Source organism: Desmodus rotundus, chromosome 5, assembly GCF_022682495.2.
Source record: "Desmodus rotundus isolate HL8 chromosome 5, HLdesRot8A.1, whole genome shotgun sequence".
Classification (NCBI taxonomy): Eukaryota; Metazoa; Chordata; class Mammalia; order Chiroptera; family Phyllostomidae; genus Desmodus; species Desmodus rotundus.
The window spans coordinates 80,843,790-80,915,878 of NC_071391.1; the positions used below are offsets into that span (position 1 = coordinate 80,843,790).

General features: G+C 39.0%; 1 protein-coding gene and 1 pseudogene across 1 annotated transcript; both read left to right on the forward strand.

Annotated features, from left to right (window-relative positions):
• Window positions 1-22,500: 22,500 nt before the first annotated feature.
• On the forward strand, window positions 22,501-47,728 carry FDX1 (ferredoxin 1). The gene is made up of 4 exons (XM_053924280.1): window positions 22,501-22,952; window positions 27,521-27,645; window positions 37,639-37,768; window positions 41,973-47,728. Exons 1-4 carry the CDS (start codon window positions 22,744-22,746, stop codon window positions 42,085-42,087), a joined length of 579 nt encoding a protein of 192 aa, XP_053780255.1. The 5' UTR covers window positions 22,501-22,743; the 3' UTR covers window positions 42,088-47,728.
• On the forward strand, window positions 27,660-37,630 carry LOC112314293 (myosin regulatory light polypeptide 9 pseudogene; annotated as a pseudogene).
• Window positions 47,729-72,089: the final 24,361 nt, after the last annotated feature.

Consider the following 72,089-nt stretch of genomic DNA (forward strand, 5'->3'; position numbering starts at 1 on the left):
TTATGCCTCAGCAGCATCCAGTTACATAGATATTTTCAAGTCAGGAGTCTGTGTCAGATCCTGGAGCAGAAAGAGGGAAAATCGGTTTAAGGACTGATCCCTGGAAATTCCAACATTTAGAGGTGGGGAAACCAGGACAAACCAGCAAAGGAGTCTGAGAAAAAGCAGAACCAAGAAATGTGTCTTCAAAGGCAATGGAAAGAAGCATTTGTAGAAGGGAAGAGTAATATTGACAAGAAAATGCTGCTGATGGATCAAGTAAGAAGAGGACTGAAAATCGACCAGAACATTTAGCCACGGAATTTATGGATGATCCTGAATCAGGGATTTTCAGTGAAGTAATGAAGTGAAAGTCTGACGGTAATGGTTTATAGAGGGATTGGGATGAGAGAAATGGGAGACAGCGTATGCATAACTCTTTCAGATCTTTTTCTGCAAATGAGAACAGAGAAGTAGAATAGTAGCTGGGGGAGGAGGGATGTGTTTTTTTTTCTTTCCAGGAATGCTAGAATAGTTTAATATTTGTAAATTGATAAATATTATTTATTATTTCAATACTTCACAAAAGCTACATAATACTATTAATTAATATAAAAAGGTACATGATAGAATTCAGTAACCATTATATTAATAATAAAAACTGAAAATAGCAATGGAAGTAAACATAAGAAAGTCCAAATCTCTATAAAAATTTATTTCAGCCAAACAGAGGATATACCTGGAAGCAAGATCTCAACAGACTGAGATAAAAGCTTCTAAAAATAAGTTTGCAGTTTCTTGTATGCATTTGAGATTTAGGAGGCAGTGTAAGGAAGATTACCAGAAGGTAGGAGAAAACAAGATAGGTACTGGATCACAAGACAGTTACTCCTGAGGGCAGTCACTTGAAGATCAGCTTACACGTGCTGTCTTGAGGATGCTATTAGAAGGAGAGGTTTCAAAGGGGGCATTTCAAAGGTTTGTTAACCTTGATGCATAAAACCAATGAACAGGGCTTGCTTAAGGCAAGATAAACTATTTAGTGAAGAAGTTAGAGGCCTGGTTGTGACAACCCACGATGACCTGCCTAGTTAGGAATTTATGATTAGATCACCCTGTGAGGTAACTTTCCTGAGTGACACACTACTCAAAATTGACAAAACCATTTTCTAAAAATTTCCAGAATTCTTTATGGTAAATGGTAAAATGTTTAAATGATTTCCACTAAAATTGGCAACAAAGTAGTGATGCTCTCTATCACATATATCTTATTTTTTTGAATAAATTACTTTATTGTTGTTCAATCACAGTTGTCTGCATTTTCTCCCCACCACTCCCACCCACCCCAGCCAAACCCACCTCCCTCCCTTGCTTCCACCCTCCTCCTTGGTTTTGTCCATGTGTCCTTTATAGTAGTTCCCGAAAACCCTTCTCCCCACTGTCCCCTTCCCACTCCCCTCTGGCTATTGTTAGATTGTTCTTAACTTCAATGTCTCTGGTTATATTTTGTTTGCTTTTTTCTTTGGTTGATTATGTTCCAGTGAAAGGTGAGATCATATGGTATTTGTCCCTCACTGTCTGGCTTATTTCACTTAGCATAATGCTCTCCAGTTCCATCCATGCTGTCCTGAAGGTAGGAGCTCCTTCTTTCTCTCGGCTGCGTAGAATTCCATTGTGCCATAGTTTTCCAAATGTACCATAGTTTTCATAGAATTACATATGTACCATAGTTTTCATAGAATTACATATGTAACATAGTTTTTTGATCTACTCATTTACTGATCGGCACTTAGGTTGCTTCCAGCACTTGGCTATTGTAAATTGTGCTGCGATGAACATTGGGGTGCATAGATTCTTTTGGATTGGTGTTTCAGGGTTCTTAGGGTATAATCACAACAGTGGAATTCCTGGGTCAAAAAGCAGTTCCATTTTTAGTTTTGTGAGGAAATTCCATACTGTTTTCCATTGTGGCTGCATCAGTCTGCAATCCCACCAACAATGTACTAGGATTCCCTTTTCTGCCCATCTTTTCCAACACTTGTTTGTTGATTTGTTTATGATGGCCATACTCACTGGTGTGAGATGGTACCTCATTGTGGTTTTAATTTGCATCTCTCTGATGGCTAGTGATGCTGAGCATCTTTTCATAATTCTCCGGGCCCTCTGTATGTCCTCCTTGGAGAAGTGTCTCTTCAAGTCTTTTGCCCATTTTTTAATTGGGTTTTTTGTCTTCCTGGAGTGGAGTCCTGTGAATTCTTTATATATGTTGGAAATCAAACCCTTGTCTGAGGTATCATTGGCAAATATGCTTTCCCATATAGTTGGTTCTCTTTTCATTTAATGCTGTTTTCTTTAGCCATGCAGAAGCTTTTTAATTTGATGATGTCCCATTTGTTTATTCTTTACTTTATGTCCCTTGCTTTACAGCACATATCAATGAAGATGTTGCTGCATGGAATATCTGACATTTTCTTGCTGATGTTTTCCTCTAGGACTTTTATGGTGTCACAACTTATATTTAAGTCTTTTATCCACCTTGAATTTATTTTTGCGTATTGTGTAAGTTGGTGCTCAAGTTTCATTTTTTTTTGCATGTAGCTCTGCTGCTCTCCCAACACCATTTGTTGGAGAGGTTACTTTTACTCCATTTTATGCTTCTTCCCCCTTTGTCAAATATTAATTGGCCATAGAGACTTGAATTTATTTCTGCGCTCTCTGTTCTGTTCCATTGGTCTATGTGCCTGTTTTTATGCCAGTACCAGGCTAGTTTGGTTACAGTGGCCTGGTAATACAGTTTGATATCAGGTATTGTGATCCCTCCTGCTTTGTTCTTCCTTCTCAAAATAGCTGCAGCTATTCGGGGTTGTTTATCATTCCATATAAATTTTTGAAGTGTTTGTTCTATATCTGTGAAATATGTCATTGGTATTTTAATAGGTATTCCATTGCATCTGTAAATCGTTTTGGATAGTATGGCCATTTTGATGATGTTAATGCTTCCAATCCATGAGCATGGTACATGCTTCCATTTGTTTGTGTCTTCCTTAATTTCTTTCTTCAGTGTTGTGTAGTTTTCTGAGTACAGGTCTTTTACCTCCTTGGTTAGGTTGATTCCTAGGTACTTTATTTTTCTTGTTGCTATATCAAATGGGATTTTTTCCCCCTGATTTCTGTTTCTGGTATTTCATTGTTGGTTTACAAGAATGCCTTTGATTTCTGGTATTGACTTTGTATCCTGCTGTTTTGCCAAATTCATTTATTAGGTCAAGTAGTGTTTTGGTGGAGTCTATAGGATTTTCCATGTATACTGTCATGTCATCTGCAAATAATGACAGTTTTACTTCTTCCTTTATAATTTGGATGTCTTTTATTTCTTTTTTCTTGTCTGATTGCTGTGACTAGGAGTTCCAGTACTATGTTGAATAAGTGTGGTGAAATCGGGCATCCTTGTCTTGTTCCTGATCTTAGTGGGAAAGCTCTAAGCTTTTGCTCATTGAGTATGATGTTGGCTGTAGGTCTCTCATTTATGGCTTTTATTATCTTGAGGAATGCTCCTTCTATTCCCATTTTGCTGAGTGTTTTTATCAGAAATGGGTGCTGTACTTTATCAAATGCTTTTTCTGCATCTATTGATATGATCATGTGATTTTTGTCTTTGCTGTTGTTGATGTGATGTATTATGTTTATTGATTTGCAAATGTTGTACCATCCTTGCATCCCTGGGATGAATCCCAATTGGTCATGGTGTATGATCTTTTTAATGTATTGCTGGATGTGGTTTGCTAATATTTTGTTGAGGGTTTTAGAATCTATGTTCATCAGCGATATTGGACTGAAGTTTTCTTTCTTCGTTGTGTCTTTATCTGGTTTTGGGATTAGGATGATGCTGGCTTCATAAAAAGAGTTTGGGAGTCTTCTATCAGTTTGGATTTTTTCGAATAGTCTGTGAAGGATAGGTGTTAGCTCTACCTTAATTGCTTTGTAGAATTCTGTGAAACTATCTGGTCCAGGGCTTTTGTTTTTGGTAGTTTTGAGATTACGGCTTCAATTTCGTCTGATGTTACTGGTCTGTTCAGGCTTTCTGCTTTTTCTTCATTGAGTTTTGGAAGATTATATTTTTCTAGAAATCTGTCCATTTCACCTAGGTTTTCAAATTTCTTGGCATATAATTCTTACAATCCTTTGTATTTCTGTGGTATCAGTTGTAGTCTCTCCTCTTTCATTTCTGATTGTGTTTATTTGGGTCTGCTCTGTTTTTTTCTTGATGAGCCTGCTGAAGGGCTTGTCGATTTTGTTTATCTTTTCAAAGAACCAGCTCCTGCATTCATTGATCTAGAATTGTGCTTTTAGTCTCTATGTCATTTAGTTCTGCTCTGATCTTGGTTATTTCCTTCCTTGTACTTGTCTTTGTTGTTGTTCCTTGAGTTCTTGTAGGCATAGGGTTAGATTGTTTATTTGAAATGTTTCTATCTTCTTTAGGTAGCCCTGTATTGCTATGAACTTGCCTCTCAAAACTGCCTTCACTGTATCTCATAGGTTTTGGATTGTTATGAGTTCATTTTTCTTTGTTTCCAGAAACTTTTTGATTTCTTCCCTAATCTCATCCTTCACCCATTCATTGTTTAATAGCATGCTATTCCATCTCCATGATTTTGAATGTTTTGGGTTTTTTCCTTTGGGGTTGGTTTCTAGTCCCTTGTGGTCAGAGAAAATGCTTGATATGATTTCAATTTTCTTGAATTTGTTGAGGCTTGTTTTGTGTCTTATCATGAGGTCTATCTTTGAAAATATTGCATGTGCATTTGAAAAGAATGTATTTTGATTCTTTTGGATGAAAGCTTCTATAAATATCAGTTAAGTCCATTTCATCTAGGGCATTGTTCAATGCCACAATATCTTTGTTGATATTTTGTTTGGAAGATCTGCCCATCTTTGACAGTGGGGTGTTAAAATCCCCTACTATAATTGTGTTGCTGTCAATATCTTTCTTGAAGTCCTCCAAGATTTTCTTTATGTATTTGAGTACTCCTATGTTGGGTGCATGTATATTTATTATGTTTATGTCTTCTGGATGGATTCTTCCCTTCAGAATTATGAAGTAACCTTCTGGGTCTATTGTTATGGATCTTTTTTGAAGTCTATTTTGTCTCATATAAATATTGCTACCCAGCTCTTTTCCCCTATCTGTTTGCTTGGAATATTTTTGTCTAGCTCTTCACTTTCAGTCTGTGTAGGTCTTTTGTTCTGAGGTGGGTCTCTTGTAGGCAGCATATGTGTGGGTCATATTTTCTTATCCATTCTGCTCTTCTGTGTCTTTTGATTTGGGCATTTAATTAAGGTTATTATTGATAAGTACTTATTCATTGCCATTTTTTTTGTACCTGTGCTCCTCTCTCTTTCACTGTTATTCTTCCTGTTCTTAAAGCAAAACCTTTAGCATGTGTTGCAGAGGTGGTTTGGAGGAGGTATATTCTTTGAGGCTTCTTTACTCCAGGAAGCTCCTTATTTTGCCTTCCATTTTAATTGAGAGCCTTGCTGGATAAAGTAGTCTTGGTTGCAGGCCTCTGGTTCTCATTACTTGGAATATTTCGTGCCATTCTCTTCTGGCTTCGAGTGTTTCCATTGAGAAGTCAGCTGCTAACCTTATCGGGGCTCCCTTGGATGTTACTTCCTGTTTTTCCTTTGCTGCCTTTAAGATTTTTCTCTTTATCTTGGAATTTTGCCATTTTAATTATGATGTGTCTTGCAGTGGGCCTCTTTGGTTTCCTCTTGATTGGGACTCTCTGTGTTTCCTGGATTTGTGTGACTTTTTCTCTCATCAAATTGATGAAGTTTTCCATAATTACTTTTTCAAAGAAGTTTTGTAACCCTTACCCTTCTTCTTCTCCTTCTGGTATCCCTATTATACAGATATTGTTATGTTTCATGTTGTCCTGCATTTCCCTTAACCCCTCTTCATTTTTTCTGAGCATCTTTTCCTTTTCTTGCTCTTTCTGGTTTTTTTTTTCTACCTTGTCCTCCAGGTCACTGATCTGATCCTTTGCTTCATCGAGCCTGCTTTTGATTCCTTCTAGTGTGTTCTTCAGTTCAGAAATTGTATTCTTCATTTCCTCTTGGCCCTTGTTGATTGTTTCTATTTCCTTTTTCATGTTGATATAGTTTGCAGTGAGTTCATTGTAGTTTCCCTGTAGTTTTTGGTAATTCTTTGTGAGCTCATTAAGCTTCCTGATAACCATTGCTTTGAACTCAATATCTGATAGGTGATTTGCCTCCATTTCATTTAGCATTTTTTATGAAGCTTCCTCCTCTCCTTTCATTTGGGGATTGTTTCTTTGTCTTCCCATTGTTTGTGAGACTCTTCTTGTTAGCCTCTGCTTCTTAAATTGATCTATTCTGACTCCCTGGGTTTATGGTGTGAACCTCTATGGTAGGAGACCTGTGAGATCCAGTGATGTCATCTACTTGATCTCCCGAGCTTGCTGGTCTTGAGCTGTCCTTTATGTTGGCTGTCTGTATGTCTTTGGGTTTTTATTGTTGTTGGGTCTTTCTTTGGTGGGTCTTTCCCTCCAGCTGGTTAACTGAGGGTCACTCCATCCATCTTGTCTTGTATTCTGTTGTGCAGGTGTGGACAGGTTGTGGTGAAGCTGGTTCTTCCATAAGGTTTTGAAGATTCTCTCTTGCTCTTGTTCAGTTGTTTGTTCTGAGTAATTTCTCCACCATTTAGTTGTATTTCCAGATAGGGCCTGGGTTGAGTTAGTTTGGCTTCCACTCCTTCCTTCACCTTCTTCTGTTGTTATCTGTTGGTGGTTCCTTTGTTGATGGGTTTCCTCTTCCAGCATGTATCCTGGTGTTCACAGCTTCCACCTACTCTTTTTTGAGATCAGTTGGAGGGGGAACCCCAAATGATTTAAGATAGCAGTGTGGGGAACTGTTTCACATGTGGGAAATGTGGCTCATCCCCCACTCAGAAAAGCCAGTGGGGAGCAAGTTTGGCAGGCAGGACCCATGTCCATGGATAGGTTCTCCTGTGGGAAATCAAGCCTGCATTATACCTAGACTGCTATGAGACTTGCTCTTGCTAAAGCTCCCTCACCCTGAGGCAGCAAATGTTTACTGAGTATCTTTATCTTCCTAAAATCTGAACTAGACCTTCCAGGTATTGAGCGTAACCGGTTTCGACCATTTCTCCCTTTACATTGCAAATACCCTTCTTTGATGTATTTAGCGACATCCTCTCCTTTGTTGTCTGTAAAAGATCACCACCCAAAACAAACCTATGCATAGTAAATGAGGACCATCTTTGATGTAAGGGGCCTAGAAAAACAATAAAAGCCTGTCAAAGCAAGGGTCGGGGCACTCTCCTCTTGAGAGAGTGGCTGCACCATCCTTTTCCTCCACAGGATTTTTGTAGTCTGTGTGTATTTGTATATTGCCGCCACAACACAGAGTCCCGCAGGCCGGGATCCGCGTCATAGCAGGAGTGTATTCTATGATATTTAAAGTACCAACCCATAGAGAAGAGATAGGAGATCCTTTGGATATATACAGTATCAACCATGATATTTCACCCAACTAGCCACTTTTTAGAAAGGGTGGAAAGAAGATAATACTCTTGTTGGGAGAGGGGAAGGATTTTGAGTAGGATCTAGAAAGCAGTAAGCTGTGGGAGGTCAGATTATGAGATAAAGTGAGAGTAAAGGATAGAAAATATGTGTTTTGTATGAGAGAATAGAGATAACCACAACAATAATAAAGTTCAGGAAACAGTGAAGTGGGCTAAGATCTTAGAGGGGTGCTTTGTGGTATTTACAATTATATGGAACAGCAATTATTTACAATAATAATGGAGCAACAATCATATAACAGAATCTATGTGATCTGGATAACAATAATAGGAAGTATAGGACCTAGAATAGTGTGCTAATGGAACACAAGTGAAGTGAAAGACAGTAAATTAAAAATACACTGTGAAAGAGAGAACAAGGGAAACCAGTCAAACAATGCAATTTAACGAGCCAAGCGAAGAAGACTAAACAGAAAGATGAAAACTGCAAAAATACAAATAAATGAAAGATGTAAGAATAATGAAAAAAATAATTATACAAATATACAATAACTTGCAAGTTCTCTGGAGTAGCAAAGTGAAATTTGTGTCACTGTCTCAGCTGTTGGGATGATCCGTCTTTGGGTCCAGCTCCAGTCTTTTCAAAGTTCTGGGTTTTATTGCCTCACTTGTGGGAATTTAAAAAAGAAGAAGAAGAAGGAAGGGAGAAGAGATAAAAAAGGGAAAGAATGGAAGAAGGAATAAAAAAGAAACAAGGAAAGAAAGGAAGAAGGAATTAAAAGAAAAAAATTAGAAAAAAAAAAAAAGCCTCCTGCTGGCTTCAAACTGGCCAAGACAGTTCTGCTGGTATTCCTGGTGGCAGCAGGCTGAGGGGGAATTGGTTTTGCTTTTCTCCCTTCCTGAGTGGCACTTGTCCAGCCTCCCGCCCAGTTACTTAGTTTACTGGCAGGCCCCTAGTGCCCTTCTGAGCCCAGCCCAGTCCACCAGTTGCACTGTCCTTGAGGTGCACCAATTAGGGGAAATTCACCACTGCCCCCCGCCTTCTCACTCTTTGCTGTACTAGGTGCTGGGAACTCTCAGTGCCCCTTCAGGCTAGCTCAGCCTCCCCACTGTCTTTCTGGGGATTGCTGACTTTCTGAGCCCTGCAGTTCTCCTCTGTGGGAGCGTCTCCACCTTCCTCTTAGAGAGCCAGTTGGCCCTGCAGGGCAGGGGTGCCCCTGTGGCTGCCACTGAGAATGCAGGTGCGTCCCTCCTCTGCTGCTTCCCAATGGGGTGCAGGGGTTGGGTGCACGGTGCCTCTGAGCAGCAGGGTCAGGCATGCTCTGTCCTGGGCCTGCGGGTGTGGCGGGATGAGCAGCCTGGGTCCTGCAGGTTCGGATGAGCACTCTCCCCCAAGCTTCAGGCGTGCTCACTTGGCTGGGCAGCTGCCAGGTCCCGCCGGGTCCCACAGGTACTATCACATCTATTAATTTCAACATTATTTATTTTTGAAAGGAGTGTTAAATACAAATGTAAGTTTATTTAGAAAGTCACAGAGGTAGAAAAAGTGAGCCAGCTGGGCTGCATGGGCTCAGGAAACAAGTTACAAAAGCAAAAGGAGGGCCCTTGGAGTTTAGGGGGGCGGAGAAAGAACAAAAGTATGCTCTGTAGGAAGTTACCAAGTTCAGGGAGCAGAACTGTGCCCTGTAAGGAGCCTCAGAGTTCAACTGCAAAAATCCAAATGCTAGGAGACAAATTATGATATTAAAGCTCTGGTAAGTCCTCATAACCTAGAAATCACCACTATAATCAATATATAGAATATTTTCATTACCCAAGAAAGTTCCCTCACACTTCTTACTGCCATGTTCCCTCATCTCCAACCCCAGGCAACCACTGATCAGATTTCTATCTAAAGAAAAGCCTTTTTTTGAGACTTCTGATGAAGATGGCAGGGTAGACAGACATGGCTTACTTCTTCACACAACCACAACAAAACTACAACTAAAATATGAAACGACCATCAGTCAGAACCAACAGAAATCAAGTTGAATGGAAGTCAGACAACTACGGTATTAAAGAAACCATCAGACTGGTAGGAGTGGCATAACTATGGAAGAGGCAGTCCCCATATCCACGTGTGGTGGATAAAAATTTGGGAGGGATATCTTGGGAGCAAGGAGCCACAGGCCCACAGCAGGACCCTCAGCCCAGAGTTCCAGTGCAAAGAAGATGATTTCCCACAACTTCTGACAGCAAAAACCAGTGGGAATTGAGTCAGTGGAAGAAACCTCTAGAGTCCCAAGCAGTTCCTCTTAAAGAACCCACACATGGACTCACCTACTCAGACTCACTCTCTCTGGGCTCTGGTGCCAGAGTGAAGGTTTGAGGGGCACCAGGGGCATGCAGGGGAAGGCTGAGGTGTCTGGCATCAAGGCGAGCAGAGGCTATTGTCCCTCTTCTGAGCCCTTCCCCCATAGATCCGGCAGACTGGTGCCAAATCTAAGATTCCATCAACCTGGCTAACACTTTTTGACCTTAATGACCCCCAGAGACTCCACCCCACCCAATTTATGGGCCCATCCTACCTGCTTTCCATATGAATTGTCTTGGTTCATGTTGAACAACTTCCTAAATCCTCATAAACAAGCAGCCTCAGTGAGCCTAGATTCACAGTTTGGCTTCACCTGGAAAACTCCAAGCCCAGCACAAGCAGCAGCCATCTCAGATTGCTTTATAACTCAGGTAATGTGGCCCTAGGCAAAATACAGGTAAGGGCTGATCTTAGCCTGCACTACCTGGGAAACCCCAGGGTCTGCACACTCAGTGGACAGCTACAGACCACTTTGGAGCACCACCACCCTGACTCTGCTCAGCTGATCCTCCACAGAGGGCAGAGGCTGGTGGTAAGTGGTTATAGCCAATCCTTGCAGCTGACTGGCCTGAGTAAAACACTCCCATTGATCTGCCAACAGCAACCAAGACTCAACTACAAGAGGAGGGTGTATTCAGTCCACATGAAGTATGCACCTTGAGTACCCAGCCTGAGTGATAGGGAAGGCTGTGCTATTGGACCCTACAGGACACATACTACACTAGGCCATACTAATGTGTCTTGGTAGACACAGAGTCAAAGCAGCTCTAGCTAATAGAAAGAAACAAACACAGGGAGGCTGCCAAAATGAGGAGACAAAAAAACATGGCCCAAATGAAAGAACAGATCAAAACTCCAGAAAAAGAACTACACAAAATGGAGATAAGCAATCTCTCAGATGCAGAGTTCAAAACACTGTTAATAAGGATGCTCAAGGAACTTAGTGAGGATCTCAAAAGCATAAAAAAAGACCCACTCAGAAAAGAAGGATACATTAATTGAAATAAAGAACAATTTACAGGAAAACAACATTAGAGTGGATGAAGCCAAGAATCAAATTAATGATTTGGAACACAAGGAAGAAAAAAAACAACTAATCAGAACAAGAAGAAGAAAAGAGAATCCAAAAAAAATTAGGATAGTGTAAGTAGCCTGTGGGACAACGTAAAGCTATCCAACATTTGCTTCTTAGGAGTGTGAGAAGGAGAAGAGAAAGAGAAAGAAATCAGAAATCTATTTGAAAAAATAATGAAAGAAAACTTCCCTAATTTGGTGAAGGAAATAGACATGCAAATTCAGGAAGCACAGAGAGTTCCAAACAAGATGAATGCAAAGAGGCCCACTCCAAGACATATCATAATTAAAATGCCAAAGATTAAAGATAAAGAGATGGCACAAATTGTGTGGGAGAATGGGTGAGAGGTGAGGGGATTAAGAAACACCAATACGTAGTCACATAAGAGCCATGGGGATATAAAGTACAGTAGCCAAAGAACATAAATGAATGACACTTGAGTATGAATAAGGGTGGGGGGACTGCCTGAGGGAGTGAGGGTTGTGGTGTGAAAGGGACAAAGGGGGAACATCAGGACAACTTTAATAGTATAATCAATAAAATATAATTTAAAAAAATAAAGAAAAGACTTTTTTTGAAGAAAATATATTGACTTTAGAGAGAGAAAAGGAGAGAGAGAGAAACAATTTGTTGTTCCACTTATGTATGCACTCATTGGTTAATTCTTGTTATGTGTCTTGACCAGCGATGGAACCTGGAATGATGCTGTAACCAATGGAGCTACCTGCCCAGGGCTGATTTTGCCAATTTTAAACTTAACATCATGGAATCACACAATAAGGAATCTTTTGTGTCTACCATCTTTCTCTTGAGACTCATCCTTGTTGTGTATATCAGCAGATCATTCCCTTTTTAAACTGCTGACTTGTATTCTATTTTATGGGCATACGTAATTTTGTTATCTATTTACCTGTTGATGGGATATTGGAGTTGTTTATCATTTTATAAGATATATATATTGGGTTGGCCAAAAAGTTCATTTAGTTTTTTCTGTAAGATGGCTCTAGTAGCACTTAAGTTGTCTTTAACTTCATTCAAAACAATTTTATTAGATTGTATTCTGATAGCTCTCATATCAGTGTGCATTAACAAAATTGGTGAATTTTTGTGTAGCCATGTTAATATTGAAGATGAAAGAAAATATGCAACATTTTTGGTATATTATGCTTTATTATTTTAAAAGAGGTAAAAATGCAACTGAAATGCACAAAAAAGATTTGTGCAGTGTATAGAGAAGGTGCTGTGACTGATCAAGGTGTCAAAAATGGTTTGTGAGGTTTTGTGCTACAAATTTCTGACTGGATGATGCTCCATGGTTGAGTAGACCAATTGAAGTTAATAGAGATGAAATTGAAACATTAATTGAGAACAATAAATGTTATTCCATGTGGGAGATTGCTGATATACTCAAAATATCCAAATCAATAAAGTTATTGATGAAAATGAAAAATTTGTCTTTTATTTTATGGAAAAACTATATGGACTTTTTGGCAAACCCAATGTATGTGGGTATATGACTATAGTATATACATAAGCATTTCAAAAATTTGTACCTATGTGCAGTGATGGCTGTTAACTAGAGTTATTGTAGTGATCATTTCACAATGTATACAAATGTAGAATCATTGTGTTATACACCTGAAATTCATATAATGTCAATTATATCTCAAAAAAATTTTTAAAAATTGAATTTACAAATCAGTTTATTTGTATTCTTATCTTTTCTTAAAGTACATTTCAGTTAACATATCTACTTACCCAGATATGTATTGCAATTCATCCCAGTTATTTTATAGATCATACATACAAACCACATACATCCTAAGTTGTCTATGCAAAGTTGCAGTGGATGTGACTCTTGGCTGAATATGGCCTGATGACCAGACTATTTACACATACACAGGGAACTAGTTGACTTTTCATGTCTGCACAATACAATACACACTCAGAGGCTAAGCCAGATAATGCTGTGCTGTGGGTTTACCAAGAAGGCTTTGCAAAGTCCAGAAAGAAAAGCTATTAAACATAGGTAATTAAAATGATAGCACATTCATTACATCAGTTTACATTTTTCTTTATAGTTTTATAATTCAAAGACATTTTATTGAATTGCTGCACAACCATGTTATGAAGAATTGTAAACATATGGACACATACATAAAAAATACAGTGTATATTATAATTATACAAAAAATATAATTATGGTATGCTATTTATGTGTATAATTTATATAATTATTATATACACAGGTATAATATATAAATTATACATTATGTAATTACATATATAAGTGATATATGATAAAATATAACATAATATTAAATATATAATTAGTATATTATTTATGAATAATTTCACAAAATTATAATATATATTTAACCTTATCTGGATGAAATTGGTTTCTTTATGTAAGGAAACCTTTCTAACCACCAATTAGATTTAAAAAAATATTATGTTAGCACACAAAATAAAATTTATTTATAATCTGTTAGATCCTTTAATGACAGCAAAATAAAATTTGATTGAATACAAGAAATTTTTTTCTTTTCTCTCATCCAAAATATATCAGGCTGTTTTCTTTTTTGTAAAAGGATTCATATTGACTGATTGCAAGAAAAAGTAGAAAAACTACTATAATGAGTTAGAGGAAAACAAAGAGCATCGAATCTGTGAGTTATATAGGGATGGAGAGAGTATAAAATTTTAAACTGAGAAAACCTTGATATATCACCTACTTGTAAGTATGTGCCCTTGGGAAAGATACTCAAACATTCCCCTGAACCTTAGTTTTTTATCGGTAAAATGAAAGCAGTAACAATATAACATTCAGGGAGCATATATTAGGTGCCGGGCTAAGTCCTTAATGTGCATTATCTCATTTACTCTTCACATCAACCCTTTGAGGTGGGGACTGTTATATTCCCAACTTACAGATAAGGAAAATGAGGCTTGAGAAGTTAAATAATTTGTTCAAGATCACACAGCAAGTGATGAGGCAGGGATTCAAAATCTAACTCTGGAGCCTATAACCTTAACTATTATAATATACTACCTTACCTTGATAATATAATTATAATACCTTGATATAGGTAATCAAAGTATGTAATGTATGTAAAAGTGCTTAAAGCCTTTTATGCATGTTATTTTTACCTCATTACAGGAGTACCATTAATCAATAGAGGGCATCAAGATGTAAAGAAAAGAGTACTAAGTGGGTTATCAGGACTCCTGTAATTCCAGTCCTGAGTTCTGTGTGTCTTAGTGGCTGTGGTAAGTCACTTAATATTTTGAGCTTCGATTTTCTTAATTTATAAAAATGATTGTCATTTAGATCCTTCTAGCTAGAAAATTTTACCATTTTCTCATTTTATGATCTTTTGGATCTTGCTTTCTCTCGCATGCTGGCTCTAAGCATTCTCCTATAGGAGACTTGCATTTTCTACCCTTGCTCCCCCTTGCTGAGTGCCTTGAGTTCATATACAAGATTATTAAAAAGTATAACATGCCTAGAAAAATCTGTGAACAATAGAAAGAGGAATCTTTTTTCTTTTGAAAGTTATGCTTATTTTGTTTTCTTTTGTTTTGAGTAGGTAGTACATTTACATTGTCCAAAAGTCAAAATACTGCCACAAGTCATACACTGAGTTTTGCTGCCTTGTCTGCTCCTGTCTACCCTATTCCCCATTCCCCTGTTTTTTCTTTATTATTTGTATTTCCAGTGCTTATCTATGCAAGTTCAAGCAAAATGAATATAAATATTCTTATTTTGTCCCCCATTCTTACACAAAAGATGATACATTATTTTCTTCGTTATATACTTTGCCTTTTTCACTTGTGTATCTTGGAAATAACCCTGCATTAGTACACAAGAGCTTCCATTCTTTTATTCATTTTTCAGCTGTGTATTATTCAATTGTGGGGTAGTACAGTAATCCCCCTTATCCATGGAGGATATATTCCAAGACCTCTGGAGGATGCTTGAAACCATGGATAGTACCAACCCCTATATATACTATGTTTTTTCATATATACTTTGTCACTTATGGCTTCTCTTTGTTACCGGACAGGGGCCTGGCCCTGAGTGGGTCTGCCTAGGGCCAGTTGTAGCGTGTGGCTTCTTGATTTTGTGTAAGAAAGATTTCACAACATGAGTCCAGGTGACTGTGAGGATCCATTTATTAAAGCTGGAAACAGTGAAACAGGGAAATGCTTAGCATAGAAGAACCAACAGGAAACCCTAGGCTGGGCTGCCTTAGTTCATTGGGAAGTCAGAGCAAAGGGGGTCTTTGGGGACAGGTTCAGGGGATTAGCCTGGGATGAGCTGTGAGCTGCCCATTGCCTTAGAGTTTGAGAAATGTGTGCCTGGTGGAGAAGAAGTAGGGGAAGAAAAGGGGAAAGAAAATAGTGCTGGCTGCTCCCAGAGGGAGACCACTCACCCTGAGTCATTTGTCTTACGGCTTTTATCTCTCTCTTGCAGGCAGGAATCTTAGGCAAGGTCTTAGGGGAGTATTTCAGCAGAATAGTCATCAGTTCTCCAGGCGTGCCCTTTCAGGGTCATGGTCACCACTGATTGGTCAGTGACAGGGCAGGGGTCATTAGTCATTGCGGTTGCTCCTGGCATCACCCAACTGGTTTTGCTTCTTTTCTGGGCCTGGAGCTGAAACTCAACTGAGGCCTAGATATTATCTCTAGGGAAGTGAACTTTTGTGTCTGCATGTAAAATGCCAAGCCATTGTGTTCAGCTGTCTGTCTCAGTTTCCCTATTCCGCTTGCCAAGGAATTTTCCTAGCTTCTCACTATCCTGCCTCATCTTTGCCACATCTGAATTACCAGCATCACTACTCTTGCAATTTGGGGCCATTAAGTAAAATATATAAGGGTTACTTGGACACAAGCATTGCAATGCTAAGACAGTCGCTCTGAGAAATGAGATGGTTACTGGCTACTGACTGGCGGGGACCTGGCAGGGACTGTGTGTAGCGTGGATATGCTGGACAAGGAGACCATTTTTGTCCCAAGCAGGATGGAGCGGAAAAGAGTGAGATTTCATTATGCTACACAGACAGCACCATTTAAAACTTATGAATTGTTTATTTTTGGAATTTTCCATTTAATGTGTTTGGACCTCAGTTGACCATGGGTAAAGTGGAACAGCAGAAAGCAAAACCCACAGATGAGGGGGAACTGCTTGCTGTACCATATCTTATTTAATCTCCTAATGAAGGACACTTGAAAGGCATTTCTAATAGTTTCTATTACAGACAATGCTGCAAATAACACTGTATACCCATTATTTTGTATCATAAACAGCTGTATCTATAGAACAAATTTCCAGAAGTGGCATTCCTGGATTAAACAGTAAATAAATTTGTAATTTTTATAAATATTATCATATAGTGCTCCATAGAAATAGGACCATTTTACACACCACACAGGACAGGGGTGTCAAACTCATTTTCACGAGGGGCCACATCAGCCTTGCGGTTGCTTTCAAGGGGCCAAATGTAATTTTAGGACTGTATAAATGTAACTACTCCTTAACTTTAAGGAGTTGAAATTACATTCAGCCCTTTGAAGGCAACCGGGAGGCTGATGTGGACCCTGGTGAAAATGAGTTTGACACCCCTGACCTAGGAATATTTCAGAGCACCTCTTGTACATAGCTTCACCAGATAGAGTCATTTAATATTGAATTTTTAAATATTCTAATAGGAAAATGATATGCACATGGGTTTTAATTTGCATGAAAGTGGAGCTTTTAAAAAAAGAGTTGAGAAGTTGAAATGCTGGTGAACATTTAAGGTAAGTTTTGATAGAAATGGATTTTTCAAAGCAGACCCGAAGTCTGAAGCTTTGCAGCAGACTAGTACTCAGAAACTCCTGTAAATAATAATTGACACTGAAACAAAACAGAATTTTTTTAACTCAAAGCTTTATGTCAACTAAGTTCAAGGAAATTTGGCAATTGCTCTCTAGTTACTCAATCTTAATCTAGAGATCAAATGCTGCATTCTTGGAGACTAGCCTTGAGCTGCCCACAGCACTGTTAACTAAATTTTCTTTATGGTTAAGCTCTGATCTGGCCTGCATATCAATAACTTCAAATTAATAACTGTATGATAATAAACTCCAAAGGCAAAGTAATATACAGCTAATGTCTTGAACAGAATCATAGAGTAAAAATGGTACAAACAAGATGAAAAACAAATGGAGGAAATCCATTTTGATATCGAGTCAATGAAATTCACACATACACACCAGCAACAGCACTACTTTCAGATTCAAAGAAATGGAAATGTGTATTCCATTTTATTCCATTTTATTTTTCCTCTCAAGTCTAAAGGTGAATAAATCCACTTGTTGGAAGAATGTAATACAAAATACACATTGTATCTGTTGTTTTATATGTTATAGAAGCTACTATACTGAAGGCCATTTAATATAATTTGTTTTGATAACACCCCAAACCTCATTTTATGTAAATATAAACTGAGCCCTAGTTTATTCATCAGTAAAATAACAATGATGCTGCTACCTACCTAATAGTGGTTTTGTAAAGATGAAGTAAATCAAAAAGTGTAAAGCACCTAGGAGAATTTGGCACAGAGTAAGCACTAAGTAAATATTAGCTGTTATATTTATTCTTTTGTTAGCAAGAAATTTCATGTAACTGAAGACTCATTGGATGTGGTACCCATGGTAGGCACTGTATATATTGAGGAAAGTCTTGAAACCTTAATTAAGACACACTTCCAAATGGCTCACTGTCAAAGGATAAATGGAGTGGAAGTTTGAAAATATTTAAACTGAACAATAAAGAAAATATTGTATTTCAAACTCAGGACAAACCAAACATACTACTTAGAGGGAATTTAAATACTTAGTGAAATTAAAATACTTCTTTTAAAAAACAAAACTAAAAATTAATGAGCTAAATATCTAGATCAAGAAGTTAGAACAGGTAATCTAAATTACTTAGAATTAAGAACATCATGAAGATAAGTAAATAAAGTTAGAAAGCAAAGATATAGCACAGAAGATCAATGCCTGAAGTTATTATTTGAAAAGACTAATAAAGTAAATTTTTGGCAAGATTGCTCAAAGAAAAAAAGAGAGAAAATGGAGAAAATAATACAAGAAATATAAAAAGCAATTTAGCTATAGATATATCAGAGATTTTTAAAAAACATGAATAAATACTTGGAAAAGATTATGCCAATAGATTTTGAAATGTTAGGTAAAATATACCATTTTCTAGAAAATTAAACTTTATAAACTTCCTTGTGAATAAATACAAAACATAAAAACCCCTGTAAGTATGACAGATAAACAAAGGGAAACAACCAAGCATGTATCTTGCCTTTCCTATACAGGCTCTACTTCAGGATGTTGGAAGAGAATATGAGGGTAAGCCTGTCTTTATAGAAGTAGTCTATATAATCAGCGAAGAAGGAAGGACAATTAGAACACCAGCATTTTGCACAGCCAAGTGAACTGTTCATGAGGAGTGGCTAGTATCACAAAAACAGTCAACAAACTATTAACATTTGAAGGGCATGTTAAAAAGTTAGCAAGTACCCGAGAAGTAATCCTAAATAAACGGGACCTGAAATCCAGCAAGCCTCTTGATCAAGTTCTTATCAGCACATGATATTTAATTGTAAGCTATGATAGATGAATTTATAGTATGTGATATTCATGGAAGTTGCATGTATCAAAAAATGGTTCCTTGAAAGTTCTGAACTGAGTCCTGCAGGCTGGCTATGCATTAGCCAGGTGCAGGCAGTGGAATACAAAAACTGCAGAGGAGAAAGGCATTAGGCAGGACATATGCTCAGTGGGCAGTAGAAAGAGCTGGAAGGGCGTTGTATGTCCAGCTGAGCAGTTTGTTTTGTTCTCTTAATAAATGGTGATGGAATGTCATTTAATTGTCATTTCAGTGGTATTGGAGTATCACATAAGGGTTGTGGAATGTCATTCAAGGATTTTCATCAAGAAAGTATCATGATCAAATCAGTATCTTAACTGGATCAGCCTACTGGCAGTGTGGAGGATGCCTTAGAACAAGATAGGACCGGAAAAGGGACTCATGGACATGGACAACAATGTGGTGATTGCTGGCGGGGAGGGTGGATATAAGGGGACTAAATGGTAATGGGAAAAAATACAATAAAGATTAAATTAAAAAACAAAAAAAAGAGAAAATACTTAGAGAAGCTATATTTAAAAAATAAAAATAAAAATTTCAAGAGCTAAAAATAAAGACTGAAAATAGGAAGAGCACTTAAGACAATGATAGTACTTAATGAAATATCAGTTATAGTTTTAATTTAAAGTTAGAAAACTCACCAATATTATCAGCCATGTTAACAAATAACCTGGGGGTTGAGTGAGTGATTTCTTGGGATGAAATATACCTAGGTCTAATTTCATACTCCTTTTTAAAAATTTATAAAATGATAATTTCTGACTTTATCCCTAAATTATAAGCCCACCTCATTTTATTATGCTTTACTTTTTATGCTTCACAAGTATTGTATTTCTTACAAACTGAAGGGAAGACCTTCTACCAACAAAAAGATTGACTTATTTTATTGTGATACCAGCTTTATTAAGGTGGCTTGGGACCGAATCGGAAATCTCTGAGGTATGCCTATATATGGATCATGTAGAAAGTTAAGCATTTACTATTAAATGTAGACTTGAAAAATGTATGATATATTAATAATACTTAAAATTTAATGAATAATATATGTAAATATATAATAAAATAGAGATGCTCCTCAATGTCTGATGCAGTTACATCCTGATAAACCAATTATAAATTGAAAATATTATAAACTGGAAATGCACTTAACCTACCAAATATAGCTGAGCTCATTTGGTTTCTAGCATGCATATCACTTTTCCACCATTGTAAAGGAAACATTGGAAGTCAAACCATTGTAAGTCAGGGATTGTCTGTGTAATAAAAATAATTAAAATGATCAGTTCTTGTGCTTATGCCTTGAACTTGGGACAAAGAATACCTAGATTTAAATTTTAGATTTGCAACTTACTAGCAGTATGATTCTAAGAAATTCACAACTACTGTGCACCTCAGTTTCCTCATATAAAAATAAGAGGCCAGGGATTGCTTTGTTCGCTGCTGTGTCTCTAGCATGGGCATAGTGATTTTACAGATTGCTGATATCAAATATTTATTGATTAAAGTCATTTATTACTTACAGGCAAATCTATTTTACAGAGTTGCTGTGAATAAATGAGGTAAAAATTGTGAAAGTTCCTAAGACAGTTTTTAACAAAGACATTATTAAATAGCTGCTTCATGATAGGCACTATGCCAGGAGCTAGGAATATGAAGATGAATAACATAGCATCCCTACTCTTGGGAGCTTCCGTCTAGAGCAGCTACACAAAGTATATGTGATGGACCACAGAGTAGGCGCTCCATAAACATTGTGAAGCTCAGAGTAGGTGCTCAATAAGCATTGAATCTGAATTTTATGACACTTTAAAGTTCATAAAACACTTTCATGAACATTATCCTTTTTGAAACAATAGATACTATAAGTTTTACAAGAATAAACAAAGGTCTTAGGCATTCAGCAGAGGGAGGGATGATCTGTCAGGATGCACAGGCTCGACTTCATGGGAAAAAGAATTTGAGATGAATTTCAAAATATGCATGAATTTTAACAGGAATGAAAGATGGAGAGGTAAGAGTTTTATAAAAAACGGAAATATATAAGCAAAAGCTTGTCCTCAGTAATTCCATATTGTTTTTTATCTGTGTTCATGAACCACATGTTTACAAGTCTCCTCTGGAATACTGCTTCATGAATATTGGTAACTATAATCTTTGGAATAAATCTTTATCTGCCTTTGAAAATCTGGAGAACATGTTTTCCGTCTCTTATTTTCATGCATATTTCATGAATTCCGATGATTGGTAGTGGAAGTTAAATGACATTACTTTATTCACAAGTACTTATGGACCTCTTGCCCTATGCCTGGAAGTGTGCAGGTTACCGAGATGAACTGTGTGTGCAAACAACTGTTCTACAAAGCATAAAGCTGTAAGTACCATAACCAAGTTGAAGCTAGAAAGGAGGGTGAGAGGACAGCGAACATCTGCATTTTTTTCCCCAGTATTCTTCCTACAATTAATTCATCTCACTTTGGAGACTTCATCCTATAAAAACATTAACTGTTCTTTCACAACCACTTCGTTTGTTATACTTGTCTGGGCTTGTGTCCTTTCCAACTTGAACTCTTTCTCTCTGTTATCTGCTTGAGGCAATTTAGGGGCTAAGTCACTGCCTGCTGTCACTAGATTAAATGTCAACTGTACATTGTCTGGAGATACTTTAACTTAGGTCTACACTTTCTTGTTCTAATAGTCTTTAAAATATCTGTTCTTGTGTTTAGCATATTTGCAATATCCACTTGACTTTGGCCTTTAGTACCCTCAAGACTAGCCTTAGGGGCACGGTCTAGAGTTTCCTTAGGCTTGTACTGTACTGTGCTTCTCCTATCCTAAATTCTAAGGGTCCTGAAAGACTACTAATGGAGGGAACAATGGGCAGCCGCACTTCCGGGCTTACCCCTAATCCTGTTTCTAGGGGCCCTTCCTTTGCCTCACTGGGGAAAGAAAAAAAAAAGAATAGCCTTAGGGAGAAAGGCCCAGGAAGTTATTCATCATTGTTTGTGACGCACTAGGCTGGTTGTGCATTGTGTGTATTAGTCTAACCCCCAGAATGGCCCTGAAGGATGGAACATCTTATCCATGAAAGTGTTATGGAAACTCTGATCCTCTAAGAATAATTTGTCCAAGGTCTCAGAGCTCAACGGAGCTCAAAAGTGGTAGACCTTGAATTTGAACACTGTTAATTTTTGACCTTAAAGCCCCTGCTCTTTCCACCACAACGTATTAACCATGATAAAGTATATTTTTAAGTACATCTTTCTGGTTTTTGTAAAAGTCTTTTAAAAAATCTCAGTTTATCAAAGTTTCTTTGTAAGTCTCATGAAGTTCAAGTACTCAGGAAGCATTTATTTGCCATTCAGGCCTAGAATTACTACCTGCCTCCTCCAGTATCCCCCAATTTTTCATTGTGATCATTTATAACTTTATAGTCATAATTATTCCTCTGGGTATTACACCTATTGGCGTTCTGAGATTTCTGAAGTCACCTATTGTCCTTGTTTGGCAATGCCCGGAATGAATTCCCTTTTACACTAATTTTAACTCCGAGTCACGTCTTGTTTTCTGTTAATGGTGGGCGCCGGGAGGAGGGAAGTGCGGAACTAAAGAAAGTGGGTTAGTTAACTGGGGGTTGTTTTACTGTATCTTTCCGTCAGACGTTCAGCTATCTTCTAAAATTTATTGTTTTCGCGTAGCAACTCTAAACGCTTAACAAAGCTGCAAGGTTAAACAAAACCTGGTCAGTAGGTTAAAAAAAAAACAAACCCAAAATACTAAGTGCTTAGCCCCGCCCCCTGAAACACCAGTCCGGGAGGCGTGGGACCGGGCGGGGAAGGGCTGTGCTTCGGCCGCTACAGGATTTATAGGACACCCGGAAGGTTGGCGGAGCCGTCGCCGCGCGGAACGAGAGGGACCTCTGCGGCACCCGGGCCTTCCGGGACTCTCGCCCAGGCCCTAGGGCGTCAGGCGCCGGCGCAGGTGTTCGCCAGCTCGAGGGCAGCCTCTCGCCGCCGCTGTCGTGCGGCGGGCGTGCGTCGCGTCCGGTAGTTACCCGAGCGCCGGCTATGGCCGCCGCGGGGGGCGCCCGGCTCCTGCAAGCTTCTTCTGTGGCCTTTGGCAGTGCAGTCCGTCGGTGGCGGTTCCTCGCCGGAACCCGCACGGGAGCGGGCGGCCTTCCCGGAAGCCGGGGGCCGGGAGGGAGCTCCGAGCCCAGACGGGGAGGCCGCGCGCCGGCGACTCGGCCGTTGAGCGTGTCGGCTCCGGCGCGTTGCAGGTGAGGCGCTGGCCTGCGCGGGAGTGCTTCCGAGTCCGAGTCCCTTTTCCAGGGGGCGCCCCCACTCCGCCCCGCCTCGGGGCGGCCATGATCGCCGGGCCAGATTTCTTGCCCCGCCGTATTTTCTCCGAGGCCTGCGAGTCGGGCACGCGCCCAGACCCGCCCGCCTCCTGCTCTTCCTTTTCCGCGCCGCTCCGCGCGACCCTGTTTTGTCGCTGGGCGCTGTCACTGTCTTCCTGATTTCGCGCCGCAAAGTTTCCGAGACGATGACGCCGGGCGGCCAACGGGGACCTAGGGCCTCGGATTTTCCTTTACGAGGGCCTCAGGAAAGCCGGGCGCTTTGCTGCCACTGGTTGTCCTTGTGGTTTGGCTCGAATCTAACCTTCGCTCTTCCAGGAACCTGCAGTGACCTTCGTAAGATGCAACCCATTGAGATCCCGGCCAGCAGGTTTTTTTTGTTGTTTGTTTTGTTTGTCTTTTTTACCGAGCCTTTCTCCTGCAATGTTAGGACAACCTGTCTGCAGTTCTTTGTCAGGGTTATTACGCCTGGTTAGCATACACCCACTCTTTCCTTCGTGCTTCCCTATTTGCTCTCGTCTAGTTGATTCAGCATTAAGAGCCGCTGCGTTAGAGTGGCTAGGCAGGGTTTTAAAATGGCTTTGGCACTTACTGTCTAACTTCCTCAATCTTTGTGAACCTCAGTTTTTCCACTGGTAAATGGATATAACAATGGTATAAGTCTCACAGTGTTATTTGAAGAATAAATGAGAGAATACAGGTAATGCAGGTAGTCTTGTGCCTGGCAAATAGCAGGACTCAGTAGATGTTACCTGTTAGCAGCAGCAGCTTCTTAGGCCCCCAGTGTTGTTTTGTGTTAATTGTTGAAAGAGATGTGAAAAAATTTACCCCAAATATGTTGCAGTTTTATATTATTGGACATACTTGTTTTTCAAAGACATAACCTCCTTAGATACAATAGAGATAAAATGTACTCATCATTTCAGAGTGTAGGAACATACTGCGGCCCCATATAATGCAGAACTACTCTTTGACCCCCTGCTGGCATGCATTAATAGGAAGCTAGAACTGGAGGGAAGGAGAAACTGTTGCATTTGAATTCTGCCTTTTCCAGTTTCTTCTCGATGAAGTAGCTGAGAATAGAGTGTAGGACTTATTCCTCTTTCCCCCTTAATCTTATTATATAATGGGTGCTCAATAAATTTGTCTCATTAGCTGTGAGGGGAATAATGGAGAAGGCAAGTTGGACTTACTTGTCTCTATTTTCCCTACATTTTTCTGCTTTTGAGCTCCCTCCAGGCAGGTGCCTTATTTTCTGCAATGGATACTTCCTTGAGAAATTGTTTAGAAATTGGGACATGTATTGAACATACTTGTATAACTAGTATTTAAATGAACATAAATGCTTTTGTAAATGGAAATTAAATCGCCCAAACTTATTGTTTGGATTTGGGTGTTATGAGGTTGTCTCAATGGGAGGCACATTTGTTCTGTTCCCTCATAACCCTGCTTTCCCCTTCATTGGCCCAGTTTCTGTTGATGGCCTTGTGCTTCCTATCACAGACCTTGTGCTGTCCAAATATGATCACCACTAACCACATGTGGCTATTTAAAAGAATTAAAGTTAAATAAAATTAAAGAATCAGTTTCCCAGTTGAACTTTTAAGTCCTCAGTAGTTGGTAGCTGTTGTACATCAGACATCACAGATATAGAACACACAGAGGTCAACTGGACAGAGCAATCTAGAAGCTGTAGTTCTGACTTTGTAGTTTAACTCCAAAACACCATGACACAATACTTTATATATTGTAGTGATTTAAGTTGAAAAGAGCTTTCCATATATTATTTCACTTGATTCTTGAGAAAAATCCTGTGAGGTAGGTAAATGGTAGTGAAAATTCCATATTAAGTTGCTGGCAAACCTAGGACTAAAATTCATGTAGTTTTTGAGTACCATAATACTTGATAATAAATCCATGGGGTCATTTGGAAGAGTTAAGGTGGCTATGAAAGTAGGGAGCCCTAGGTGGGGGTCCCTTTTCCTGAACCAGCCCTCCCAGGCCACTCTGTGTGGTAAAAGGGTGGGCGTCAGCAGCTGCAACTCCCCTCCCTGAACTTCACCACAGCTGAAGGGTTGCCCTGACAGCTTTGTTAAAATGTTTGCTGTGGTTGAGCAGAATAAATGGCAATGAGTAAGGGGTAGCAAGTGAGAAACGTAGTTGTTTGTGGTATTAGCTGATTAATTGATGGTACATTTGGAAGTATCACAGTGGTTTCCCAATATATGAAATCCTTTCCTGGGGAACAAGTAAAAGCCTTTTGTTAGTTAGAATTGGGGGAGAAATCTACAAAACCCACCAACACCGTTTGTTAGTAGTGAATGGATAGAATTACTTGGGTAAATTACATATATAATGCTTTAAAGAAAAAAAAAAAAGTTTCCACAAATTTTTTTCTTTAATTTTCTCAGCAGCTTAGGGAAGTCACCGTTATTCCCATTTTACCCGTGAGCAAGTAAGTGGCTTCCTATGGTCATCGAATGAATGTATGTCAGAACTAGGGCTAGAATCTACATCTGATTGTTACATCCGTATTTTTCAACTACAGAAGTACCTTTCCTTTTTCATTTCTGCTTCCTCTCCTGTCCTTTGGTAAACCTATTAGTACTCTTACTTTGCAGGGTTTTTTTCTGGGTTGTACACCTCTAATACATAGCAGCAGTTCAGGCTTCTTAGCAACAAAAAGGCTGAGACTTTAAATAAAAGTTATAATCAGTATTTGTTGGGCTCTACTCTGTGTTATGTATTTCGCATACACTGTTAACCCATTTTTATAGAGGAGTCTGAGGTAAAAGAGAGTTCGAATTACCTCTCTGTACCTCAGCTCTGGAGTGCTCCGGAAGAATAGCAACCCCAAAACCTTTGGCTTTCAAAAGTGAGTACAAATGATGGAATTCTTTCTGTTGTACTTTTACCAGGTGTGTGTTGATGTCACATCTCTAGACTGCTCTGCTAGGCTCAGATCCACATTTCCATTTGGCTTGTGGACATTCTCATCTACTTTTTTCTATTATTAAATGAAACAGGTCTAAACTCAAACTCATTTCCATCTTCCCCAAAGCTCCTTCTTCTCCTCTGTTAACCCTACCTTAAACTGTACCCCCTAATTACCTGAGCTGGAGACTTCAACATTATTTCTTCCCTCTCTCTCAGTCCGTTTTATGTTGGTGGTCACCAGAAGCTTTTAATTCTACCTCCTGAATATCTCTTAAGCCAGTGTCTCCTACATCCTTGTGCTGTTTTAATAACTTACAAAGTGGTCTTCCTGCTTTCAGAGTATCTTCATTCTCAGCCATTCTACCTGGAAAATCATGAATAATCAGAATACTTATTTTTAAAGTTTTTTTTTTTTGTTATGAAAAAAAGTTGGAGCGCAAAGGCCCTTTTGAGGGACTTTCACACATAGTTTTGATGATTTTTAATTAATGGAATTTTCCTTTTTCATTGTAGGGAGGCTATTATACGATAGGGGCTTAAGTTGCCTTGTTTGTGAAATGAGCTAATTTGATAATTTGCACGATATTTATAGCTCTGGAATTATTTAATTCTAGGTTTTGCTTACATTAAAATTTTCTTTGATATGGACTATTACAATCTGCTGGCAGTTGTGAAAATTACAACTAATCATTTTAAGCTGAAGTACATATTTTCAATTGTGAGGTAAAAATTTAAATGATCAATGGTGGAGGATATCTAGTTGCTTGTAGAAGTTGTTTTCCCAGATTTTGTTGTGATGTTTGTGAGAAGGGAAAGAAATTTAAGTCAGCTAGCTGATAAATAATATACTATCCTATAATAAAACACATAAGGAGGTATTATAGTTATCCTCCCACAGATTCAAACAAACAAACAGATAATGTTCTCTGGTCTCTGATTTTTGATTACACAGTGTGGCCCAAGATAAGATGTTCACATGCTCAGAAATCTGTCAAACTGCTGCCTGTAAGCAACAGCACCATCAGACACAGGCACAGTTGTCTTATTAATGGCAGAAAGATTTGCTTTTCTAAAGCTCAGTACAGCCATGGTCTGGTCTTTCAGGGACACATCCATAAAGACATTGTTTTTCTGGTTCCTGTGTGAGAGCAAAATAGACTTTCATGAGTGATAATGATTGCTGAATATTTTCACATGACTGTGACCCATGACCATGACCATGAGGGAGACACATGATACATAGGGAGATACGTAGCCTTGGTAGTGATGTAGTTGCCATTTTCTTTAAGGTGGCAGAGCTCTCCTGGGGGTTGGGCAGATAGACATGCCTTTGATTTGTGTCTTCTTCCCAGATGAACTTTGGAAAGAAAATACTGTAAAAGAGCACATTTGCTTGCTTGCACATGCGCACACACACACACAGACCACTGTTTCTTTGACCTTATAAGTTCTCTCTTTTTTTTTTTTTGTGGCCTGACCTTATAAGTTCTTAAAACAATTTAAAGTATCTTTTGAAATTACTGAAAATAATAAAGGACTGCTTTCTTTTCCAGCTCAGAAGATAAAATAACAGTCCACTTTTTAAACCGTGATGGTGAAATATTAACAACCAAAGGAAAAGTTGGTGACTCTCTGCTAGATGTTGTGGTTGAAAATAATCTAGATATTGATGGTTTTGGTGAGTACGAAAGATCTCTTAAAATTTTTAAATGAAACTATTGAATAGGTTTCAGCTCTGTTATTTGTTGGGGGAGGGAACCAATCAGTGTTTCTCTAACATCCATGTTTCTCTCTTTGGAATGAATTTAAAACATGAATAGGTTATTTAGATAAATAACTCATTGATAATTGATATATAGGGTATGTTCTATAAAATTTATGTATAACTGGTCTTCCTTGTATGAGTTCATATGTAGCCACACTTCAAACTAACCTTAGTTTCTCTGATACTCTGACAAATGAAAAGTAGTATATAATGCTGTAATGAAAAATAGGCTAGATCAGATAGATTATGGTTCATAATCCTCAGAACCATAGTAGCTGTAAAAAGCAAGTGCTTAAGCCCTGGCTGGATGACTCAGTTGGAGCATCGTCTAGTGCACTAAAAGATTAGGGGTTTGATCCTCAGTCAGGGTACGTACCTAAGTTGCAGGGTTGCGGGTTCAATCCCCGCGTGGAGCACACGTGGGAGGCAACTGATTGATGTTTCACTCCCAGATGGATGTTTCTCTCTCTCTCTTTCTCTCTATCTCCTCTCTCCCTTCTTCTCTCTCTAAAATCCATAAACATATCCTTAAGTGAGGATTAAAAAATAAGAAGGAAGTACTTAAAGTAGAAGGTAGGTATTACTAATTGCATAGTAATTAATACAGGTACACTGTTCATTATATACTATGGTTCATAAACTAACATTGTCATTTACTAGCCATGAGACCTGGAGCAAGCCACTTTAACATCTTATGCCTCAGTTTCTTTGTTTGTAAAATTGGACTATAATATTTCTAACCTTGTGTTGGATTGTTAAAGATTAAACGGGATATTGGAAATAAAGTGCTTAGCACCGTGCCTACTGTGTAAGAACAGAATTTATGGTATTTTAACTTGACCTGCTCTCATTCTCCTCCCCCCTGCCTTAAAAAACTGGCAGAACTACAGTAGCTGTAAAAAGTAAGTGCTTTAAATATACATTAGCTATTATTATTAACATAATTAGTAATTCAGGTGCACTGTTTATTATAGCAAATTTAAAAAGTACAGTAAAAAAGACTTCTCATAATCTCATCACACAGCGATAACTATTAAAAGAATCCTTTTTTCCCTGGTACGCCAGAAATATAGAAAATTTAATGCCAACACCATCTTCAGTAGTTGGCTAAGAATTCTGCATTCCCTTATGCAGACTTAGCAGAGAGCCTTTAAAGATCAAGGATCCTAACATGTCCAGAATTTTGGCATGTAAATATAAACTTGAGATAAGCTAAACTAGGACCACAAAAAGTGAGTAAGCCTAATTCACTGTCTAGGATAAAGATAAAAAGAGATCAAGAAGTCTGAAATGTTCTCCTTATAAAGAACAGGTTATTGTGACAACATGGGGGCAACTATTTTATTAATTCCTAAAGCTGAATACAGGAGACCCAAATATTGTTTGTTGTAAGTCATGTTCACAGATGCACACCACACTGAAACAAGGCTAAGTACGGAGTCTCTTTACAGTTCCTCCCTGGGTGATCTCATCCATTCTGTGACCTCAAATCTTATCTAGATGCCCATAAACTCTTAACATTTGCATTGTTAGCTCAGACCTCTTCTCTGAGCCTTGGACTACAGACCCAACTTCCCTCCTTTACATCTCTTCTTGGGTATTGCACAGGTATTTGTTAATTCTACATACTTAAAACACCTTTTGATTTGTGCCCCCCTGAAACCTGCCCTTCCTCGAGCCTTTTGTGTCAGTTATGAGCATCACTGAGCTTTTGAAGCCTGAAACTAGAGAGCATCTTACTCTTCTTTCTCCCCCATCCCCTACCTCCGGTCCATCAGCAGCTCCTGTCGGTTGTGCCTCCAAAGTATGTCTTTCATTCAAAGTGTGTCCTGGTCTCTCTATCCCTGTAGTCACTACTTGGGGCTGGCTGGTCACTGTATACCCGGAACTATGTGGATCTGCTTTTGTTCTTGAGCCCAGCAGTTGGGGTGATTTGTCATAGTACACAGCAGACATGTCCCCTGATTAAAAACCATGAATAACTTTCCATTTTACTTAGGCTAAAATCCACATTCCTTACCCTAGCCTAAAGGGTTCTGCATTATCTGGTCCCATCTGGCTCCCCACCCCACCCCTATTTCGGTTAGTTCTTTTTCTAACTTTGGCCATGCTGGCCTTTTCTCAAGAGCTGAACTCACCCAGAATTTTTACCTTTGAGACTTTGTATACACTTTGCAATTTTTTTCTTCCTGGGATACTTCCCCTATTGCTATCTTGAAAGTCCTGTATCTGTCTAGTCTCAGTTTATGATACTTCCTTAGTGAGGCTTTGCCCAACCACCCAAACCCAAGTAGAGTTTCTTGTATTAGCCTGAACCCATTATTCTCCATTACAGCATCCTGTTCATTTCTTTCACAGCGTTTATCACAGTTTATTAATTATATTTTTTGTTTACTTGTGCATCTTCCTCCCAAGAGACTGCAGTGAAGGAAAAAATCATTCCTGTTTTGTCCCTTATTGTGTATGAAGTGAAGTAATGAATGGATAAATGACTAAAAGGGAACAATTGTAAATTTTGGAAGGAACACAAATTTTATAAGCATTCTTATTTCCAACTTTTATGTGGTTTTAGAGTATATTATAATATGTCACTAGGGGGCAGTTACACCTCTCTGATCAAATTTACCTATTTTATTATCTCAGACTTCCTTTTTTTTGTCTGCATTACCTGTATCCTTCAGATGTCTGTTTTGAGGGAAATTATTCAAATTGGGAGATCCTGATAATGTTTATATGAATCTATATTTGTTCCTATCGTGTTTATTGACTTCCTGTTTTTATAATGTATTTCTGGCTATTCTAGATCAAACTTTATTTTATAAAATTAGATTTTATATTTATATGTAGTTTCACATTTTTAATATATAATATTCCTACACAGCTATCCAATGGATTTTTTTTTGGGAAAGGGGTTAAGTGTTGGGGTGGCCCATCTGTCTTGCCAGCATCATAATAAATCTACAAAATGATCTTAACATACACACACAAAATGGTACATGTGCACACACGCTTGCGTATACACACATACAGAACAGCCTTTTCCTGTTGGCAGACACTCAAATTACATGAAGTAGTATGCAAGTATCTAACTTTCTCTGGGAATTAATGGCAAGAATTTCTGAGCATTTGTACAAAAGCTTAATTTACTAGTGTTTTTTTTTAATTCAGTCGGAAAATTTTATTAATTACCTACTTTGAAATTAGCCAGAAACCATGCCTTACTTATACTTAGTGTAATTTTTAAATTAAATTGTGCAGATTAACAATATTAAGTGCGTTACTCTAGTAAGATCGGAACTGCTGTGAAAACCCAAAACTGTTGTCAAGAATCTCCTAATGTCAAGTGGGCAGGCTGTGTGAACTGTCAATTTTACATTTGTTACTGCAGCTAAAGCGGCACCCCTTTAGTTGGTAAACAACTAAATACCTGCCATTCTTTGTTAGTGTCATAGGAACTGTGCTGTTTGCAGACATCTGAATGCCTGTGTAGTTTTGTTGACTCTCATGCTGATATTTTAAACTGTGATTTAATCATAATTTAATATTTTTAAAGCCTTTAACAGTTTCAGCCAAGCATATATGATAATGCTGAAAAATACACCTGAAAATGAGTTATTTTGGAAGTTAGATGTGATAAAATGATATAAAGAAAGCCAAAAACCTGTCATGATACATATTATTATTAATGTGGGAGAAAGAACTCTGAATTATTAGCCAAAATGCCAACAAAATAAAAGCAGCACTAAAGCATACATACCTGTAAATTCATGAAAATTGTATAAACAAGCAAGGATGATGGATAAAATGCTGTCGCTAGGGGCTGATATCAGTATGGATGTAATGTGTCCATAAGTCAGATTATTGTCTGTGCTAAGGCATGCAGTATATTTAATTACTTGAAAGGTGGATATGGTAATGTAAAAAATTTTACTTTAAATGTTTGTTCTATCCGAGTATATTTTGAAACAAAAATGGGAGGGATTTTAGCAGCTCTGGGTGTAGAGGGGTGGTGATAGTGGCATCGAGGGCAGCTAGAAGGTCCCCGAAACACTTGGATTCTCACGTCTGCGCAGGGCTCTAACCACCACCATGTGGAGAAAGAGGGCAAGGACCAAGACCACCAAGGAGTGCTGCCAATGTGCCACATCCAGTGTGCTTGCCATATTCCCGCAGTCACAGAGTCAGGTGCTTAAAGAGGCCTTCACCATGATTGATCAGAACAGTGTTGGTTTTGTTGACAGGGAAGATTTACTTGATCTGTGTGCCTCCTTGGGGAGTATTCAGCAGTTGAGTATCTAGATGCCATGAAGAATGAGGCGCCAGGTCTCATAAATTTCACCATGTTCCTCACAATGTTTGGTGAGAAGTTAAATGGAACCGATGCAGATGCCTTCAGAAATGCTTTTGCTTGCTTTGATGGAGAAGCAACTGGCAGCATGCAGGGCAATTACCTGAGAGAGCTGCCGACAACAGTGGGAGATAGGTTTACAGATGAGGAAGTGGGTGAGCTGTGCAGAGAATCACCTATGGACAAAAAAGAAATATCAACTACATTGAGTTCATGCACATCCTTAAACATGGAGCAAAAGACAAATATGACTGAAAAGAATTCCAAATTCCAGCCACATGTTGTAGCCACTTTGGGTATTTCTGAGACTTTCTCTTAGAACCTGTTGCATGCCCTAGCTTTACTTACACCTTTTATCTTTCTTGTGGCATTTATTCAGCCATTTGGGGCACATGCATCTCAATAATCAGATTGGAAATGGGACTTTTTGTCATTTTCAGAATAGAAAATAGGGTAATTTAAGTTAACAGCCCCCTGCCCCCAGTAACTGCAGTCTACACAGAGTCAGTATATTTTTTTCAGAGGAAGTTATTCACTCAATTTTTTCTGAACCATCATTAAACTTTATGATAAAAACTTTACAAAAAACAAAAAATACATGAGGATTATAGGTTTATGAACTATGAGAACCCATTTCCTTACTTTACATTTTTTTTCATTGAGAAAAATAACTCAAATTATGAAATTTAAGCAATTTTCAAAATCTTGGAGAATGCATCCCTCATAAAATGCAGTCACTTTGTGCTTACATATATATGTGTGTATCTGTATATAAAAATACATGAATATGTACATATATGCATACATACATATGTACACACGTACATATTTCCCCCATTAATTTACTCTTATAAAACCAACCACTAATAAATACGCTAAAAAGCGACAGCCACCAATATTGCTCTGGACTGTATATTAGCAATAAGCATAAGTCGCATAACCTTTGCACTTTCAGTTCCCATTTCTCCACATGTCATTTTATTGTTGTACTCACAGTCTGATCAGCTGTCAATTTTACATTGAAGGCTATGTAGTGGTAACTCTTGTACCCTTTTCCCTTTTATAGATTGCCTCCCATTGCTTGTTTGTAGAGTGTTTTCCTTTGTATGTGATAAGAATAAAAATAACAGATATTCCCAATTTTATAAATAGGTTTTATTCTCCAAGACCATTTTTAGGTCAACTACTTGGCATTTGCAAAATTTGCTTTCCCATGAAAATAATGTTATATATGGTGGCAAAATTTTCAGGCCAATCTACAGAACCTATTTATTTATAACTACTTAATCACTGCTTACAGTTTGGTTTTATGAGAAAATGCATTGCAACTTCTAATGCAAGGTCAAGGACACCTTAACTTCTTGGACGTACCTACTATACACACACACACTCACTATGTACTACACATACCCCCCACTCTATAGGGACTCCTTTTCCCACTTCACACCTTATTCTGGTAATGGGAATATATGTACCACTAGTTTTATACCATTGTTGGAAAATATAATAAATATGATTTCAATCTTAAATTTTTAAAACTTGTTTTGTGACCTAATATATACTCTCTCCTGGACAGTGTTCAGTGTGTACTTGAGAAGGAAATGTCTTGTACATCTTTGCTGCAGAGTTTTCATTTATAGTATTACTTGTATCACAATAGGACCATTATGTTTCTCTGGTTCAGTGTTAGCCATCTTATTTATCCAAGCTAAGTTGACTTCATCTTGAGTTTTGAAGGTTTTTTTATATTTGAGTTTATTTTTAGTATGAAGAATAAGAAAAACATACCTGGTCTCAACTTGTAGTGGAAAAAGTTTGAAAAGGACTATAAAATAAGGAGGGATCATGAATGTGATACATTTATTTAAAGAATAAACATGGGACTAGAACACATAATAGGAACTTAGGATGTAGGAACCAAAAGTTAATTTGTATACACTCATTTTTTGTCAAATTCTTATTAGAATACGCTCTTCAGCTCTGAGCTAGGCAACTTAAGTAAGATATGGAAACATTGGCACAGTTCATGAGAGGGCAATAAAAATTACATTAGAGAATGAAAATAAAACCTTTAGGAAGGTTAGAGTTTCCCTGGAGTTTCCTAGGGAAGAGAGAATTTAAAGTGTTTGAAGATTTGGATGGATGGTAAGTAACTCTTCACTTTGTCTGACCAGGTGGTACAAAAAGGAATGTCCTAAGCTTTTCTGTTAGGATTTATGGGCATATGGACTTTTCTCTCTGTTCGAGGATGATTGAGACCATATTGTATACAGTCGTCTTCCCCCGGCTTATCTGACATTGCACTTTTCTGTTTTTTTCTCTACTATTTGGGACATTCTTATTTTGACTTTCTAGGAGGGGTTTCACCTTGGCTCTTGCTGCCTCTGATCCTTCCTTTCCTATTTGCCCCTCTGGCTTTGTGAAATCTCTTGGCTTTTCCTTCATTTTCATTTTAATTCATCCTTTACACATAACCACCAGTGAGATCTACCCAAAATAAAGTATGCTACATCACTTCTCCGCTCGCCATAGCTTTTCAGCTCCCTGTAACCTGGGGCACAGGTTCACACCCACAGTCTCCAGGGGCTAGGTGTGGGAGAAGGGTGACAGGTGTTCATCAACCCCTGGCCAGTGTCATCTCTGTCGTAACCCACCATGAAAGATAGTTAACTGAGCCTGTGTTACCCACGCAGTGTGTTGGGAAATGAAGTGGAGAACAGTGGGCTTCTCGAACAAGTTCAAGCTCCTTAGAAAGCAAATGGTCTGCTGCCTCTGCAGCCCCCACACATCCCCTGCCCTGGACTGGGAGTTTTGTTTTCCTCACATCTTCTGTTATACTTGGCTTGCAGGTTTCAGGATTTGTTCTTTTAATAACAATTCTGAAGAAAGTTTCTGGGAGTATTTTGTAAGGATTGTTTGACTTACATTTTGAAGACAAAAGGAGGCAGGATTTCCTGATTTTTTTCCTGGAGTATTTCCAGAGGGATTTGCCATTTTAGTTTTGAGTTTGATTGCACTGGGTATTTTTTAAATTGAATCTATTGGGGTGACATTGGTTAATACAATTATATAGGTTTTGGGTGTACAATTCTATAGTACATCATCTGTTTGCATTGGGTATTAATAAGATAAACAGAAATCAAGGTAACTGTATACTTATTGAATACGTCCATTTAGAATGGTAATACTTTTCTGTGGAGTCATAAAATATTAGAGCCAACAGGGACGAGGAACATTAGAGATCATCTACCTCAATCTCTTATACAGACGAGAAGAAAACCAAGAGACTTGCCCAGGACACAGCAGATGGCGTGGTAGGTCCATCTGGAGCCCGGAGCCCTGACCTTAAGGTTGCACTACACCAGTTCTCCTTTTATTGCAGGGGTTTTTGAACTTGATATATCTATCTGTGTGTACTTTTTTTTAAGCAGAGAAAGTCCTTTTCTTTTTAAGGAAAGTATATTCATTTTCCGTTTGTGTGAAATATTTCAAATTTACACAAAAATAGAAAACTAAGATACTTGTTCAAATAGCAATTGGTGTGTATGTATGTTTGTGTATTATATTTAATATTTAAGTGAGGTGGCTTGGATTGAGTGGGATGAACTAGTTGTTTTCAGCATTGGAAAACTTGGCTGAAGTCATGACCTATCTATAATTACTATTCAATAGTATGACCTTAGTGTATATATTTAACTTCTTGGGTTTAATTCTTTTTATGTTTATAAAAAGAAAGTTGAACTACTCTAAGATTTCATATAACTTAAAAAAAATAATTACCAACAGTTGTCTAGGGCTTAGTAGTATCTGCCAGTCATGGTTGCAAGTACATACTCATATGTTAAGTACACAGTTACGTAATTCTCCCAGCTACCATGTGATGTTGGTGCAGATAAAACTGTTGAGGAAGCTGAGGCATGATGGGTTAAGTGGCCCAAGTCGATGCCCTTAGTAAAAGTGAAGCTGGGATTGAAGCCAGGGAGTCTGGCTGCAGAGCCTACACTCATTGCTCCCGTACTTCGCTCTCTGTTCTCTCTCTGCTTAATCCTGTTACTTCTTTGAATTAGATTTTATAAAAATGAAGATTTAAGGAAACCTCTCTTTCTTATTATTATAACAAAAGATGAATAACAAATATTTATAAGGGAACAATTCTTACTAAAATGTTCTATTCAGAGGAAAATTAAGGTTACTAGTTATTGATAGTAGTTCTCTTACATATATTATGTGTTATTTATTGACCAAAAGATAATCTAAATCAATCTGAAGTAACTCCTAGGAGTCTATAATCTTCAAATTTGTGTAATGACCTTTAAAAATTAGTGTTAAAAAACAAATCAGAAAAATGATTTTTAAGGTGGAATTTAACGAGAATAATTCTGCACAATTCTGTTTGTCAGACCCTCCTAGCTGCCACAGTTTAAGAAGAGCCCCCAACCAGGCTGAGGAAGGGGATTTAGAACTGCTATAGAAGGAGAGTGCGAGAGACTTGGGTGTCCTCAGCCTGGAGAGAGAAGGATGATCTCAAATATATGAAAAGCTATTGTTTAAAAGAAGGAGTCACTAAATAGTTAATAAAATTTTCATAGAAACAGAGTAGAAAGGTGTTTGCCAGGGGCTAGAGGTGGGGGAAACAGAGGGAGATTGGTAAAGGGTACAAACTTCCATCTGTGAAATGATTAAGGTCCGAGGCTCTGAAGTATAACATGGTGACTACAGTTGATAACACTGTGTTGTAAAATTGACATTTGCTAAGAGAATAGAACTTAAGTGTTCTCACTAAAAATGTATAATGGATGTGTTAACTAAGTGATAGGAATACTTTTACAATGTATGAGTATATCATCATCGCAGTGTACATTTTAAATATCTTACAATTTTATTTGTCAATTGTATCTCAATAAAGCTGGAGGGGATAGGATTAGACTCCTTGGGATAGTATTGGATCAGTTGGTGAAAGTTTGAGTTGCAGACTTTAACTCAGTGGAAGCCAAATGCAAAACTGGCTGGCTTATGCGTGTGTGGATTTCTTTCAGGAGGTTTTCAAGCAGAGGTTGGGTAACCTGGGAAAGGATATGCAGAGCAGATTCAGTCATTTCCCTTTTCCACAGCACCTGGTGTATAATAAGCACTTACATGGATAGATTAAATATGGGACAGGAGAAATATCTCATTATTTAAAACCAATGTGACTCTTAGAGTGAACTTATCTGATTCTATCCTGATTGCAAGGAAAGACCAAGAGGGAAGAATGTGTAACTTATTTGGATGTAGGTTTGGTGGCTTTCTCATTCCTCCTATTTACCACAAGGCTTCATAAATTGTGTTGAGCTCTCCAGAATCTTTTTGAAATGATATGTGAAAATGATTTCAAATTGAGTGTGTATGGGGTTAGAGGGTTGTCCCTAATTCTCATTATTATTCAGAAATAAAGTCTTATTTATGTATGCCAATGTGAATTCTAAAATTTAGAAATAATTAACTTCAGTTAATTCAAACCAAGTTTAAATTGTGTTTAATGTAGAGCGGACTATGTTCAATGTCTGTTGCTTTTGTAGGTGCATGTGAGGGGACCTTGGCTTGTTCTACCTGTCACCTCATCTTTGAAAAACACATATATGAGAAATTAGACGCAATCACTGATGAGGAGAATGACATGCTTGATCTGGCGTACGGGCTAACAGATAGGTAAGATTTTAGGACCACTTCAGTTGTACTGATATTCTGGGCAGATAAAGGTTTTATTAGTTCATGTCTAAGACCAGACCTATGTGTGTAATACTGTTCTTTCTGCATGGATGGGTAGCAGTATAAGCTTTGAATATACAATATGACATTTCTCTGTTTTCACTATTCTGCACTTTAGCCCTTATGAAACTTTCCTTTTTACTAAAGTAAAAAAAATAGGTTTCTTTAGTTTATTTTTTCCAGAAATTAATATTTATCACAATTTAATGAGTTGGGATTAAATCTAATGCTTTTTATGGTATTACAGAAGGACAGATTTGATAATTGAACAAAATTATAATGGAAAATTTTACCTACTTGAGAGAATGGAATTTTTAAAGAAACTTAATATATAATAGTAAGTATGTTAACATGAATAGTTCTGTTTCTAAGTGTACATTAAACTACACCAGTCAGAGGTTATTGTTATTCATTAATAGGTAGAATTACTCTTAAAAGTGGTAAGATCTAAAGGAGCAAGTGAGTGATATCAAGTGATGCCTTATTCTTAAAAATTATATAATTGTTTGGTTGGGGTTAGGGAAAGTAGCCACTTGATTTACTGTTTTAGGGGCAAGATAATGAGGGCTTATATAAGGTTGACGTTGGTGTTTATAATTTGGTGACCCTAATGAAAAATACTTTCTTAAAAATTAAAAATAATAGTAATAATAGCTTTATTTCATATGTATTATGTAACTATAATTTTGTTAGACCCTTAACAAATTATCTAAAAACATAAACTTTCTTTTTCTAGCAAACATGCTTAGGTCTTTGGTATTTATTTAGAGGTAAAGAATAATTTTATCCCTTTTGCAGTTCATTTCCCTATTGGTGGAGGTGAGGCTCATACCCTGGGAAGAGGAACTGGGAAAATAGTCTCTCTTTAGAGTCCCAAGCAGAGCAGATTATGACTGCCATCTGTCTTTCCCCCTCACATCTTCAGGTGCCACCATCTCTGTTAACACCTTTTTTTCAGAAAGGGTAGTTAATACACAGAATACACTCAGGGATTCTGTTAATTTAGTTCTAAGAATTATTTCTCTTCTAATAGGAAGAGTACATCATAGCCAAGTCCTTGACCTTTTATTAAGTTAACTTTGTATATGCATGGAATAGATGATGATCTAAGTGAAAAGAAAAAGAAAATTAGAGGAGTGCTACAGTTAGAAGAGATATACAAATGTCAAAAGATACCAAAGACCTAATGTGAATGTGAACTAGCCAAGAACTTTGATGGTAAAATTCAGAAGTTTTAGAACACAAAAATGAAGAGTAAGGACTAACTTTTATGGCATGCACAATAGGGCGTCAGCAGTTATTAGTGGAATTATGGTTGATAGGACGAGAGACTCAGGAATTATCTGTGAATCTGTATTTGATGATTGTTGGTACTTGTTGCCACCAGTTTCCATGGATAATTTACAGAGAGGCCTCAGTTTCTGTATTTGTAATATAAGATATTTGAGGATAAGAATAGCTACTTCACATGGTTGTTGTGTGAAGTGCTGTGGAGAAAGCATTCATTAAATGGTAGTTGTTAGCATTATAACTATAATCATATCAATTTATATGTCAGATACTCACTACAATGCACAGGCAATTCAAGATTATTTCTAGCCATCAGAGTTAGGCAGTGTTATCACCATTTTCTAGGTTGGAGAACAAGGTTTAGTTATCAGAAATTTGCTCAAGGCTGCACAACTACAGAATGATTTGAGTCATTCTGTAATTTGGTTAATTTGGGCCTAAAGCCCTTCATTTTTTACTTTTTCAAGCTACTTCCCCAATCTTAGAAGTAAACATAACACCCAGTATATTTCCACTGTCAGAGGCTTATATATGACAAGGGTGACTGGAGAAAGTGTCTTCAAGGTTAACACAAGCATCAGAATTTTGTGGAACTAATAGTGAGATCAGGGAAGAAGAGTTACTGTCTGTCTCCTTCTCTAGAGGTGTAAGACTTTCTATACTAGGTAGACCATCAAGCCAGAGGCCTTTAGGGAGGTAGAAAAGCAGGAGAGAAAACAGCCACAGGGTACCCCTGCCTTATCTTCAGGGCCATCAGGAGGATAGCTACCACACAGATAGTTAATAATACCCAACAGGGTCTCTCGGTGCTACCCCTGCCTGTATTCCCGTAACACACTTTTTACTTATTCCGCCCTGTTTCACTGACAGCAGTTTATGTCTCTTTCTCTTACTAAGAGGACTGACTTCATTACTTGAAGACTAATGCTATCAAATAACCAACTGTCTCTCTAGGGCTCACCACAGTGCTAATTAATTGGTCTGAATTGGTTTCCCTCATTTGCTCTCTTGCGGATGGAGCTTAATGTGTACTTGGGTGTTGTCAAGTCTGTATCTAGTAAACAAATAGGAACTAGTGTGGACAGGGATTTCTTTTTGTATTAACAATCAGTGTTTCCTGTGGTTGTACTTACTCCCTTACTCAAAAACTTCCCAGCGGTTTCTCATTGCTCACCAGATAAAACCTGAACTCTTTCACTGGTGTGCAAAGCTGTCTGGCCTGGCCATTTTTGAGCCTGTCACTCTTGTCCTTGTCTGTCCTGGGCAGCAGCCAAGCTAAAAACCCACATTGCCTCAAATGTACCTGCAATTCTGCTACCTTTGCCTCAAATGTCTTTCTCCTTTCTCTTTTATTAAATATTAAATCCTGCCCATTCTTCAGAGCCCATTTTAAACACCAGCTCCCCTGGACAAAAGTAAGTGCTTTCTCCTCAGACCTTTTCACTTCCACACTCTGGCATTTGTCACAAGCTCATGTGTGAATATCTGCTGATGTGCGTCATCTCTTCTATTTGGTTGAAAGTTCACTCCTTAATACTCATTAGCAGCTGATCCTCACAATAGTCCTGTGAGGAACCTGTTTATTATCCATCTTTAGGATGAGATTAGGAAACTAGAGTTTGGGGAGGGGCATTAAGAAAGTGTACACACTGTGTTCAGGCTGGATTCTCAACCACTGACCTGTTGGGCTCTATCACTCTAACCCCCTGCTCCCTCTGTTTTGCGTCCCTTGGGCTCCCGACATGTAAGAGACATTCAAAGGATTGAACTGAGTTGCTTTTATTTGTACCTCAACTGACATTTAGTGCTGTGCCTTTAGATGTGTAGTAAATGCTTAGATATATTAATGAAACCAAGACCTGCGTATAATAGTCCATCAAAAAGAAGACAATTTGATTGTAAGACTGGCATTTATTTTTGTGTGACACTGAGAAAAAAATACTGTTAGTACAAATAGAGCACAAAGTTATCATAGCACTTAACCTATTTTGTGTAGAGTAAAGAGCTATTTGGAATTACCTTGGCATGATTTTTAAAACCCTGTTAAAAAATGAAAGTATAAATTAAATTGATAGTAATTCTGAAAAGAAAAAGAAGATGGAATTATAGCTATTCTTTCAATGACAGATATTTGCTTTATGAATATCAAATTTACACTTCTACAAATATCAAATTTATACTCTGCTATATTTCTGTATTTTTAATTTTTTTCTTTTGCAGTCTTTTGCACTAATTTTGACTGGTAATTAAATTCAACACACGCAGTTCTAACATACTTCTCATAACTCATTTGAAGAGACAACTATATGAACATTGTAATCAGGTTTGCAGCTCTGATGTGACTGCTACCTCACAGTGATTGTGCAGTGTCATTGATTTTAAGGTTTATTTTGATTTTAAAGATTTTAAAAGTGTGGGGAAAATATGTGTCTGATAGTTTACGACTTCCAAAATTCTTGTTTTAAAGTCTTTATAGTCTATATGATTTTAATTACCTGGGAACTGATTAATCATTTTCTTGGCATTGCTAAAACCTGTTTCTTCTTCACTGTTGTGCCTCTGATTATATTATTTCCTGTCCTTTCACCAAAAAGCATTCGTTCTGGTGAAACAATTAGTAGATGATGGACGCTAAAGATTAAAGTGAAGCTTTGGTCCACTAGGCTTTTTGTTTGTCATGTTCCCGTTTTGTTACCCTCTAGTTGAGTGGAATGTATCTTTTTCAACTTATTAGAAATTTAAAAGGTAAATGAATTTCTAACTTCTTTGGGTAAGAAACTATTATATACAGCTGCATTGTTTTATAAATAATATATACTTAATACTAAACCATACCTCCTGCTTTTTCATGCAGGTCCCGGTTGGGCTGCCAAGTCTGTTTGACAAAGTCTATGGACAAAATGACTGTTCAAGTACCTGATGCCATGGCCGATGCCCGACAGTCCGTGGACATGGGCAAGAACTCCTAGGATAGAACATTAGGAATATTTTACAAAATTTTACCTATTTTTATAATTATTACTTAATATAATTAAATGAGAGCAAGGATGAATGGGTTTATTGTCATGAGCAGCTTTACTACTTTAATTCACCTTGTATAACTACTAAATTTTGTAGTTCAAAAGTATGTAATCTTTATTTTGGTTAAATTATAAAAAGGAAATCAAATATCAGAAAATAGTATGATAAAATGTTACCTGTTTTACCTTATGTTTGTTTAGCAAGTTTAGCAAAATATTTTCACATAAAAAACCCTGTGCCTACTTGCCTATAAAGTAGGTTTGAAGAGGTATTATCCCTGTTAGATGTGGGTGAAGGCAGAGATCTAGAATGGCTTGTCTAGGGCCTTACAGTGAGTTAGCAAATCTGTACTAGAACCCACATCTTGTTAATACAAATCAGATGTTCAGATTAAAACTGGAGAAATTGTGAATATCTTATTTATAGTAGTGATTAAGTGTGAATATGTATGGAAAAAACTATTGCTTCATGAACTAATTTCAAAGACCGCTGTAACCTTTTACATAAATATTTCAAAATATTTGATTCAGTGAAAAGTGTAAGTCTGAGCAACAGGCAATATAACAAGAATTGGAGAAATAAACAAAAAATTAGGTGTCTATTCTTTTCTATCCTAAGTAGAATGGACTGTCTCTGTAATACTTTGAAAATAATCCTGATCCATAAATCTCTGCCTGTAACAGAATAGAGAATTTATGGATTAGGTTTTCTCTGTCCTGAGTTGCGCAAGGAAATGAGCAAGCTTCCCCACTGCACAGCCCAAATGGAGCTGCCCAGAGTGCGGTGAGCTCAGCAGCGTGCACAGTCCCCAGGAAGAGGAAGAGGGGGGATGGCTTGATCACCACAGATGACCAATTTTGCATGGCAAACATGTGTAACTTTATCTTTACTGTGAGTAAACTGGTAAATGATAATGAAGTGGTATGCAGTGTGCTCTCGGAAATACAATGAAACATCAACTAGCTTGGACTACTCGTGGGGAAGGGCAGAACAAATAAATGAAAGAAAAAAGTATAAGACCCTTCAGTTAGCTTCAGGTCCATCCGTGCAGTTTGATCATTTGCACAAATATTTAAGTACAGTATTTGACCTACAACATTGTGCTATGTCCACTGAGGAATACAGAGATGAACAAGATAAGGATATCCTCAGGGAGCTCACCTTTAATTAAGAAAAGATAAAATACACGTATGCACAAATAATTTGCTAGAACTAAGTTGACTGATTTGCCAAATAAGATACTTTAAAACTAATTAATGTGTAAAAAGTGGTTAGGAAAAATTTAAAGTTTCTAATGTTCATTTGACATTTTGTAACTATCAAGTGCCTTCTATGTGGAGAGCGCTATACTTTAAAGTACTTACTTTAGTTCTTTATTAGTTTCAGTATTCTCCATGTATTCTTCCGTAGATTACCTAAACTCTCCTTTCCAGAACTTTAATGATGACATTCAGCCTAAACATTCTAAAATTTAGATTCTAATTTCCTAAGATTTCAAATTAGAAAAGTTTATATTAAGGAAGTTTGATTGTTGTATTTAAATAAAATCTACCAAACATTAAATATCCTAAATTGGTTTGTATAAAGATTATTTTTTTCAGTTTGGAAAAAAATTATTCCATGTTTACTGGTGTGTGCTTTGGGGTAATTATACCTTTGGTGGAAAACAAATTACCCCAAAATTTACTGGCTTAAAACAATAATAATCTTTTATTGTCTCCACTTCTGTGGGTCAGGAATTCACAGAATACAAAGCAGGGATGTCTCTTCACTGCTCCACATTGTCTGGGTCCTAAGCAGGAAAACTTCACATGGAGGGATTTCAGTGGGGAGTGGGGAAGGGAGGAATAGGGGAGAAAAGGTACAGGGAAGAAGCAGCATAATTGGTAGGCATTAAATAAATGGGGAGAGGTCAAAAATGGTATAGGAAACAGAGGACTCAAAAGAATTTATATGTATAACCTGTGGACATGAACTAAGGAGGGTAGGGAATGCTGGAGGGCTGGGGGTGTGCAGGGTGGAGGGGGGATAAAGGGGGGAAAATTAGGAAAACTAAAAGCATAATCAATAAAGTACATTTAAAAAACAAAACAAAGGTCAGGTGCTGGAATCACCTGAAGACTGATGATGATTCCTTCATGGGACTGGCATGCTGATGCTGGTGTCAGGTGGGGGTCTAGCAGGGGCTGTTGAGTGGAACACCCACAGGTGGCCTCTTTATGTGGCCTGGGCTTCCTCACAATACGATGGCTGGGTTCTAACAGCCAGTAGCATGAGAAAGCTTGCATGCCTGGCATGCATGTACCCTTTAATGACCTAGTCAGGAAGTTTCACGGTATCACTTGGCCCATATGAATGATGGGCCAAACTTAGCGGGGTGTCAAAGAATTTGCGTTCGTGTTTTAAAGCCCCACAGTAACCATTATTTTTTGGTTAACTTACATCATTGCCTATGAAAACTGGCCTTTTAACTAACTTGTAAACTTTTTTTAAAAATTTTTATTGTTATTCAATTACAGTTGTATGCCTTTTCTCCCCATCCCTTCACCCCACCCCAGCTGAACCCACTTCCCTCCCCCACCTCCACCCTCCCCCTTGGTTTTGTCCATGTGTCCTTTATAACTTGTAAACTTTTTAAGAAGGACTAGATTTTACTGTTGTATTGTGTTTTGAAAGATTCTTGTGTCTTTATTATGATGGTTTATTTGTTTTATTCTGTAACTCCCAACGCTTTTCTTCTTGACAGATGATTTAAATCAGAGGGAATAGTGGTGGGCTATCTTTCAATGCTGTGTAATGTAGTTTACATTTCTGCCATTTTGCCATCAAGAAAGGTGTCTTCCTTTGGTATAATACTCTATATAATTGTTGGTTATGTGCTAATACTTAATACTGTCTGTGGTTTTCACAGATAAAACCAACCTTTAATTACATAGGTAATTCACAGCGGCTGGATTACTTTTTTAAGTGAACCATTCTAAAAATTTCCAAAACCTTTGCCTAACTTTCACTGTGAAAATAACTATCTAATTTTTGTCTTAAAGGACACTTTTTCTATTTTATTTATAACTATTTAAGGGTCATGTGGGTAGTAATTCATGTGGTTTCCATAATGGTCATTCAGCATTCATTAGAACTATTACATTTCACTTGAAAGATTGTTTTCTAATGGAAACTTAGATTTATTATATGTTTTCCCATATTTCTCTTCTTCCTTTTTACAGCTTGTCTAGTTGCTTTTTCTTCCTTTAAACTACCTGAAATATTGTGGTAAACTACATTTTGTAAAAGGCAAAAAGATTTATACAATCTGAAGAGAAGCCAGAGTATAAGGTAAACCACATTTTCGATCAGAATTTGTTAGATGGTTTTCTTTCTACAGGATAACTTATCATTCTATAAAGTAAAATAGGAATAATGTGTTACATGTGCATTTAAAATAGTATATGAAACCTTATTCTAAGTGTAAACCATTCAAAAACATTCAGATATTACGTATGAACTTTATTTACTATTGGAGAAATATTTAAGAATAGAAGTAAGATCTTGGTTAAGCAGCAAAAGGATTCCTTTAATGTGTCAACACTGCATGATATCAAGTTATTTTTATCAGATTTTTTAATAAGTTTTTAGAGACTGAAAAATTAGAAAACCAGCTGGAAGGAGGAAGGCATGCTCACTGGCAGATGAGTATGTGTGGCTGTAACAGGACAGAAATGGAGCTGAAAGATAATTGAAACCTACCAGAGACTGAGGAGAGAAGTTGACAGGAAAGATCTTTACAGTTAGAGACGTTACTTCTGCAAAAACTGTTAGTAATAAATCATCTAGTCAGTGTTTCTCTCTTTGACTCCCATTTGTTTATCTTACTTTCTGGATGTGTTATTTGTCATTTACTTTTAGACTTGATTTGGTAATAGTGTTATAAAATTAAGCAGAGCCATTGTGTCTTGCTTGCTCCCTTTGTCTGCCAGTCATTTCTGAAACCATTAACACTCAGCCTGATTCATCCCAGTAGTCATAATCTTTCCCTCGTCTGTCTCAGTACTTTGTCTCAGACAGCCCTGTATAGCATTTACTACATGTGTTATACTTAACATTACATAAAGTACATTGGCACTTGTTACATTTTCCCCGATTAAGCTTTTTAAGAATGAGGACTTGGTTGTGTTCAACTTTGTAACTGCAGTGTCTATCATAGTATTTAGCCCACAGTAAGTATACAATATACTCATATATCATGAATTAATCAAAACCTGGTCTTACAAGGAATATGCTTCTCACATTTTGCTGTGTGGCAGTCACCTGTTTGTGGATGGGACTGTTTGAGCTCAGTATAGGCCTATATACTGAGCCTGCATCCTAACCCCAACTTGGCAGGAGTCAGGATACATAGCAGTGTTTCCTTGAGAGATCAGGTAATTTCCACTATATTAAAGAGGACTGTGTTCAACTTGTCATAACTTTTTTTTAACATCTTGGATGAAGCAGCTTTTGAATGGGCTGAATGCAGATCCCTTTGCTGGTCTTAGATCTTGTAGGCTGTTGATTCTCAAAATCTGAATGCTGAGGTCCAATGGGTGGTACATGGACTCCCTTCTCTTGAATCACGGGATCTTGTCATGACCATGCCCCCAAATGGGCGCTTCTTCATCTTAGAAGTGTCTGGCATCATGTACTTCTGATAGTCCCTCGCAGTTCCTCCTATTGTTCTTAATGAGGATTCCTCAAGGGGGTGAAAAAGGGATGGGTAGTCAACCCAAATTTTCCCAAACCAATAAGTCAAAGGCAGCAACATAGAGATGTTCTTAGTAGTTTTGTTTTAATGTTCTCTTTTCAATAGAGTCTTGTTTTGTTTTTTAACTGAAGTCCAAAGACTGAATGAGCCTCAGAGAGATAGTTGAGTAAGCTCTCTTAGGAGAGTTCAAGGGAAGCAAGGGATTAGAGCATTGTCTAAGCTGGGCCACCTAAGGATCATCTGATGTTCTAGGACTGGGGCATTGGTGAAAAGTATCTTGTGGGTCAGATGAAGGCCACCACCTGTTTTGTGTAAAGTTTTATGAGAACACAACCATGTTCATTCATTGTTTACTATCTATGGCTGCTTTCCTGCTACAGCAGCAGAGTTGAGTAGTGATGGAGAGCAAGTGACCTGAGACGGGGAGGGGCAAAAGCAGGTTCACAGTTCTTAGGGAAACTGATTAAATAATAGAAGAGTAAACTGTGTTGTGTGTTCACAATTGTAAACCTGCTTTTGCCCCACCCTGTATTTACTATTTGGTGACCACTGTTCTAGGGGAGGTAACTGATTTAGTACTTATTATTGATTAGGACCCAGTTCTTCTAAAGTTAGATGCTCAATAACTTAGAGAAGATGGATAAATTACAAAGGATTTCTGTTTTTGTAGACAAGGCAACTCTGTGAATTTTGGTTTTCTCGCCTTGCAGGTACTCAGTTTTGTGTCTGTCTCTGGTCTTACACAGCATTCCCCCCTCCATCTCCCACTGTGTATCAGTGTTTCGTGTTCTTCAAACTAACTTTGTGTCTCTGCTGGCCCCCTTGTTAATGAATTAAATCTTTAACACATGCTCACTATGTATGAGAGTCCTTTATAATTTATAGGAAATTATACAGGGACCCTTGAGGCCTGGCTAGAGGAAATTACACAGCTTGAGGCCTGGCTGTGTCTCCACATTTATGTTCCTTCTTGAGTTATCACTTAATTCTGCTCAGCCTCTTGTTACTCATCTGTTCAGTAAAGATCATTATACCCACACCTCAGCCAAACTACTCTCACCCATATAGTAACATCCACTGGACAAAGTTATAATTATTTAAATTAAAAGATGTGTGTATGAATAACAATAAAATTTTTTAAAAAAGATGTCTAAATACTTTCGTTAACTGCAAAGCACTACATGATTGTTGGTTGTTGCTTCTTGACAAAACCTAGACCTTAGGTATTAAAGCATACATAGAATTCCTTTTATGTATGAACTGCAAGCTGATACTTGATTCTTTAACTTTTACATTCAGAATAGTTATTTTTAAAAAGCAAATGGAGGAGAGAACCAAGATGGAGGTGTAGGTAGACACACTGCGCCGCCTCGCACAACCAGAACTGACAGAAAATCGAACGGCAAGGAAGTCCGACACCAAGGAGATAAAAAATAAACATTCATCCAGACCGGTTGGAGGTGTGGAGACGGGCAGCCGGGGCAGACAGGACTTGCATGGCCGTGGCGGGACTGAGACTGGCGGAGTGTGGGACGAACGGGGCAGGCAGTCTGACCACTAGCAGACCCTGCGGCCCCACATTCGCACACGGATAAACCGAGAGGGCCGAACTCAGAGTGGTGGAGAGCGGGGCAGGCAGAGTGGTGGGTAGCACCCCGCGGCCCCACATTCGCGCATAGATAAACCTGGAGGAATGGCAGGGGAGCGAAGTAGACCGCGTAACCCAGGGCTACAGCTTGGGGAAATAAAGCCTCAAACCCTTGATTGAAAACACCCGTGGGGGTTGGGGCGGCAGCAGGAGAAACTCCCAGCCTCACAGGAGAGGTCCTTGGAGAGACCCACAGGGGCCTAGAGCGTGCATAAGCCCACCCACTTGGGAACCAGCACCAGAGGGGCCCAATTTGATTGTGGGTAGCTGAGGGAGTGACTGAAGTCCAGTGGGGAGTGGAGCGGGCACCATTGCTCCCTCTTGGCCCCTCCCCCACATACAGCATCACAGTGCAGCAACCAGCATTACCCCGCTCCGGGAAACACCTAAAGCTCCGCCCCTTTAAGTAACAGAAGCACCAAGACCAAAAAAATGGCCCAAATGACAGAACACTTCAAAGCTCCAGAAATAATTCAACTAAGCAGCGAACAGATAGCCAACCTATCAGATGCACAGTTGAAAACACTGGTAATCAAGAAGCTCACAGAATTGGTTGAACTTGGTCCAAAACTAGATGAGAAAATGGAGGCTATGCTAAGAGAGACAAAGGAAAATGTACAGGGAACCAATAGTGATGTGAAGGAAACTGGGACTCAAATCAACAGTGTGGACCAGAAGGAAGAAAGAAACATCCAACCAGAAAAGAATGAAGAAACAAGAATTTGGAAAAATGAGAGGCTTAGGAACCTCCAGGACATCTTGAAACGTTCCAACATCTGAATTATAGGGGTGCCAGAAGAAGAAGAAGAATGAAAAATTGAAAACTTATTTGAACAAATAATGAAGGAGAACTTCCCTAATCTGGCAAAGGAAATAGACTTCCAGGAAGTCCAGGAAGCTCAGAGAGTCCCAAAGAAGCTGGACCCAAGGAGGAACACACCAAGGCACATCATAATTACAGTACCTAAGGTGGAACAGAAGGAGAGAGTCTTAGAAGCAGCAAGAGAAAAGGACACAGTTACCTACAAAGGAGTTCCCGTAAGACTGTCAGCTGATTTCTCAAAAGAGACCTTACAGGCAAGAAGGAGCTGGAAAGAAGTATTCCAAATCATGAAAGGCAAGGACCTACATCCAAGATTACTGTATCCAGCAAAGCTATCATTTAGAAAGGAAGGGTAGATAAAGTGCTTCTCAGATAAGGTCAAGTTAAAGAAGTTCATCACCACCAAGCCCTTATTATATGAAATGTTAAAGGGATTTATCTAAGAAAAAGAAGATCAAAAATATGAACAGTAAAAATGACAGCAAACTCACAGTTATTAACAACCACACCTAAAACAAAAGCAAACTAAGCAAACAACTAGAACAGGAACAGAACCACAGAAATGGAGCTCACATGGAGGGTTATCAATAGGGGAGTGGGAGGGGGAGAGAGGGGGGAAGGTACAGAGAATAAGTAGCATAAATGATAGGTGAAAAATAGACAGGGGGAGGCTAAGAATAGTGTAGGAAATGTAGAAGCCAAAGAACTTATAAGTATGACCCATGGACATGAACTATAGGGGGGAATGTGGGAGGGAGGGGGTGGGTAGGATGAAGTGGAGTGAGGGGGGGAAATGGGACAACTGTAACAGCATAATCAATAAATATATTAAAAAGTTTTAAAAAGCAAATGGATAAATGGAGTAATTTGAACTCCAACTACCCCTCTGATGAATGTACTAAAAATGGAAGTGCTTTATTACCTTATGTTAGAGGAATATTCTTTTGATAACCACATAAATCCTCAAGAAGTGGTTATGGATTGAAAGTTGCTAGGCTATAATAATCATAAAAGGAAGCAAATACCAGAATACAGCTATGTATTTGATCTGGAAATAAGTCATTGCCTTATTATTGAGGGAAAAGGGAGTGATACTTCCAATAAAACTAGAAGAAGGGAAGTATCTCTTCCTGTAACAAAAATATAAATTGTTTACTTTTTAGAACAACATCAGTTCTTCTGAACCACACAATTCTTTTTAATGCTCCCAAACTGTTTTTTGGAAACCTGTTTTGAAAGGGATAACTACTCTACCAATGATTTGCGTACTCCCCACCCACTAAGTCCAGGCATACGTAAGAGTTGAAATATATTTCTTTAATCAAGCTCAAAAAAATGTTTTACACATTTCCTGACAGTCCAATGTAATTTTTTTGAAGTATGATCATTGAACACATCTTGCACAATAGATAATCTATTTTTTGAGCAGAAGTTAAAACACTCTGGGGAAAGTTTTAATAATTCCAGGAGGGTTCCATTTAATCTGTTACGGCGAGGTACATATTCTGGCTATTCGGTTTCAAGCTCTGTATTGTACAACCAAGTGCCAGTAAGATTCCCACATATACAGTGGTTTCAAGTGATGTAGCCTAGGGTCATATTTGAATTACAAAATCAAAAGTGATGCTCCTGTGGTCTTTTTAAAAGGTCCATTCTCTTATCCATTCAATATTCCAAATGCCTTCAGGAGTATCTGGCACATAATAGGTGGTTAATCAATATTGGTTGAATTTGTGAAATGAAGCTCCTATGAAAAGACTTTTTTCCTTTGCCAACCACTGTGCCCCAAAATGTTTCAGGGATAGAATAGCAGGGGCCTAGGAGGATAAAATCTTGTATTAGAGTTTTGGATTAAATAAGTATAATTATGTGAAATGAGTCTGCTAAACCAAAGAAAGAAAAGCAGGAAGGTTCTATAACAACAACAGCTTCTGAGGTTAAAGTGTTGGGTTATAACTCTTACCAGGATGATGAGGAGACAAACTTCCAAGTGCTTTTTAATTTTTATTACTTTTGCCAGATAGATGAACTCTCAAGGAAGACAAAATGACTGTTTCTTTTAAGAACTCTGCCAGAACTGACTAAACAAAGTTTTGATGTATGTAGCAGTGGAGTGTACATACTCTGGCCCGGCACCCACCTCTACCCCCTTCTTTGTACCTGTGTGTCCCAGGGTGCTCTGGCAACTGAGCGCACCTTTGTGGAATGAAGGCAGGCTTCCTTTATTGTAGAGGACAAGAAGAGGATGGCCTCAGGAAGGTGACTCTCCTGTTCTTCTCTTCCTCTATGAGGGATTAAAATGTTTCTCTAACTGTTGCACCAGTTCTTAGCCAATCAGCTGGTTGCATTTGTGCAGTAATCATGCACAGTCTTGGAGCTCTTTCATAGCCCCAGTGAAACCCCATCCTTTGAGGGGCAGAGCCTTATTTTGATATGGTTAATGTGCACACCTCAGAATACCCATCATCAAGCTCAGAATTTATGCCAAGTGGCAGGATAACAGGGCTTATCACAAGGCATTAGATTATGAAACCACCTGTTGGCGCTCATGTCTCCATTATTACACAACTTTTCTTATGCCCCAAGTCCAGTTTTGTGGACTTCCTACAGCCTTCCAAACCGAAAGTTATTTGGAGTGAAAGCAAAGGAAAAAGTAAACAGGAAATAAGTAAGCCAACATTCATCACCTAATGCAACTGCATAGAAAAGTTGAAAATATTTTAAGTGTTTTCAAAATGTTTGTAGATATCAAAGAGCCAAACCATCTGGGCAAAGCATTCCATTAGTCTTATTTTTTTTGTAGGGGCATTAATTTTGAACTGGAAAAAGCTTATCCCTGCCCAAGTTAACATACTTTGCACTTAACACCCCATTCAAAACTCCCAAGCATGTTAAGTTCTAATTAGTAATAAAACTTAGAAGTGCATGGCTATTAATATTTTTCTTTTAAATATTTGTCCATGAGGCTTGAAAAGGAGAGGAATTCTTCCTTATTCCTTGGAACTCACAAGTCCTGTCAAGATGCTAATTCCATCCTACCTCCTCTTTCTTGCCTCTCCCCCTTCATGTTTTTCCATTTCACATTCACCCAGCTCCTTCAAGCAGCCCTGATCTGATTCTCTGGGCGGTCTGCCTACACCCCTGCCCCCCTCCTTGCCACCTAACCCTACCCGTGTCTCTGTCTTCCCCTTTGTGTAGTGTAGTGTCTATTATGTCGTCCTTTCCAAGGTATCTTCTCCCTCCAACCAAATACTAACACTGAGTAATTAGCAGGAGAGAACTTATTAGTAAGATTCATTCGGACTTGAAAGAATTTTTCAATTTGGTCACTTGATAAGTGGGAGGAAATGAGGGTCTATGATTTTGAATAAGGAGGAGACATCCAGGATGATTAGCGTCAGTCCTTGAAAACTCAGGAGTCACCTGTAAGGTCCCATGTTGGGATGGGAATGAGACCATGCCCCATCTGGGGAAGGAGGATGGGAGGGTGGTAGCTGCTGCTATTCCATTCCAGCCAGTTGCCAAATATTGTAGGAAGGCAGGCCAGTATTTTCAGATTTTTTTTCAAGAAAAGTTAGGACCCAAATTTTCCTGTGAAATATGGTTGTTGCATGTTTGCAAGGACTTTTTAGTTTTTCCTTAATGTATGGGGTGAATAAAACAGCCAACTGCAGATAGAGTGAGCTGCCACCTTGCAACATCTGGTCTAGAGAATCCCTGAGAAGTGGCTCAGTTGAGTCCTAATTATTAGGACTTTCATTATACTCAGAAGCCTCTGAAATGTCAACATGGCTCTTTTTCAGTGAATTTGATTTTTAAGAAATGATTGATTCACCTGCTAAGGGATTCTCTGGGTTTAGGAGGCTGGCCAGATGGGTGCGCCTGTAGGTTGACCATGGGTTGGAGTAGATCACCAGGCCCATCTAGGCTGTCAGCCTGATTCTAAGGTGACCTCTAGGCTACACAGGTTTCTGATGGGTCTGTATTCTCTCTGGTCACCATGTGAAAAGGGCCAGGTGTGTCATCCAAGATTTCTCCAAGTCTTGCTTTAATAGACCTAAGAAACCTTTAATAAGCCTGGATTAAAAGTATCCTCCATTAGGATGATCAATCTGAAAACAAAGTAGACCATTTCACATTCCACAAGTGCAGCCCAAGCTCCCTCATCTGGAATGTGGTGTTCTTGTAACAAAGGACCCCTGCAGTCCCCTGCATACCTGGTGCAGTTTCATAACTGCATTTGCTTAGATTGACCCCTGGAGCACCCTCCTGCCCCTCTGGGCCTAATTCTTGATGCTCTTTACGACGTTTCTGGGAAGTCTCTGAACTCCCAGCAGGTGTTCAATGTCCCCTTTCTAGGTACCCCAGGATATAGTTCCATCTTAGCATTTACCATACTAGAGTGTACTGAGATTGGCTGTTGGTGTTTGTCTCTGCCACTAAGCCAGAAGCATGTTGTGTGTGTCACACTGTCCAGAGCCTGGTGCCTAACACAGTAGGCAGTCAATAGGCACTTGTACTAAACACAGGAAAACGGAGTGGGCACCTTCCTGCTAGGGGGTGAGCCATGTGAATGCTAAAAAGAAAAACACCCAAAAAAACAAATACAAATCCCCCAAAACAAAAAGAGTAATCATGTAAAGTTCTAAATATCCCAAACTCAGGAAGGAGTTATAGATAACATTACTTGTCCCTGGTTTGGACGTGTGGTTTTTTTGTTTGTTTGTTTTGTTTTTTGTCTTGGAAGCATTTGAATTTATTTCATAGTTACTTCCAGCTAAATTTTCTTTGTCTTTTACCCTATTCTGGAAGGGCAGAGACTTCTGATCTAAGATGTGTGACCTTGGAAGAGGAAATAATATGGAAGATAATATCCATTTATTCATTTAATGAATACTTATTGAATATCTACTAGGTGCTAGGGACTCAGGAAGAAATAAACAAAACAATAAAATCCTTGCTCTTAAAGTAATAGCTTACTTTTCAGGGCCAGTGAAGGAAATAGAAAATACTTGAAAATATGGGGTGTTTTAAGTGTTGCTAAATGCTTTGGAGAGCAGTAAAGCAGAGAGGAAGGATGTTGGTTTGCGCGGCAGAGAGTGAGGAGGTGCAGTTTTAAATGGGGTGGTCTCTGAGGTAGAAGGCGTTGCAGGGTAGACAGGGCCTGGGGAGCAATGGAAGCCCAGGGGCACTGGGAGAATAGTCAGAAAAGTCAATGAGTGGAGGAGGGAAACTTCCAGGTGGTGCAGGCCCTGTAGGCCACGGAAAGGACTTGGCTTTGCTCTTGTGGGATGGAAGCCTCTGGAGGGTTTTAAGAAAAGCAGTGTGATGTTCTGACTTATCATATGCACAGCTTTCTGAGCTAGGTATTCACATGAACTACCTCATTTAATCTTGTAAAGTACTCTGCAAGGTGTCTGATGTTATTTTGCAGGTAAAGACTACACGTTTTCCAGGGCCAAATGTGCAGTAAGTGAGGGAGCCAGAAGACAACCTCTCTCAGCCCTGACTTTGTCCTCTGTAAAATAGGAATGATACCTATAAACCCTATATCAGTTATTGTGAAAATCAAATGGTAAAAAAAGGGCCTAGGGAAGTGCTTGAGGAACTTAATAAATGTTTTCTTTGTCACAAGGTCATACACACGATAACGAAGTCAACACTAGATAGAACCCCTCCACCTTTAAAGAGCCTAAACAAGGCAGATTCATGAGCTTCATAGATTTCAGTTTCCTACTCTCTTCTCTCCCCCTACTATCTTTTGGTTCAGTGTCCTTATCTATATGTTGAGCCTATTGGACTTATCTCTAAGAACATGTCCACCGAGAAAGCTCTTCATTGGTTCTGCATTGTCCCCCTTTGACAACTACCCCTTTGACAACCAGTCAGGGTTGTGCACATTGGGGAGCATCATCAATCTCCAGCGGATTATCTGAGAGGTGTGACGATAGATTGGTCAGGTTAAATGGTAATGTCACAATCAAGTTTGTGTCCGTGGTTTTGCAGAAGGGCCATGGCTAAGTGCCCAAAAGAAGATCTCAGAGTTTTGGAAGATAGATGCAAAAGACAAAATGTCACTGCTTCCCAGCAATGCTGGAGTGATGCTGCCTCTTGAGTGTTATCCTTATTACTTTATAACTACCTTCTGACCTTTACTTTCTCTGACAGTTGTAGGTCTTTAAAAAAAGGATTCAAGAATATTACCATTATGCAGTTGCTTAGGAACAGGGCCTAAAATACACCTGGCTTTAATAGAAGAGCTAAAATGAGTTTCCATTCTTTGGCATTCTCTCTCTCTTTTCTCTGCTTTCTCCTTCCCCCACCTTTTCTTTGTACCAACCATCAATTGCAATAGAATTTCTCACTAATCCTTTCTGAACAGTTTGAAACCAAGATACTGAACTCTGAGAGAATTTTTCCCTCATGGGAAGTTTTAGCAACACTAACGTGGTGTTTTGAAACCTGATCCCTAGCCCACTTACATGTAGTATGTAAAGAATCTGTATTGTCAAGTCACTCACCACTCGCTTTCTGAGGAAGCTTTGGCCAGCACTCCTGAGAATGTTAGAAGGAGGAGACATTATGTGTTTCCTCATCAAGGCATGTTCTAGTACAGTTTTCCAAATAGGTACAAACATAATTTTCTGACCGGTAAAAATTTCTATTCACCACCCTAACCCCTGTTCCAGGATTCTCTGTTCCTTCTACTTCTTTTAACAATGCAGTGTTCAGTTCATCTCTTCCTTCCTAGTGCATATTGCAAACATAAGCCCTCATAACCTCATAAAAAGAAAAAAAAGCCCTGGCCAGTGTGGCTCTGTTGGTTGGAGCATCATCCCATAACTGAAAGGTTGCAGGTTTGATTCCCAGTCAGGGCACATACCTAGGTTGGTTGCTGGTTTGATCCCTGGTCTGGGCACGTACAGGAGGTAACTAATTGATGCTTCTTTCGCATTGATTTTTCTCTCCCTTTCTCTCTTTCTAAAAGCAATGAAAAAAAAATTGTCCTCACCTAAGGATAAAAAAAGAAACAGTGAAAAGGGAAAGCAGAATATATCCCATTTCTTTCATGTCTGCTGTTTGGTCTCTGCCAGGGGACATAAACTGATTTGCAGCAATGCCTCTGGCAGCAAAGGTCACACACTCTCTTATTTGTTCACGAATCCAGAAGTCCCAAGGCCAGGTCAGTGGACCAACCCCTACTGACTATTCAGATGTTTTGTGGAAGTTCAAGGACTCAGCTCTGCAAGGGGAGGGATGAGGATACTTGTGTTCAGATTAAGAACTGGTCAAGAAGTAGTTCCCATTGCCTGATATCGTCTCCAGGCTGTTTCCAGACTTACCTGATCAATAAGCCACCAAAATACTTGATGGCTTATTAAAATGAGTCATTCAAAGCCTGTCTGCTCAAGACTGATGTAGCAGGCCTGGTGTAGAACTTGGAAAGCAGCTTTCACAAGCACCCTGGGTGATTCTTAGTAGGCAAGTTTAGTAAACACACAAGCCTTGGGAACACACAGGGTAGAGTCCTGGAGCCTTAGGGTGGCAGACAAGGCTTCCAGTGACCTTGCTTCTTTCTTTTTCTTTCTTTTAAAGTATATTTTATTGATTATGTGATTACAGTTGTCCCGTTTTTTTTCTCCCCTTTATTCCCCTGTATGCTGCACTGCCCCTCCCACCAGCATCCCCAGCCCACTTAGTTCATGTCTATGGGTCATATATATAAGTTCTTTGGCTTCTCCATTTCCTATACTATTCTTAATCTCCCCCCTGTCTATTTTATACCTATTATTTATGCTTCTTATTCTCTGTACCTTTCCCCCCATTCTTCCCCCTTTCACACCCCACTGATAACACTCCATGTGATCTCCATTTCTCTGATTCTGTTCCTGTTCTAGTTGTTTGCTTAGTTTATATTTGCTTTTGTTTTTTCTTTAGGTTCAGTTATTGATAGTTGTGAGTTTAGTGTCATTTTACTGTTTATATTTTTGATCATCTTCTTTCTCTTAGATAAATCCCTGTAACATTTCACATAATAAAGGCTTGTTGATGATGAATTCTTTTAACTTGACCTTACCTGGGAAGCACTTTTTCTGTCCTTCCATTCTACATGATAGCTTTGCTGGATAGTGTAATCTTGGATGTAGGTCCTTGCCTTTCATGACTTTGAATACTTCTTTCCAGCCCCTTCTTGCCTGCAAAATTTCTTTTGAAAAAATCAGCTGGTAGTCTTATGGGAATTCCTTTCTAGGTAACTGTCTCCTTTTCTCTTGCTGCTTTTAAGATTTTCTCCTTATCTTTAATCTTGGGTAACATAATTATGATGTGCCTTCATGTGTGCTTCCTTGGGTCCAACTTCTTTGGGACTCTCCAAGCTTCCTGGACTTCCTGGAAGTCTATTTCCTTTGCCAGACTAGGGAAGTTCCCCTAATGCAAATAAGTTTTCAATTTCTTGCTCTTCCTCTTCTCCTGGCACCCCTACAATTCAGATGTTGGAACGTTTAAAGTTGTCCTGGACGTTCCTAAGCCTCTCCACTTTTTTAGAATTCTTGTTTCTTCATTCTATTCTGGTTGAATGTTTATTTCTCCCTTCTCCAAATCATTGATTTGAGTCCCAGTTTCCTTCCTTTCACTGTTGGTTCCCTGTCCATTTTCCTTTATTTTCCTTTGCGTAGCCTTCACTTCTTCCTCTATTTTGTGACCATACTCAACTATTTCTGTGAGCATCCTGATTACTAGTTTTTTGAACTTTGCACCTAAGAGGTTGGCTATCTCTTCATTGCTTAGTTCTGTTTTTGGAGCTTTGTTCTGTTCTTTCATTTGGACCATATTTTTTTTTTTTGTCTCGGTGTGCCTATTACGTAGCAAGGGGTGGAGCCTTAAGTATTTGCCAGGGTAGGGCAACCCTCTTTGCTGTGTTGTGGCATTGTATGTGGGGGCGGAGTCACAGAGGGAACAATGCTGCTTGGTCAGCTCTCAGCAGTCTTTCAGTCACTTCTCCTGCTACCCACAAGCAAATTGGACCCTTGTGGTGGGTAGTTTTGCATACATTCTAGGACCCTGTGGGTCTCTGCAATGAACTCTCCTGGGAGGCTGGGTGTTTCTCCCGCTGCCACAACCCCCACAAGTTTTTACAGCCAGAGGTTTTGAGGCTTTATTTCCCTTGCGCTGGAACCCTGGGTTGTGTGGGCTATCTCACTCCCCAATTGTTCCTCCTGGTTTATACGCATGTAAATGTGGGACCATCCAGTCTGCCAGCTGCCGCCTTGCCCGGCCTGTGTTCTAGTCACTGCCTCGCTGCACGACCTCTGCACCCTGGCTGCCTGTGTCTGCCCCTCTAACCAGTCTGGATGAATGTTTCTTCTTTAACTCCTTGGTTGTCAGACTTCCATACAGTTTGATTTTCTGGCAGTTCTGGTTATTTATTTTTATTTTCAAATTTGTTGTTGCCCTTTGGTTGTGTGAGGAAGCATAGTGTATCTACCTATGCCTGCATCTTGGCCAGAAGTTTCTGCTTGTTTCTAATCTCACCTTCTCTTGCTCACAGTTTTGGCCCAGACATGACACCTATATGTACCCTTTGGGTGCACAATTCCAGGCCTTTGCTTGAGGCTTCACTGACTACCCTGTGGCTGCACACTCTCCTTACCAGGCTCCCTGTCCTTTAAGATTCAATTCAGGTATCACTTTCTTGTGCTTATGGAGTGGTCTGCTCTTGTTTCTAACAAAGAAATAGCACCTACCCAAATTTATTACAGTTATTGTTTTCTTTATTTCACCTCTACCTCATACAATTCAGTTTGAATGCAAGGGACCTTGTGTGTTTTACATTCGTGTATGCTTCATGCCAAAGTCTGCAAGAGGACCTGGCATATGATAGGTGCTCTGTAACTGGTCATTAACTGCTGTCTGCAAAACACTGGACCGTGAACTTGAAAGCTGGGTCCTTCATCTCTGCAACCCTTAGCACCTCATTCACTGTCAGTCATTTGAACATTAGCTGAATGAATCATTGAGAAATTTGACTTTATAACCAGGCGTGGGTCCCCTCAGGGCTCTTAGTGGAGGGAGGATTAAGCAACCACAATTTTGAAAGTAGAAAAGGAGCCAAGTTGGGGAGAACCATGGAAACTGAAAAAGGAGAGGGAAAGAGATATGCAGGGAAGAGGATGCCGGGCGGGCTGCCATAGTGAAGGGGGTGAAAAAAGTATTGAGAAGGGAATAAGTGCTGACTGTTTCTAAACAACTCAGTTTTTGTTGGTAGTTTCCAAAGACAGCCTAGGGGTCAACAGGGCCATTTCCACTATCCACCCTCCCCTTAGGGCTCTGCACACAACCTAACCCAGAGTGAGCAGTGACACACTGCCCTGTGGTCTGTGGTCTAGAGTCAGAGTGCCAGGGCCCCATGTCTGGTTCCACCCTACTGTCCTTTTTCTGGGGCAGAATGCTCAAATATTTTATGCTTTCAGTCTCCTTACTTATAAAATGTCTATATTAATAGTCCATCATCATAAGGCTGTTGTAATAATTAAGTATGGTAATTCATACAAAGTACTTAGTACAGTGGTGGTACCTAGTAATTAGTTGTAGTGCTAGGCATTGAGCACAGTATCTATTAAATAGGAGAGTGGCTAAGAGCACAGGCTTTGAAATAAGATGGGTGTAGTTTAGAGACCTAGCTCTATTGCTTCAGGCAAGTTACTTCTCTGAGTTTCAAGTGTAAAGTGGGGAAAATAGCTACTATTTACTGAGCACTTAGTGGAGGCTGAGTACTTTGAACTCACTAGCTTATGTGAACCACACACTCATTCTATGAGAAGAATATTACCCTCCCATACCCATCCCCCAATTTCAACAAGTATCACCTCCTACTGATCATTGTTTTATCTATAATCCCCCCTCCCATCTCCCTACCTTCCACACACACCTGAGTACTTCCAAGCAAATACCAAGTAGAATTTCAATTCATCTGTTAACATATTTTACAGCACTTTGGTGGCCTCACCACATCTGGATTTATTCTAATCTAAGCAAACAATCTTGGTTCTGGACAGGAAGCGTAGCTGAACACCTTGTCTGTTGTTGTCATCCTTGTCTTTCAATTTCTGAACCCCCCTTCTCAGCCTCCTGATGAGCTGATACCGTTCATGCTGCAGAGGATGCTGGAGTTAGAAAAAGAATGAGGCTAAGTACCCTGCTGGCCAAGTGTGGGCCTCAAACAGACAGGGAGTTTAACAAGAAACTATCTCTTTTGCCTTGGCCTTGTGCAGATAAACTGGATGAGAATCCCCGGGGTGACTGTTCCAGGTCACAGTCAAGCCAGAATCATCCTGTACAAACCTGCCCCCCACACCTAAAACTGTCCACACGGCTCAGTGCCACAGCTGCTTAGAAGAAACCAGGATCTCTTCTGGGGACTGTTCCGAGGCCACTGAGACCTCTTTAGAACTTGTTTCCTTTAAGAAACAACAATGAGCTTTCAAGATGCTGCACAGGCAGACTGGCAAAACAAACCAACCCCCCCCCCCCCAAAACCAAAGTACCCTGAAATATTTTGACTAAATTGTCACTTGGTCCTGTTAAATTAGGCTATCATCTTGGCTAACTTGTCAAATGTTCTTCACATCCCAAATCTAAAAGAATTCTAAAATACCTGAGACCTCTGGTATGCAGAAAACTGTCCTGAATATTTTTCCTTCTCACAGACATAGATGTCTTTGCCATTCTGAGACTAATGTGTTGTTTAAAAGCTCCCTTCTTCTTTTTCTCATAGCTCATGTTGCTACTGGAGCAATTAGCTATAAATAGATTGGTTCACCACTGCTCTAAAACAAAGATCGATCCTTGTATAAAAGGAAACATGGTCAAGCCGCAACTTCTGAATTCTCTCTGTAGATTACTATCAGTTCTTCTTGAACAAGATTGTAACCCTGGTGGAATCTCCTAATGTGTTCTTTTTGATGGCTATAGGACAAGTGTAAGGTAAGCTTGGAGCCGGAGAGTTTTATTTATTAACTTATTTTTGGTGATGCTGCCAAGATTCCTACTGCAATATAATTTCTAAGGGAGGCAGTATTATATAACCATTGCATCAGCTAAAAGCCACCTCTGGTCTTTCTGCCTGCAGGAAGGCTTCTCTTTCCTCCTTGATGATGAGCTGGAGATTTTCAGTGGTGAACAGGCAAGTACCGTACTGTTTTCTCTTTGTTACAGAAAAGTCTTGATGTTAGCCCTTGGCATGAATGGGAAACCAGTATGCCTCTGGAAGGAAAGCCTGCTTATCTGGGCTCTGCCTAAGGGCTGGCAGAGGCTTCTACACCTCTGTGCCTGCAATTCAAAGCACCTTAAACAAGTAGGTGATAAAGTTCTCATTTAGATGGGTTACTGAAATGTCTGTTTCCAGATGCCACTAATGTATGTATTTATGGCAAGTCTGCTCCTACTGCCTGCCTCTTCACAGTTCTCTGAGTGGTATGTGTGAGCTCAGTTTTGAAACTGACAATCTTTATGACTTTGATTAAATTTAGTTTTAAATCCTAATTCTTGAAATCATCTCTGTCTCTCTCTCTCTTCATTATATATACATAATGAAACTGGACAAGTCGACGTTTGTGCTGCCCGTCACTACCAGAACCAATAAGTAGAGGATTGACTCTTTGTGGTGCTTTATCTAGATGCCAGCGATCCGAGAAGATGGCAGGTTATGTACTCTCAAAAACCATCTTGACATCTCATCTCAAGCTGACCTTTTTTATAGAAAGAAGGAAAGGCTAAGTAAGATGTTTGGAAAAAGGTTAATCAGATAAGAGTTGCAGTCCTGTGGCAATTTTCCTAGTATTTTTCTATCTGCTGAAAAACAATTCTTTACTTGAGTCAATGGACTTCCCTCCCTGGAACACAGTGGCGCAGATCCCATCCCCCCACTTGCAGATGACCTCCTGGAGTAACATAGTTCATGTCTTCCAGTTCCTGGAATAACAGCTTTCCACAGCATTAAAATCTTTAACTCCTGAGTTCCCATAATATATATTTATATATACACACACATATATATGCCCCTAATATATGTGTGTGTATGTATATTATATACATGTGTGTATGTGTATGTATATTATATACATACACACACATATACACACACACACACACACACACATATTGTGGGGAGCCCTAGCCTTTCCCCATGATAATCAGCAACCTCTAAGGTAGCAGAAGATAGTAGCTTGGCCCTGACTAATGGTCAGGAGGTCTGGATTCTGGCAAGCAAAAGATAACATCTTGACCTATCTATGGTTCAGCTCCTGAGCACTAAAGTGGAATTACTTCCTGGTTATTTTCTCAGGAGACAGGACAGAAGGACACTAAAAAGGCCTCGGAGCCATCCTTAAGACCTTAAGAAATGATTCACTCCCCTTACCTCACCTCCCACCCATCAGCTCCCAGCATGACTCCAAACCCTTAATCATGGTGATTTTGCCCTAAGTAATCTGTAATCTTGTGATGTTACCCTATAAAGCTGTAACATACATGCTTTCGGAGCATTCAGGCTTTTGGGCATTAGCTTCCTGTTCTCCTAGGTAGCACCATTCATAATAAAGTAGCCAATCTTTCTCCACTGCAATTCTTGGTGTCTGATGTTTGCCTCTGCCAGTGTCAGGTGGGCGAACTCTTTTGGCTCTAAAAGAGTTTCAGTGCTAGTTCAGAAAAACCCAACACAGAAATGTGGCCCTAGCGGCCCTCTCCATTTTAGTGAACAGCACTCGATGACTGAAAGCTACACTCATCCTGATTTGGTGTTGTGCCAAGGGAACTTATCAACTGTGTTAGTAAATTTGACCATAATTATTCATTCACATAATTAACAGTAGCTGCTCTAGCAGACAAAACCTTAAACCTCAGTGACTTACTACAAAAAGGTTTATTTCTCGTGTCCAAGAAGTCCCATCACGTGGAGTAGAGGTGAAGAGATTTTCTAAAGTGCCATGGCTAGGCTTTTTCTTTTATCTCTGCAGAAGGAAGGAGCCGTAGCCAAAGTAGCATGGTGAGGGGCTTTCTTTCTCTTGGAAGAGGTTTTCAGTCTGACTAGATGTTACCATGAGTACTTTTGGCCCTGAGATTTAGGTAGTATCTTTTTATAACATATTAACATAACATAATAGCATCAATTTTACTGCCTGCGGAGGCCCACTGTCAAATTTCTCCCAGTTTTTAGGGTGCCTCCCATGGTCCTATCCTCTTGGCTCCACACGTGTTGCTTTGGCCTTATCATGTTAATCAAAACACGACAAGTTTCAACAGTTTCCAAACACACATATGATAAAAATACTTATAAGCATACATTTATAACTTTATTAATTTACTGAAGTCAGTACACACCAAATAATATTTCAAAAATCCATTTTGTAGAGAGATATATACCAATTTTGTGGATTGGAAGATTCAATATTGTTAAAATGCCCATTCTCCCTAAACTGATATATGTATTCAACATACTGCCAATCAAAATTTCAGGAGCCTTTTAATTTTTTTAAGAAATTGACCAGGCTATTCTACCATGCATATGGAAACACAGAGGACCTAGAACAGTCAAGACAATTTGAAGAATAAGAACAAAGTTTGAAGACTTATACTACCTCAGTTCAAGATGAATCATAAATCCACATTAATCAAGACATTCTTAGATTGATATAAAGATAGTTATATGGATCAATGAAACAGCATAGAGTGCATAGATACATATATATAGTCAGCTGATTGTGACAAAAGATCAAAGGCAGTTCAGTGGAAAAAAGACAGTTTTTCAACAGATAGTGCTGGAATGATTGGAATTCATATGCAAACGTATGATCTGTGATTCGTACTTGTTCCACGTGCAAAAATAAACTCTGAATGGGTTAAAGATCTACGTGTAAAACCTAGAAGTGTAAAACTTTTAGAAGAAAAGATAAGATAATATCTTTGTGACCTTGAGTTAGGCAAAGAATTTTTCAGCTATGACGCCAAAAGCATGGTCCACGTTAGAGGAAAAATGGATAAACTGGACTTCATCAAGATGGAAGAAAATATTGCATGGGACATATCTGATAAAGGGCTTATATGCAAATATATAAATAACTCTAAACTCAATAGAGCAACTGAAGAAAAACGAAAAAAATTTTAATGAACACTTCATCAAGGAAGATGCATGCTTGAAGGGTAAGTACATGAGAAGATGGTCAACATAACTTGCTATTAGAGGAATGCCAATTAAAATCACAGTGAAATACTACTACACATCTTTAGAGTGTTAAAAATTAAAAAGACTGATGATACAAGTGTTAGCAAGGATGTGGAGGAATGGGAAGTCTCATACATCTAATACAACATTTTAGAAAATAATTTATTTTTTCAAAATTATTTTTTATTTATTGATTTGAGAGAGAAGAAAAACATAAATTTGTTGTTTCACTTTTTAATGCATTCATTGGTTGGTTCTTTTTTTAAAAAAAGATTTTATTTATTTATTTTTAGAAAGAGGAAGGAAGGGAGAAAGAGAGGGAGAGAAACATCAATGTGTGGTTGCCTCTCACACGCACCCCACTGGGGACCTGGCCCTCAACCCAGACATGAGCCCTGACTGGGAATTGAACCGGTGACCCTTTGGTTCACAGCCTGGTGCTCAATCCACTGAGCCACACCAGCCAGGCCTCATTAGTTGATTCTTGTATGTGCCCTGACCAAAGATTGAACCTGCAACCTTGTTATGTCAAGGACAATGCTCTAACCAACTGAGCTGCCCTGCCAGGGCCAGAAAATAATTTCTTAAAAAATTAAACATAAACCTAAAATATGATGCAGCCATTCTACTCCTACTGGAATGACAGCATTTTTTTCCCCATATGAAGACAAACAGGACTGTTCAGAGCAGCTTTAATTGTAATAGTCACAAACTGGAAGCAACCCAAATGTCCATCAACAGGTGACTGGATGAATAAACTTTGATATATCAATACAATGGAATGCTTCTTAGAAATGAGAAGGAATAAACTATTGATACACACTAAATCATGACTAAATCTCAAAATAATCGTACTGAATGAAAAACACCTGACAGAAAAATAATACATACTGTACAATTTCATTTATATGAAATTCTAGAAAATACAAACTAACCTATAGTGACACAAAGAAGATCAGTGGTTGCCTGGGTGGGCGGGGGTTGGGGGGATATAAAGTGCATGAAGACACTTTGGGGATGATGGAATTGTTTGCTGTCCTGATTGTGTTGATGGTTTCAACTTATCAAATAGTGTACTTTAAATATGTATGGTTTGTCAATTATACTTCAGTAAAGCTGCCGTTAAAAATACACTCATTGTGGGCATTCCTTTCTCCAAAGTTGTATTTTAGGCTTCCCCACCATGGGAAGTTCTTCTCTTGGCCTCTCCCACATCATTCCTTGACTCTTTTCTTCTCCTCCATGCTTTCTGCTCACCTGCGTTCGCTTGCTTCAACAATACATTTCTTTCTTTGTCTCCTGCTGCCAGTTCTGTGACTCCAGCTCAGACCTCAGCCCTTGGCCTTACCATCCATTCTGTGGTGGTTCACAGTCCAAGTTCTGGAACCAAAGAGCATGGATTCACAAGCTCTGCTCTCCTACTTTCTAGCCAGGAGCTTCAGCAAGTTACTCATTACCTCTATAACTAAGTTTCATTACCTACAAAATGGTGGTGAAGTCAATAGTATGTACTCTTCTATTAAGATTTGCTGTGAAGGCCAAATGAGTTAATAAATATAGAATATTTAGAATGATCTTTGGCATATAGTCAGTCTCCAGCACATATTAGTTGTTATTACTTCTAGGACCTAACAGCATTTTTATAAGTTCAGATAATTCCTTCCTTAAGAGGAATTATAGTAGTTCCCCCTTATCCAAGGGGGATACATTACAAGATCCCCAGTAGATGCCTGAAACCACGGGTAGTACTGAACCCTATATATACTATTTTTTCTTAATAGATATATTAGGAATATATTCTTTTATATTATTTTTTAATTTTTAAAGTTTAATTTATAAATTAGGCACAATTAAGAGATTAACAACAATAACGAATAATAAAATAGACAATTATTACATAATCCTGTAATATGAGTTATGTGGTCTCTCAAAATATCTTATTGTATTGTACTTACCTTTTTTCTTAAAGGAAGCATTTTATGACTTCGCTTTGGCATATCTGAATTGCAAGCATCATTACTCTTGTGCTTTCAGGTCATTATTAAGTAAAATAAGGGTGACTTGAACACAAACACTGTGATACCACAACAGTCCATCTGATAACCAAGGCAGCTGCTCAGTGACTCACAGGTGGGGAGCATCTACATTGTGGAGACACTGGCAAAGAGATGATTCATGTCCTGGGTGGGAAGGAGCAGGACTGGACAGGTTTTATCATGACACTCAGAACGGCGCACAATTTAAAATTTAGGAATTGTTTATTTCTGGAATTTAATATTTTTGGACCATGGTTGACTGCTGGTAATTAAAACCATGGATAAGGGGTGGGGGCTATTATATGACAATAGAGAAGGAGTTAATAAGTTATGATTCATCTTCTCAGTGGAATATTATATGTACCTTAAAAATGATCCTTCTTATGAATCTATAATAATTTTAGGGAAATGCTTGTTAAATAAAAATAAAGCAGACTTTATTTATAATCACTTACCCAGTGTCATCTCAGCTACATTTGAAAGACCAAATGAAAATTATGCAGCGAGTAAAGAATGAAAGGGATTATACAGAAATATTCATAGTGTTGTCTTTCATCTTTCATAATGGAAAAATGTTTAAAAGGAATCCTTTAGTTACTAGTGGATACCTCTGCAGGGTGGGGAGTCTGCACACTATATACTTTTATTAGTTAACCTCTTATCTAGTCAAGCCCTTAGCAGGAAAGAGTGCAATGAAACTTAGGGTGAAGGAATATGTTAGAAAGGGAGGGGAAAGGTTAAAAGAAGATACATATGAAAGTTGAAGAAGAAACTGTAGGAAAGATGGGAAATGCCAAGGAAATGTTTGCTTTCCTGTTATACCTCAAGCCAGAAGCATTTGCTGCCCCACCTTCAGGTGGGCATGTCCAGCCAGCCTATTGCTGAAAATCACTCTGATGCCCCCTCATGTGGTGTCCCAAGGTGGAGGCCCAGTCATGCTATGCTGGGTACTCACACGTTTCTCTTTGGCTCGAGGCCTGTGCCTGTGGCAAAGGATGTTGCTTATTCATGGTGGTAATTCCAGAGATCATGATTAAATTATTAATAAACTACACAAATCACTTCCTGATCTTCCATCTCAAGTACAAATTCAACTTTTGTCACACTGGTAAAATTTTTATCCTCATTTATGCTTTTGTTATACATATTTAGTTGCACAGAAAGGAATTCCTCTTTTCTCCTTTCCTAATGTGGTGACAGATTTGGCAACAGTGTTAGAAGGCACAATTAAACTATAACCACTAAATGACAAAGGCAGGTACCAATTCTTCAATGTCCCATTAGGAAAAGAACGGCTTATCTGGAGGAAGGTGTGCAAGGCATGCTGCACCTGTCCAAAGTCCTTTCAGACTTACTGAATTAGAAGAGTTCCAACCCCTCATTTAGAGATGGTCCTCAGAAAATGGCAGATCTCATCGCCTCCATTTTTGCCACTCACCACCCAAACTGGGCAGAGGTTCAGTCTCTCCTAGGTATTTTGCTAATGGCAGATGAGAGACGGCTGGTTCCAAGTAGGGATGAGCAAGAGGCCCAGCATCTCCATGAAGAGGATCGCCAGGGGCCCCTTGACCCTGCTGGGGCAATTCCTCGGGTGGACCCTAACTGGGACCTGAATAATAGTGGGGGGCCTAGCCTCTTTGAAACAGTACAGAAAGTGCATATGGGAAGAGCTTAGAAAAGGAATACCCAAGAAGAGGAGTCTGAATTTGATACAGAATCTCCAGCAGAAGTCAGATGAGGATCCTTCTGAATTTTCAGAGAGGATCTATCAGGTTTATAGGAAATACACTGATGCTGACCAGAAAATGTGAGAATGATAAACATGATTTTTATTGGGCAGAGTGCCCCCAGATATCAGAGACAAAATCCAGCATGTAGACAGGGTACTGGGAATGAGTCCCTGCTAGCTGGTGGACGTAGCATTTAAAGTCTACAAAGTCTGGGAAGCAGGGAAGGCAAATCAGGCCATGGGGTTTTTAGAAACAGTCCTGGGAGATCAAAAGAAGAGGCAGGACCCTAAAGCAAAGAAAGGAGACCCATTAGGTGCCCACTACTGTGCCTTTTGCAAGAGGGGCCCTAAAGAGAGGAGGACAGACCCAATAGGCATCAATCAATGTGCCTATTACAAGGAGAGTCACTTGAGGAATGCATGTCTGGGTAGCAAAAGGGAAAATAGAAGTGAGAATTCAGACAGAGTGTGTCCCCTTAGAAAACGGAGTACAATATAAAGGCATGTGTCCATTCAAGGACTGGCAGGTGGACTTCACACAAATGCCTAAAACCAAGGGAAATTTTAAATTTGGGGGGTCTTTGTGGATACTTTTTCTGGATTTGTAGAGGCATACCTCACTAGGATCGAAAAGACAACTGAGGAGGCAAAACTGTTACTTAAAGAAATAATTCCTAGGTTTGGACTTTCCCAAAGCATTCAAAGTGACCATGGACCATCAGTCACTTCAGAGGTCTCCCAGAAGTTTGGACAGGCATTACAAATACTATTTGTACTTCTGAATCCCTTCACCTCTTCACTCATTCCCCCACACCCCACCTCCCATCTGACAACTATCAAAATGCTCTCCATATCCATGATTCTGTTGCTGTTCTTCTTGTTCACTTAGTTTGTTTTTTCATTCAGTTTTTGATAGATATATATTTATTGCCATTTTATTGTTCATAGTTTTGATCTTCATTTTCTTAAATAAGCCCATTTAACATTTCATACAATAATGGTTTGGTGATGATGAAGTCCTTTAGTTTTTTCTTGTCTGGGAAGCTCTCTATCTACCCTTTGATTCTAAATAATATCTCTGATGGGTAGGAACAATCTTGGCTGTAGGTTGCCACTTTTCATGACTTTGAATATTTTTTGCCAATCCCTTCTAGCCTGCAAAGTTTCTTTTGAGAAATCAGCTAACAGTCTTATGGAAACTCTCTGTAGGTAACTGATTGCTTTTCTCTTGCTGCTTTTAAGATTCTTTATCTTTAACCATTGGCATTTTAATTATGATGTGTCTTTGACTGGGCCTCTTTGAATCCATCTTGTTTGGGACTCTGTGCTTCTTGGACTTGTATGTCTATTTCATTCACCAAATCAGGGAAGTATTCTTTCATTATTTTTCAAATATATTTCCAATTTCTTGCTCTTTCTCTTCTTCTGGCACCTCTATGATGTGAATGTTGGATTGTTTGAAGTTGTCCCAGATGCTGCTTACACTATCCTCATTTTTTTTGATGATTTTTTCGATGATTTTTCCTTCTTGTTATTCTGATTGGTTGTTTTTTTCTTCCTTATGTTCCCAATCATTGATTTGACTCTCAGATTCATCCACTCTACTGTTGTGTCCCTGTAAACTGTTCTTTATTTCAATTAGTGAATCCTTCATTTCTGACTATATCTTTTCTATGCTGCTGAGGTCCTCACTAAGTTCCTTGAGCACCTCTATTAACAGTGTTTTGAACTCTGCATCTCAGAGATTGCTTATCTCCATTTTGTTTAGTTCTCTTTCTGGAGTTTTGATCTATTCTTTCATTTGGGCCATGTTTCTTTGTCTCCTCATTTTAGCAGCCTCCCTGTATGTATTACCTATGTATTAGGTAGAGCTGCTTTGACTCCCTGTCTTGGTAACATGGCCTAATGTAGTAGGTGTCCTATAGGGTCCAGTGGCACAGCCTCCCCTACCCTCCCAAGCTGGATATTCAAGGGATACCCTTTGTGTGGGCTGAGCACACCCTCCTTATGTAGCTGAACCTTGATTGCTGTTGGCAGATCAATGGGAGTGATTTACTCAGTCCAGGCAGCTGCAAGGACTGCCTGTGACCACCTACCACCAACCTCTGCCCTCTGTGGAGGATCAGCTGAGTGGGGTCATGGTGGAGGTACTAGTCATGTAGGTTAGACACCCTTAGATGGGGAACAAAAAAAGGGTTTAGAGAAAAGCCCTAAGCATTAAGCCTCCAGGACAGTGAGGTTCTGTCCTACAACAAATACTTCTAGGCCTGAGTTTTATTGCAGCTCCAGACCCAGAAAAGCAGCAAAACCAGAGAAGCGATGCCAAGGCTGACCTCAGGACCAGCTGCATTGACTGATGATCACCTGCCCTGGTGCCAACCAATCAGTAGAGACCACTACTCTGAAAGGACATACCTGGAAAGTTGATAAATATTCTATTAAGATCTTCCCCTGGGACCTCCCCTAAATCCCCACCTTTAAAAGTCCTTAGGATGGAGGACCAATGCGCTTTCCCTCCCAGGAACATGCCCAAACCTTTCCCCTACCCCTCCTCTTTCTCCCAGTCATGTTACCTTTACCTTCCTCTCTCCTAAGCTCCAAGGGCCCCATCTTTTGCCTCTGTTACTTGTTTCCTGAACCTATTTCTTCTACCACTCACTTCTTCTACCTCTGTGACTTTTTAAATAAACTTTCACTTGTAGCTTGACTCTTGACTTTGAATTCTTCCTTAGCCGAGGTTGCTGAACCAAGGTCCAGTCTGACTCCACAGGTCTAACTCCATGATATTAGCCTGGTGCCATTTTCTTGTTGCCAACAAATTCAAGTTGCATTTAGAGAGAAAATATTGTTGAGGAAGAAAATTCTAGAAAAATTAATATTTTTTGACAACCAAAACAAAAAGGAAAAGAAGTAGTAGATGGCCTAGTATGGATAAACCATATTCAAGGGCCAGGACTGTTTTAATGTAGGCTCAAGCAGGAAGCATACTGAGGCCTGAACTTCATCACAGCCATGGAGAAATTGTACTGATGAAATGTAGGTGGGAGATACAGGACTAGCTGCTGTAGAAACCAAAGGGCTTGGAAAGCTGGGGGAGGGAAGCTGCCCTCCCCATTATGGAGATTAAATCCAGCAGGGAGACACAGTGAAGACAGAGACTGAAAATCAGGTGGGCAGTGGATTTCTGGTCATGGGCAAACAGGTTATTCAAGAAAACAGTCCATCAGTGTTTGAGTACATGAGGATCAAGTTAATACCCTTCTTCCCACCTCCAAATGAGTCAGAGCAGTTCCTGACATGGTGGCTCCACCTGCAGGGAGGAGTTGGCATGGAGAATAGAAGCTGATGCAAGATCATTCATCCGTGGGGGACTGTTTCTTTCCAGTTCCTGCACTGGAATGTAAGCTCCATGAAAGCAGACATAGTTTTGTTAACCACTTGATCTCAGTACATTTCACAATAACTGTTGCATAATGATAGGTTCTTAATTACTTGTACTTGGTGCTGGTCTGTTTTAGTGTATCATAAACCTGCAAGCAGGAAAGTACCAGCTCTGCCCCCTCCTGATGGTAGGTATGAAGCCTTCCATCCATGGCTCTCTGCTTTGGGATACAGGGGGTAGGTCCAGGCTGATAGATCAGGTGTGTTGATAGATATATTGTGGGAGTAGGCTGGAAGTGGTGGATGGCAGGACAATTTCTGCCAGATTACTACTTCCCCTAATCCTTGGGGTGGGCAGACTGCCTCACTGGCTCCTAA

Bases quoted from the DNA above. Each gene is read 5' to 3' on its own strand.
- FDX1 (XM_053924280.1), top strand. From the start codon at position 22,744: ATGGCCGCCGCGGGGGGCGCCCGGCTCCTGCAAGCTTCTTCTGTGGCC. The intron at 27,646-37,638 runs GTGAGTACGAAA...TTGCTTTTGTAG, and splicing joins TCTAGATATTGATGGTTTTG to GTGCATGTGAGGGGACCTTG. The intron at 37,769-41,972 runs GTAAGATTTTAG...TTTTTCATGCAG, and splicing joins GCGTACGGGCTAACAGATAG to GTCCCGGTTGGGCTGCCAAG.